Raw genomic sequence first — 71,487 nt, forward strand, 5'->3', positions numbered from 1 at the left:
GAGTGGTTGCAAACAGTTGTTGAAGGCGATCGGACGCTGTTTTTAGCGCCTTGACGTGCTCCAAATCTTGAACGACATCCACGCCGGTCTGAATCACATTTCCAAAACAGCGCATAGACGGCACTTGCAAGAGGTCAACCGCCAGACGGATGTTATCCCCGTTATCAATAGTAAAGCAAGTTACTTTCTCCACAAAAATTTCCCATTCCTTTAAGGCCTCACTAAACCAGTCTTTAATGTTTATACCAGTGTGATTATCAGGAAAGGACCTGAAAATATATAATGTGGTGATACGGCTTTGCAGCCTTCCACCACCCTTTCTGTGCACTAAGTCAGAACCCACACTTATTCACGATGGAGATACCCCGCGCTCGGCCAGCAGGCCAACTAGCGCGCGGCGGCGATACTCCGAGCGTTAGCAGTGTACAGCGCTGCTACTGCAACGCTGCAGCGCTCCGAACGGCGACCCGATCGGGACCCGAAGCGGTCCGCCGGGCTCCTCCCGAAGCGACACCCAAAGTCCTTCGCCGGGCCCGCGGAGCCGAAGCCGAAAGCCCGGGCCGCTGCCCGCGGCCAAGCAGCTCGTCACTCTGAGTCCAGCAGCAGCAGCGACAAGTCGTCCTCTGTCTCACTCGTCCACGCGTCGCGTCTCTCAGACCTTCGCCCCGCGTACTGTCCTTGTACTTGTTCTGAATGCTTACTGATTGTTCTGTGTACCTGAATAAACCCTGAGTTTATTAGCCATACCTCCTACTCTCTCTTCGGAAACCTCCCCCAAACCCGCACCCTCACATTGGTGGCAGGGGTTTAAGAGGGAGAGAGAGGAGAAGGGAAGGTGCAGGGCGTGGCAAGAGCCAGTCCACCGCACTTTTCAAGCACTAGCTGCGGGTCTTTACGACAGTGGCACGGTGCTTCCTAACGTTCACGCGCGACTTAGGTCAGCGAGAACTTAGTTTCCGGGTACACAGAGGCGGCAACGCGCGGCGTAAGCCAGCGTCGCCCAGCCGCCCCGGCAACGCGCGGCGTAAGCCAGCGTCGCCTAGCCACCCCGGGAACTGCGCGGCCCAGGCCAGCAGTCCCACCCTGACGAGAAAAACCGTTACTTTTGACCGGTAACGCGAGGCGTAAGCCAGCGTACCCGCTGCCGTGTAGTAAAGCCGATCGGAGGTTAGTTTCCCCGCGTCCCTACGTAGCGTCCCCCAGCATGTTGTGTCTACTGGTAAGTTTTTGAAGCAAGTGTAGTGAAACAGTGTTAGAACCGCGTACCAGTGCGTATAGACCTTTCCGGGCTGAGCAACTTGTTCAGTACACTCGGATCTTTGCGCCGCCACACTTTAAGATCCAGCTCATTTGTGGCGAAACGGAATTGAACTCGGTGTCTACTGGAGTATCAACAACAACGAGTTTAATCCCATTTCGCTGCAAGTAGGTTGGGTCTTACAGTGTGGCGGCTCAAAGATTGGGTTATTGTACAAGAAGCTTAGCCCGGAAAGGTCTATTAGGGTTAGGGCTTTCTTCGCCGAGACGAGGGCCCGGCGTTGAGCGTGGCTACGACCAGCTCCGCGCGGCCACACTCCCCACGCCCGACCGCCACCCGACGCGACAGGCGCGACCACGCCAGTCTGTTGCTAGGCCATTGTCGCGGCTTCCCGCCAAATCGCCACAGGGTGCTTGCTACCCGCTCGCCACTCTAGGGCCCCTCGCGGAGCGTGGATTCGCACCAGCTCCTCACGCTCGCCCCTCGCGACAGGCGCGGCCACGCTAACGCCAGTCTGTTGCTAAGCCAGCATCGCGGCTTCCCGCCAACACTCGCACTGTTAAAAAAGTTATGAATTTTCAAAGCAATTTTGATGACAATTTTACGAATACGGATATAAATTTTTTACAAACATTGAAATTTTTCATAATTGATGCGAAAATTCAAAACAACTTCGTAAAATTGACAATTGTTGGTAATTTTAAAACCATGTTCTAAAAATTGCGAATCTTAAATGTTGATTTTGAGCACACAATAGTAATTTTCCGAATCCGATTGTAAATTTCATAACTAGCTCAAGAGGCGTGGCCAAGGGGCGCTGGTAGAGTCATCAGTAGCTGACCCTCCGCCTCCCGTGGGACGTGGTAGAAAGCGGTAAAGAGCGTGCACCACAAGTCAAAGTTTCCCGGGTTCAAAACCCCGCTGATCAAAAGCAGAATCGGTTCAATAAATGGCATAAGGCCGCTTGGGTGTTCATATACATAAACACTTAGTTGCCCTTTTTGCTTAACTGCTCTAAAATGACCTCGCAAACGCGAATATGAATTTTCATAACATGTTTGAATTTTCATAACGTGATTGAAAAACAATTTACAATCATTTGTGATTTTAATTTTCATAACAATTGTTTGTGAAAAAAAATGCCAACCAATGTTATGAAAATTACAACTGATTTTTTGGCTGAGCGATAGCGAAGCCCATGCCGTGTTTGGGCGCACCAAAAACTGACTGGTCGTGCGTCTGTCTGTCTGTCCCTCTGTCTCTCTGTATGTAATCACTCACGTTTCTCAGCAACTACTGAACGAATAGTATCCAAATTTCACACCTGATGTCTCCTAAACATCCTACAGGGGGAGTTTATCTCAGATTAACAATTATCATCGTTTGAAATATTCAAAACATCGTTTTGAACTAGGTAATTAGCGTGGTTAGGTTGGTAGCATCGTGTGGCTGACGAATTTCTCATACCGGCTGCCGCGCTTGCAAGCCGTCTGCACGACGGGACGGCACTTATGCAAATAAACAAACTAAAGAGCAAAGGGGTTCTCAAACAGGTACTGAGATAGTTTTTTAACATTCGAGAATGAATGAAACCCTTCCGGAGTGTCAACAGAGGCAAATACGAAAACTGAATGTGAGAATGGTTTGCGTGTTTCGTTCCCCTCTCCCCCCTCCCCCGTTACAGGGGAATCTTCCTTCAGGTCAGTGCACTCACTGTGAGTGTAGTTGTGGATTGTAAATAGAATGCATTCTTTGCCTTTGTGTGCATCTTCTGATTTTATTCTCTCTGATACTATCCTTATTTTTAAATTTCATAGTAAATCAATTCAGGTAAATGAATGAATAACTTGTGTTGAAATTGGAAGACGTTAATTGTCTTGGTTTGTCTCGGGAAATGACATTCTATTGCAATGCTGCAAGCTATCATAAATATTCTAGTACTAAGATCTATTGATTATTAAAAGAATCCATATATAGATGTATTTAGTGCAATGAATAATCCATATATTTAGTGCTAACAGATTTTGAATTGATATTGGGTTCAATGAGACGATTCAGGTTTTGAGCGGTGGGTGACTTGGTAATTGGATTTAATGGCACGATTCCTTTCTCTTCACCAAAGTTTGTGTCCGACAACTGGAACTAAGTATTGGGAATGGTTTAAAAGCTGGCTCTCTGAATGTAAACCCAATGTTAATACTATACTGTATTCTTTTACTCTAAAGATAAAATATCACGAGGCATGAATAAGGTGAATTATGTTGGCATATTGAGCAACAAGTGGCCTCTGCATTGTACTTCATGAGACGATTCACTGAATTTGACAAAACTTGGTCTCCGTCGAATGCTTCAGATCAGCCTGCCCTAAACTGAGTCACTTAATATAAAGTACGATAACATATTCCAGTCTATATTGTTAATACACTGGTTTAAAATAAAAAAATGACAAAAGGCTTCTCACATATAACTAATAAATTTGTGAATTCATGAGTTTGAAGATAAAGATATATCTAATTGTGACTCAAGCAGACGAGTAGCCAATTGAGCGATTCTATGCTGGCAATGGCATGTTACTCGACTGAAAGAATCGCATTGGTGTGGCATCAGGGTATTAGTGATGACAAAGGGTGATTCACTGAAGACCAAGACCATTCCATGAAGACCAACCCAGACCCATTCTTTACCAATTATTGATCAATTTAATATCAATATTATTCAATCAAATCTCATATTGATTCTTGGAGTTTTCGGAGTGCTGATTATGAAAACCACTTCCATTTCTACTCCAGACTTATATTTTCATCTCAAATTAGGTCATTTTGGACCAAAATTTTCAGGTCGAGTTTTATATTGTTTCCTACAGTGTTTGATGAGCTGAACTCAAAAATAACTTCCAAATTTTTTCCAGACTCACGCTTTAGCAAATTTTGACCAAATTTTGACCAAAATTTTTGTATTGAGTTTAATGTTGATCCTAACAGTTTTTTGTGTGCTGATAACGAAAATCACCTCCATTTCGACTCCAGACTTATATTTTCATCTCAAATTAGGTCATTTTTGACCAAAATTTTCAAATCGAGTTTTACATTGTTTCCTGCAGTTTTTTGTGTGCTGAACTCAAAAATGACTTCCAAATTTTTCCCAGACTCGCGCATTACCAAATTTTGACCAATTTTGGACCAAAATTTTGAAATTGAGTTTGACGTTGATCCCAACAGTTTTTTGTGTGCTGATAACGAAAATCACTTCCATTTATACCCCAGACCTACATTTCACTCAATATGAGCCCACAAGCTGCACATTTCGTCTACTTAAGCAAAGTCCGAAGTGCACAAATTCGCATCGCTCAGCCACACTACGCGCCCACACTAAACGGCGCGTACCCCTAGTTTAACAGTGCGCCGAGCACTCGCAGGGCCCGTCCCAAAGCGTGGTTCTCACCAGCTTCTCGCGGCTACCCTTACCCTTTGCCCAACCGCTTCCTAGGCGGCAGGCGCGGCCTCCAGCCAGTCTGTTGCTAAGCCGGCGCCGCGACTTCCCACCAAATCAGCACCGAACTCACTACACGCTCGCCGCCAAGGGCCCGTCCTAGAGCGCGGACCCGTACCAGTTCCTTGCGACCACCCTTCGCCTCCGCGACACGCGCGACCCCACGCCACTGTTGCTAGGCCGGCGTTCCGCCTTCCCGCCAAACCGCCACCCGGTACTCGCTCACTGCCCGCTCGCTGCCGAGGGCCCGTCGCTAAGCGCGGACCAGTTCCAGCTTTTCCAACCGTTTTTCTTGGCGCGGCGCGGCTACCCGCCAGCCGATTGCTAAATCAGCGACGCTCACCAGCCCAAACAACAACAAAGGAAATGGCGCCAACCAGAAAGCGTCCCCAAGCCCCAGCGCGTCAGGCTCTGACAGCAGGCCCCGACGGCCTGGAAACAGGCGATTCGGACGCGGGCTCGGCCCCTGACGCCGTGCCCAAACAAGCCCCAGGCCTACCGGCGGTCCCGCCGCGTACATCTGAACGACTCCGGCGTCAGCCAGTTCGATTCTCGCTGAACCACGACTCATCCAACAGCGAAAAAGTGACCCCCGGGGCCACCAACGACCTCGTCAACCTGGCTGAGGCATCGCGCCGCTCGCGCCAAGCTGCCGCCCAGGTCGAACCACAGCCAAACCCCGCCACGGCTACCGTTTTGAACCAAGCCGACATGCAGTGCGTCCAAACAACCGGCCAGGATGCCGCCCAGGCCGCCGCCAGCACCGACACCGAGGCTCACGGCCAGGCCGAGGAGGCTGCGTGGCACCCCTCACAGACATGGCCTGCAAGACCCCCACCGCACAGTGGGCTGAGATCCGTAAAAACGACATTTAATACCATTTTTTCAAAATCGTTTTTTGGATTGGCTGTGTGTGAGTTAATGTTCAGAAAGGTCCACTCTTGAAGAAAATGGACATGCCAGCCCAAAAACCTAGCCGTATCACAGTGAAAACTACCCGCGAAAACTTGTTTTTTTTTTACGGACCGAGCTAGTGCCGCGGAGCACAAAAATTGCGCATTCCCCAAACCCCTTTCCGACCAGCCAGGGCAAATTTTTTATCCCGGTTTTCGGCAGAATCTATTGTTTGGGTATGCAACTCGAGATGAAGACAGAATGTGGACTCATTTTGGCCTTGGTGGCGTGAGAAGACACATATTTATAAATTTAGGTAAATATGCGAATTTTCATTTATTCCCAATATTCAATTTGAGTTTCAAAGCGACTCCTTCGTGTCCCGAAAGAGATCTATACGCCAAAATGTTCCTTGGACATTCCTCTACAAGATCCAAATTCTATCAAAGGCTCATCGAGGCTCCTCTCGGATTGCGACGCGTCGAAAGCTAGCTCTGTTCGTCATTTCGCCGCGCCGCCGCAACGACAGGTGGCGCTGTTGACGCTGCTGCTTGCGCGCGCCACTGCCACCGCGTCGCCGCAAAAATCAGGAAGTCACGCGCGCATATCTCTGCAAGTTTCTAGGGTATAAGATTTGCATGCAGTGACTGGACTGGACACTAAACAGGTATGTTTGAGTGTTTACGTGAGACATATCCGTGCGTACTCGCTCTGCCATCGCATCAGACAAGTTTTATTAGACAAGTTTAAACTTTCTGTGCAGTGCTGTGGTTGAGTTTATCTTAGTGTGTCTAGTGATGGCATGTGTAACCCACTGTAAACACCTAAAAGTTTGTCTGAAAACGGCAAAAAGGTTAGAAAACACGAAGTTAGAAACACGGACTTTTTAAAAAAATTTCAGGCTGTTTCGGTTGTTACGGATATTACGCATGTTACGCAGGAGTTTGGGGGTGAGGGTGGAGACTTGTGGGGATTCTATTAGCCTTGCACTTCCTGTTCGACAAATTTTACATAGGATGTTACTGTTTTGTAGGGTAGCTAGGACATGACCCAAGTTTCTCGCCTGGAGCTGTACCAAATTACTTTTGTTGTTATTATTTACTTTTTTGTTGATTTCATTTTGTTTTTATTTTTTTCCTTGCGATGAACTTATTTTGACTTGTCCTTGGCTACCAAGTTAATAATGTGGTGTTAAAATAAATTTATGAACACTTTTTGGTCTTATTTGATGAAACCCGTCCTCTGAAAATTTAGACACATAGTCAGATCGATAGAGCGGCTCAAGACGAATCGATTGGTACTAGTTTGACTGCTGTAGCACAATCCGTTCGGCCACAGTCGAATTAAATGTCACATTTCGCTCCCTCAGCCCACTGTGCACCGACTCCACGCGAGCACGCCACTGCAAGCTCCACGCCCTTCACGTTGACCGCAAGGCGTCAGACAAGTTCGGACATGCTTCGCCGAGAAGGCGTACCTGCCAGTGCCCAGCAATTCGAACGCGGCCCCAAGCCAGCTCTGCTTCCAAGCCCTAGCTTTGTACACCAGTGTACGCTAGGGTGGTCCAAAAAAAAATGAAGTTGCTCGGATCGTCCAACGCCGCCCGGATTTGGATTCTACATCGAAAAAAAATTCAATACGTGTATTTTCCTTTTTCGAAAAAATGATTTTTAGGACCTCCTCAAAGCCCTCAAAGTTTTTAACAGTGCTATTAATAGGAAAAAATCGTAACTTGGTCATTTTTTGACCGATTTTCAAAAACGATACGGGTATTTGTTCGTTTTTGAATGCTCATTACGAAAAAAAATATGCCTAACCCTCTTTTTGGTTTGCCTAACTTTCAGGGGCAAAAAATGACTAAATTTCGGCCCAAATTGGCAATAGTTTCAGTTTGTAGGCCGCTACAGCCACTCCAAGTCCACCCTATCAGCATGGCGGGGTGCCCCCACCACAAGGCAAGCCCCATGAACAAAAATGAGATGCCGAGTGCAATTTGCCTACCTCACAGGGGCATCAAATTGTGGATTTTTTTCGAAAATCTATTAATAGTGGTGTCTCTTGGGGCCTCTGGGCACTCAGATGGGCACCCTTTCACCCGTTCGGTACCCGCACTACGTGATATGAACAAACAATAGGAATGGACGTTGCTGACGCGAGAAACCGCAACCACGCAAGGCCACAAGAAAAGCCATCAAAATGAAGGAATTTTCTAAAGTTTCACGTTTTTCTGGTCCTGAGAGGTAGGCATGGGGTGCTCAACAGTCAATTCCTATTTTTTGTTCTTATCACGTAGTGCGGGTACCGAACCGGGTGAAAGGGTGCCCATCTGATTGCCCAGAGGCCCCAAGAGACACCACTATTAATAGATTTTTGAAAAAATCCACAATTTGATGCCCCTGTGAGGTAGGCAAATTGCACTAGGCATCTCATTTTTGTTCATGGGGCTTGCCTAGGGGTGGGGGCCCCCCGCCATGCTGACAGGGTGGACTTGGAGTGGCTGTAGCGGCCTACAAACTAAAACTATTGCCAATTTGGGCCGAAATTTAGTCATTTTTTGCCCCTGAAAGTTAGGAAAACCAAAAAAGAGGGTTGGGCATATTTTTTTTCGTAATAAGCATTCAAAAACGAACAAATACCCGTATCGTTTTTGAAAATCGGTAAAAAAATGACCAAGTTACGATTTTTTCCTATTAATAGCACTGTTAAAAACTTTGAGGGTTTGAGGACGTCCAAAAAATCATTTTTTCAAAAAAGGGGAAAATCCCTATTTCATTTTTTTCGATGTAGAATCCAAATCCGGGCGGCGTTGGACGATCCGAGCAACTTCATTTTTTTTGGACCCCCTAGTGTACGCGCCCCGTCACACAGTGGGCCACGAAGCCGGTTTAGGCGGACATATTTCCATTTTTGCAACCCCTCAAAACTTAAAGTTATTTTCATGGCATCTCTTCCCAATACCCCAAAGGGGCCAGGATTTGGGCCGAATTTTTAACACAGGGACACATTGAGGCAAAAATACAGGTGGTAAACGCGCACAAACGATTTGCGCCACTTTGGTGCACTAAATATTTCATGTTTTCAAACGGAAAAAGTACTTGAAAATTTTTGTGCAGCAAACTTTTTTTCTGACACCGCGTGAAAGAGCGTTTTTTTTTTCACGAACATTTGCATACATTTACTTTTGATTTTAGACGATTTTTGTGGTGTCCAGCTTCATTTTTTCTATACTCTTACAAAATTGTTTAAAATTAAACCTTTGAGAGGCGGCACTTTTTGTTTTAAAGTTGTTTAACGGCCTCCTTTAGTCCTGTGGAAGCCAACATGCCAAGGAACAAAACCCAAAAAAAACTAAAACTGCACCTACCTGCACCTTTTAGTTGCAGGGTCTCCCAAAAATCGTCTAAAAGGAGAAAAAAGGTCCCGCGCAGCAGAACGCTTCCCCGCGTAATGGAGGAAAACGCCTCATAGTTTTCGTTTTTAATGCTTAGAGTTGTGCATGTCAGAGTTTTCGTTCAACGTGAGTGCATGTTTTGGTTTTTGCGTTGCTCAATTCATGAAAATGCAGAAAATTTGTCAGGCCATGTCTTGGCGTAATAGGTTCCTGTGCATCAGATAGTGTCAAATTTCGCCCTTGAGGTGCTAAGGACGGTCCCATGCATCAGATATTGTCAAAAACGGATTATACGCCCCTCAAAACCCCCGACTACCAAGTTACACGTCAAAATAACTATTGGTATGGCCTAAGAGAATTATGTCCGCCTAAACCGGCTTCGTGGCCCACTGTGCGTCAGCGCGGCACCAAGCCACCCAGTACACGACGACGCCCCCGAAGGCCAGCACCGCGGTGCAAACCAGATGCGCGGCAGGGAGCTGTCCAGCTGGCCAACAAGGCCCCCATCACGAGCACCCACAGGCCGACAAGGCAGCAGCGAGCACGCTGGACAGCACCAACACCGCCATGAGCACGGCGATGACGGAGGCACCTCCCCGTCATTCACAAACAGTGAATCGGACACGTCCTCCTTGCCCTCCAGCTTCACCCTCCCCAGCTCGGCCCCACGCGAGGCACGGGGACATCGCCACCAACAAGCTAGAGCCCAGGATGCCCCGGCTCGATCACCACCACGGCGTACCCAGCAGGCACAGGCCCACGCCAGCCCGGTGTCTACGCCGGCACGCCCGCGTCCCGGCCAACGCGATCCCAGCCCAGCTCAAGCCCACCCTCTGCTAGTCCTACACCGTGGCAGCAGCCAGGTGCTGGAGAGCAGCAGGCGTGCAGCAGTAGTATAACTGGTACAAGGTAGCGGTTGCCTACCTCCAAGGTAGGCAGCTCCGGCCACGCACATTACAGGGAACGAGCCCAACGCCCCGGCCAACGCTCACGCAACCCCGAAGGCCAGCACCACGGCCCACGCCATGCGCGCGGCGAGGACGAGCATCAGGCATCACGCTCGCGTACTCGCTCACGCTCCAATCTGAGACAAGGAAGCTCGCGCGCCGAGCAGCACCGCCATGAGCACGGCGATGACGGAGACACTTCCCCGTCGTCCTCAAGCACTTCGGACAGCATCTCGCAGTCCTCGACTTCCGCCAGCTCGGCGTCCCAAAGCCCCGCGCCGCGCGAGGCCCCAGGCCAGCGCCGCGGACGGGCCAGAGCCCAGAGCACCCCAACGAGGTCCCCGCCGCCCTCACGGCGCGTCCGAAACCAGGTCAACGTCAACGCAGTACGCCCGCAGGCTGGCCAACATGATTTTGACCTTGCCGAACCTCACCCCATCCCAATCAGGCCGCGCAGAGCGCACGCCCCACAGTGGTCGAATCACCTCAGTTTTCTGGTCATAAGTACAAAAGTGATCTTAGCACCGTTCTTTCTGTACCATATACGTTTTTTGGGTCGCTGATTTCGATTTTGATATAGCCAGCTCAAAATTTTTTGTCCAGGGGCGGTTAACGCCCCCAAAAGGAGGGTAAAGTTGTTAAAACCAGTGTTCAGCGCACATTTTTCACCTGCATGTTCGTTGTTTGCGTGTCCGACTCCGAATCTGATGTAGCTGTTTCAAATTTTCACGTCCAGGGGCGGTCAATTTTCAAAAAGGGGGGTAAAGTTTTGTGTATGTGTACTTAGTGCGCTTTTTATACCCGCCTTTACGTTTTTTGGGTCGCTGAATCCGAATCTGGCATAGTCGATTCAAGTTTTCATGTCTAGGAGCGGTAAACGCCCAAAAAAAGGGGTAACATTATGAATAAAGGGTTCAGTGCACTTCTTTCTCTGGCATAACTGGTCCGAGAAAGCGGAATTTCTTCTCAAAATTTGCCCTCAGCTACTCGCCACAAAGTAAATAAGTCCCTGATGGAAAACATCTTGCCCGTATCATGGATAGACTTCCGAAGTGCTGCCGCCTATGCCGTTCACATTACGGCTTCGACAGGTCTTAACAGCTCTCGACAGTTTTTCAGCTCCTGCCAGGCTTTCATGGATCCGGATGGGTCATGACTAGTGCACCGAGTCTCAACAGACCTTGTCAAATGTTCAAAAGCATCGGCGTCAGGTTCCGGCGGGTTTGGCGCTGTCTTGTTTGGGAGGTGCCTTTTTTAAAATTTACCTATATTTTTGCCGTTATTTTTATTCTTACTCCATCTCCTTCCCCCTCCTCCACCCTCCACACCTTAAAAAAGTTTCTTTGGTGCTAATTTACCTTTGAGAGCTGCTACGGTAATTTATATTTTGTTGGACATAGCCAATTATGGAATAAAATCCACGCTTTTGAGCGATTTTGCCTGAAAAGCTACTGCAACGACGAGGTTTTTCGGTCATAGATTCGAAAGTCGGAAACGGACGGCAAAAAACTCAATGCGATTGTTTAGAGGACACTTGGGGGAAGGTCCCTGACCCAGAGGGACGACCGTGTTTTATCATGTTCTAAAGTAGATTCCTGTTTTTTTATAAAATTTAGTTAAACTTGTAAATGTTTTGAAAACGTGACTTTTCCAACGTATGGAAGGCTTATAAAGCAATGCCCACTGTGGCATTTCATTGAGAACAAGCTACAGTAACTGAAGAAAAAGTTAAGGCACCTTAAATTAACTCTTGAGTTGTACGGGCCATGGTCAATTTCCTTCAAAATACATCCATGAGAAACGCTGCAGTTAAAGTTCTGTGTTTGCTATTCTTTGTACGCGAACTCGATGAGACTGGAGGCTAAACCCACGTGGATTATCGATGCGTGGGGTGTTTATTACACGGAAAAGTGTTGAAACATATCAAAATCCACACTTTGTAAAATACCCTTCTGACCAGAAATTCGGGGCGATTCGACCACTGTGCGCTGTTTTGCGCGAAAGTCGAACATGCTCGAAATCCACCCCCTCGAGGGGGTGGGGGTGAGTGCAGCGGGGGGTGGGTTGGTTCAAATTGAATTCCGCTTGCATCGTTGGAAAGAGGAGACTCATTTGACCTCGTACACCAAAACTTTGGACTCTACGATAAGGTACAGTTGGTATTTACGGCACGTTTTCATCGTTTTTTTCACCCCTGCGCACTTGGGGGTGGGTGCCGTCCGTTTGGGGAGGCGCACGGACCACGCGCTTCGCAGGCCTCGAGGGAAGTAGTGGGGGCACCCGTGTACAAAATTGCAACTTCCTACCTCGAAAGACTTAAAAAATATGACGATGACTAAAAGCGTTCCGCTAATTTTTGTCGGGAGTGTAAAAGACAGTGTAAATTGATCCAGGAAGCGGAAGAAGGGGATAACTCAATTTTGGCCATTTTTCAGGAGAAACAAAAAACTGTTAGCAGGGAAAACTAAAACAAAACAAATGAATGTTGCACATGTTAATAATTTCAAAAAGCATTAGTAAAATTTTGGAAAAAAAAATCAAAAGTGTAAGGTCACTCCGTAGAGGATTTCTGCGACTTATCACTTTCCGTTGAAATGGAAAACAGAGTCAGCTCATCTTATATTTCCTAAACAAAGAGGAATTTGGAGACAAGTCAAGTGGAACAATAGTCTGCATAAAGTGTATGTTACTCTGGTGTATTTTTTGGACTTAGCTCTTTTTTCCAAATTGAAATTTAAAATTTAGGGGGGGTTAAGTTGAGTTGATTCTTTTTACACTAGATTCATAAAAACACAAGTTGAGTTATATCCTTTTGCCAATTTGTCAAACGGACTCATGTAGACTAAGGTTGAGTTATCTCCATTTTCCAATGAAATTTAGACTGTAAAAGGGGTTAAGTTGAGTTATACCCTTTTTCCAAGTGGATTTTCTCCTAAACTGCTTGGAATTCAGTCAAATAATTTGGTGTAATGATGTAAACAATTCTAAGGCACAATAATAAAATAAAAACTCAATTTGGGGATAAGTCAAGTTATTCCCTTCTTCCGCTTCCTGGATCAATTAGGGGCCGCACAGTGGGAGGAAAACGGAAAAAGTCGCACAAAGTTATTTTCTTCACCAAATTTTGCGTATAGTGTAATAAGGGGTTAGGCCATGCAAGATGGAGGTCGTTTCCTATGGTGTAGGCGAGGACCTCCCCCATGATTTGAACTTCTTCATGGGTTCGGACATCCCATGGAAAGGCAGTCCTGCTCGTGCGTTGAAGTCTCCGCCCGGATGAAACTCATAGGAATCAAACCGCAGGTCGATACGTCGAAAAATAAGGAAACTGTGGCCCAAAGACACAAAAGGAGCCACAATTTTGGCAACTTCCCCTAGGGCTGCCAAAAAGATGCCATGTGGCACCGACCGGGCGCTTGGGCCCATGCTCCTGCTCTCCGCTGCAGCCACCGAACCCATTGACAACCCATCTTAGTGCGCTTAGATAGGACACTCTTCTAGACAAAACAACATATATGGGCCGAATCTGGCAAGATTTTCTCTTACATTACCGAATTAAACGAAACATTGCAGAAAAGTCACTGCAATGAAGTTTTGACGCTTGCTAGCGACCGCCTGTGAGCTGGATTGAATGCCTCTGCGCCTGGAATTTAAGCTAGAATCCTTCTTTTGAGTCGCTGGAACAGTAGGAAAAATGGCAGTCGAATACCTTGACTTCTAAGCCCCACACTGTTAAAAAAAATCTAAAAATTCAGACCAATTTTGTAAGACCTGGTGGTCTGATTTCTAAATCAAGACCAGAAGTATTCAAAAGAAGAATCCTCGGATGAATTTTAAGACATTCGCAGTCTTAAAAGCAAATTCAGACCATGCAGACAAAAAGTCTGACAGGGGTGACTGATTCAGACTAAGTACAAGACCATGTAGTCTGAATCGCTTTATCAGACTTTTCTCCTGAAAAGGAAGACCGATTGATCTTAAATTTCAAACTGGTTGTGTATTTTCAGACCATGGGTCTGAAACGGGAGACGTATTGTTCTGAAATGTCAGAATGGTTGCCTCATTTGACCAAATTTAACCGCAAAATTTGAGCGCTCGATACAGAATCTTAAATATTAACGAACAGCCCAAATTGTCCGCAGTTTAACTCCCGCAACACGCGCTTTGTTTGTTTATTTGTGGCCTCCCAGCGTCCAGCGAGCGCGCTTGGAGTCATCGGCACCTGCAGCCGTGCTCTCAGAGCGGTCCCGTGGTGTAATGGATAACCCGCAAAGCCGACGAGCGAGGATTCGATGGTTCGTATACCAAGATATTCGGAGTTTCCGAGTAAAGAGAACGGCCGATAAGTTACGCGCAAGTTCTATCAAAGACTTCTCTCGAAATGGAGTGAAGGTTCAACGTTACAATTTTGTGTTTTTGTCTGAATTTTCTTCAGACTGGCCGTGTCTAATAATTCAGACCACCTAAATCTTAATTTTCAGACCACCCAATTCTAAACTTTGAGACCACCCTATTCTAAATTTTCAGACCGCCGAAATGGTCTGAAATTTCAGAACCCCTTACCGTTAATTAACTTCAGTCAAATTTTGTCTGAAATTTCAGAATTTTTTTTACAGTGATTCTAGCGTTCGGAAGCCAAGATCGCTCGAAAAAGTGGTCATGCGCCCTGCAAGCTGTCTGCCTGGACCTCCCGTAAGGCGCCATGCAATTTTTGAGAGGATTTAAAATTTTTCCGAAGGGAACTTTTTAGTGCGTTTCCGAGCAAATTCTTTCATTTGGGCCCTAACTATCAAACAATCGTATAGGCCTCGCGTGAACAAAGTGTGCAGTATAAAGGACTATTTGTTGACAGCCCGTTCATGACGCGGGGGCGTGCGGCGCGTGGTAAACTCGTGCGGCGCGTCGGCTCCGCTATCACCTAGCCGAACATGAAGGCGGGCTCCAAACTGCCGCGTGCTCACGACTTCGTGAGACAAAACGTGCCAAGTGACTGCTTGAATGTAATCACGACCGCTGCCGCTGCAATAAATTGCAGAGCTTCGCTTTGTGAGGCCAGTTGTCGTTGCGACACATCCCTCTACGATGAAATTGCGCTTTGGTATCCTGTTTGCTGTGCTGGCAGCAATCTGCATGGCTGTCGTAATGCTAAACGGCTGCACTTGGGCTTTCCCTGCCAACGGTGCGGCCGACAGCTGTCTCTTTGATTCCTTCTCTTCTTCGACCGGAGACGGACATAGTCCATTTAAGTCGCGCAACAGTACACTGTAGTACTGTCCAAGTAAAACTCTAAACAAGGGACCAATAGTGAAATATTACTGGTAAAATATGCATAAATAGTCATTTTATTTCTAATGAATATATCTACGGTGGCAACAAAAATATTTATGCTTCAGTTACATACACACAATTATGAGAATTTCACATAACCTTCAAATTGATGAATCACAGCAATTCCAAACGTCAGACTTCTCGCTTCTCCAGAGTTTTTAGTTGCTAAGTTGCAGTAAGATCTGAAAAAGGGGCCAAAATTTAGTGCGACAAATATGTCTTGCCACAAAATGGCGATTCTTTTTCGTCTGACCATAATTTGGAGAGGCTTTTAGGTCTGACGAAAACTTAGCAAGACATTTCGTCTCGCCATCTTTTAGCACTAGATCTTTCCATTGAATTTTCAATGTAACGTGATCAGGGATGATGCCGATGATGCCCAAACCAAAACGATACTAGGGCCGTCACGACAACAGTTTGCACATATGACTCAAACTCGAAAAGCGTAGCACCTGGAACCAATGGAAGAGGTTTTCCTTTATGATCAAGACGCCCAGGAATTTTGTTCCTTTATGGGCCAAGGCAAAATTCTGTTTCCCTGAGTTTTGTTGATTTAGGCCTCAAAAAGAACAAAACTCAGGGAAGCGGATTTCACTGCTTTTCGGGCAAAGGGACGTAAGTGCATCCCTTTTAATTTTCCAGGAGACAGTAGACCGTCCCTTATTTTTTCAAACTGAACCGAGACAAAAGTTCGTGGCGCCAAATTGTTCCATTTGGTGAACAAACACCTCTGCCAAAGTTTGGTGGTGCTACGATATCGCATAGCCGAGCCTGAGGGGCCTAAGTGCAGATTTAAAAAATTCCAATGCTATCGCATTGCACGGTGTTCCGGTTGTGGAAATCAATTTGAAGTCTGTCGTCTAAACGTTAATTACGTTACTTTTACCGTTATTTACGTAACTTTGAATCCTACCGGTATTTTTACGTCCCCAAAACTTATTCAGTTAACACAATCACCATCTCAGTCCATTGCGATCTCGCGATTTACAGTGCTCATGTTCGTCAAACGAAAGTCATCCGCGTTCCGAAACCACTCCTCCCGATTTTATAAAGTTTGTCAAACCAACCGTCGTGCTGGTTACAAAATTGAGGAAAACATCACAAGAGAACCGCAGCCTTTAAAAGCAAGCCAAACAATCCAACCTCAGCAACAATGGAGGGGCAGTTTCAATGCGCGACTACTCGTCTTTTCAGCCTCGCAATTTTCGAAAGGGCGCAGACGCTGAGAAAATTGTTGCCAACACTGGTAAAACTAAAGCGTAGTTGTACGCTTCATTCAAGCGTACAACTACGCTTCAAGACTGTACGCCCTTCTTGAAGCGTACAACTACGCTTCAAGGCAATCCCCCCATGCATTTAGATAGGAAGAAAGGAGCGCATGGATGGACTCTTGTACGCTTGAAGAAGGGCGTACTGGCTGTACGCTTCACGAAGGGCGTAATAGTACACCTTAGTTTTACCAGTGAACCCCGAAAATTAATTTATTGCGTTTTTTCTGCTACAGACTCTTTACTGACAGACTTCAAAGATGTTCCAACGTCGGGACACCGCGCAATGCGTTAGCATTGGCATTTTCGAATTTCACGGCGTTTTGATTTCTTTTTATCGGCGACTTTTTATTTTGACAGTTGGTACGATGGCACCGTGTCGTGCGTGTCGTTGCCATGGAGACTTTTTTTTTTCATGTTTTAACCATTTTCTCAGAAGACAGACGATTTCTTGTCACTTTGATGAGGCAGGAGGTTTAGTTTTGAGGAGTTGCACATTTTTTCTTCGAAACGTTTCTGGAAAATGTGAACGGATAAGGGTGCTTGATTGTTGCAAATTTATGTTTTAGTCGTTTACGGAAAATTTCCACGATAAATTTTTTAGATTTTCTGGACTTTTTATTGTATTATGAAAAGGATTAATATGGTGGGAGCGAAATGTCTATTCTGGGGGGTCCGTAGAAGAAGAATTCTGAGCCGTCCCGGGCAATAGGGGTCCTCCTCCGTCGGAACCCCTAAAAATCGGCCGATTTCGGAAATTGAAAGTTGTATTCCAAGTAAACACGTCATTTTGATGCCCGTAGGGCGAAAATTTCAAGCGTTTTGTCATATCTCGAGCCGTTATGGCCGAAACGGCGCTCTGAACGCGCTCCGCCACCGCGCGGAAGGCCGATCTGGACCCCACTACGAAGCATTTGGGCTGCACCAATCCGCCCCGGAGGCCAGTGGATCGCTGCGTCACTGTCAGCACCTTCTCAAAACATGTGTTTGACTAATTGCATAGTAGTTGGTGGGTTGGATTTCATAACAGACGTGGTGAAGACAAAATTTTACACCGAAACACGTGAAAGTGCTTAAATGGCTAAATTTGACACTTCAAGGGCATATTTCAGCATTTTCCTTTTGAGTATCCCACTAACCACAGTTGAATTTTCAGAGATAATTCAGATACATGTTTAGGGAAGGTGCTGACAGCGACGCAGCGATCCACTGCCCTCCGGGGCGGCTTGGTGCAGCCCAAAAGCATCGTAGATGGGTCCAGATCGGCCTTCCGCGCGGTGGCGGAGCGCGTTCAGAGCGCCGTTTCGGCCATAACGGCTCGAGATATGACAAAACGCTTGAAATTTTCGCCCTACGGGCATCAAAATGACGTGTTTACTTGGAATACAACTTTCAATTTCCGAAATCGGCCGATTTTTTTAAATCTGCACTTAGGCCCCTCAGGCTCGGCTATGCGAAATCGTAGCACCTCCAAACTTTGGCAGAGGTGTTTTTTCACCAAATGGAACAATTTGGCACCACGAACTTTTGTCTCAGTTCAATTTGAAAAAATAAGGGACGGTCTAAGGAGACAGTTTTCAGTAGTTTAAAGCTTTGTTGTGACAAATATGGTCATGAAATTTCAGGTGAAAGATAACGTGGTATTCAGAAAACGATACCAATTGTTCGATGACCAGTTTTGGCATTTCTTGCCGCAATATTCACAAGTTAATATTACAGTTTGACGTAAGTCCATCCGTTATCTGACAAAAGAACTGAAGTCCATTCGTTTTCGGACATAACAACTTATGTCCAGTCGTTTTCTGACAAAAGGGCCCAAGTCCACACCAGTTTTCTGGTCCTAACGACTTAAGTCCGTATGGACGTAGGTGGTTTTGTCAGAAAACGGAAGGACTTAAGTTGTTAGGTCCGAAAACGTCACGCTGGACTTAGGTTCTTTTGTCAGAAAAGACGTGGACTTACGTGCTTTTGACAGAAAACGGATGGACTTGCGCTGTTTTGTCAGAAAACGAGTGGACTTGAGTTGTTTTGTCAGAAAACGAGTGTACTTAACTCGTTTGGTACAATGCTATAACTTCCGAACTAATTATCTTAGAATCGTAGGCCTTCCACCATTCTATGTAAAGTCTCGCCAGCAGTCTAAGAAAACAATAAAACCATTCTGACCAAAATGTGTACTTAAGTCCCTTGGTCCGAAAACCAGTGAATTTTAATTTAGTCCATATAGGAACAAAGCTCCGGTAAGCTCGCTTTGATCAACAAGGAAAAGCTGTTCCCTTGAATCCAGGTGCTACACTTTTTGAGTTTTAGTCATAAGTGCAAACTGTTGTCGTAACGGCCCTGGTATCGTTTTGGTTTGGGTATCACCCCTGAACGTGATGAGCCATATGTTCAAAGCCCGATGTTCTTAGCAGCAACCCGATTTTTGTTTGTTTGTGGCATAGGACAGCGACATTTGAACATAGGACCCGAGCAGCACTTAAAATTTACAGTCACACAATGAAATAACAGGAAAAGTAGCGATATACATCGGCAACTTTGGCCCGTCCCGTACATTAACAAATGTGTGAATTTCGCCTTTGTTTAGCCCTGACGGCTTTGAACCTGAGTCTGGGGTCGAAATGGATGTTATTTCCGTCATCAGCGCCCTCAAAAACATAAGAAACAATGCAAAAACTCGAATAAAAAGAATGTTCAAAATATACCCCACTGGGATTTGAACCCGGGTCCAAACTTCTTCGATTCGCTTGAAACTGGCACCATTGGTTTTGTCTCGTCGCCCCGATTCCAAAAATACCCCTACATGCCCTGTTAGCTGTATCCGTTGCCGAAATCCTCCGCGACCCCGTAGACCATGATGCACCTGCAGCAGCGCACAGTGGGCTGAGATCCGTAAAAACGACATTTAATACCATTTTTTCAAAATCGTTTTTTGGATTGGCTGTGTGTGAGTTAATGTTCAGAAAGGTCCACTCTTGAAGAAAATGGACATGCCAGCCCAAAAACCTAGCCGTATCACAGTGAAAACTACCCGCGAAAACTTGGTTTTTTACGGTTACCGAGCTAGTGCCGCGGAGCACAAAAATTGCACATTCCCCAAACCCCTTTCCGACCAGCCAGGGCAAATTTTTTTTATCCCGGTTTTCGGCAGAATCTATTGTTTGGGTATGCAACTCGAGATGAAGACAGAATGTGGACTCATTTTGGCCTTGGTGGCGTGAGAAGACACATATTTTATAAATTTAGGTAAATATGCGAATTTTCATTTATTCCCAATATTCAATTTGAGTTTCAAAGCGACTCCTTCGTGTCCCGAAAGAGATCTATACGCCAAAATGTTCCTTGGACCTTCCTCTACAAGATCCAAATTCTATCAAAGGCTCATCGAGGCTCCTCTCGGATTGCGACGCGTCGAAAGCTAGCTCTGTTCGTCATTTCGCCGCGCCGCCGCAACGACAGGTGGCGCTGTTGACGCTGCTGCTTGCGCGCGCCACTGCCACCGCGTCGCCGCAAAAATCAGGAAGTCACGCGCGCATATCTCTGCAAGTTTCTAGGGTATAAGATTTGCATGCAGTGACTGGACTGGACACGGGACAGGTATGTTTGAGTGTTTACGTGAGACATATCCGTGCGTACTCGCTCTGCCATCGCATCAGACAAGTTTCATTAGACAAGTTTAAACTTTCTGTGCAGTGCTGTGGTTGAGTTTATCTTAGTGTGTCTGGCGATGGCATGTGTAACCCATTGTAAACACCTAAAAGTTTGTCTGAAAACGGCAAAAAGGTTAGAAAACACGAAGTTAGAAACACGGACTTTTCAAAAAAATTTCAGGCTGTTACGGTTGTTACGGATATTACGCATGTTACGCAGGAGTTTGGGGGCGAGGGTGGAGACTTGTGGGGATTCTATTAGCCTTGCACTTCCTGTTCGACAAATTTTACATAGGATGTTACTGTTTTGTAGGGTAGCTAGGACATGACCCAAGTTTCTCGCATGGAGCTGTACCAAATTACTTTTGTTGTTATTATTTACTTTTTTGTCGATTTCATTTTGTTTTTATTCTGTTCCTTGCGATGAACTTATTTTGACTTGTCCTTGGCTACCAAGTTGATAATGTGGTGTTAAAATAAATTTATGAACACTTTTTGGTCTTATTTGATGAAACCCGTCCTCTGAAAATTTAGACACATAGTCAGATCGATAGAGCGGCTCAAGACGAATCGATTGGTACTAGTTTGACTGCTGTAGCACAATCCGTTCGGCCACAGTCGAATTAAATGTCACATTTCGCTCCCTCAGCCCACTGTGCAGCGCCCCCGGGGCTCGGATCGGATTTGCTGCCACCGGGCGGTTCTTAGGGTCACCCAAGGAGGCTGCATACCAAATTTGGTCAAGATCGGACCACGGGAAGTCCTCGGACGAACGAACGGACGGACGAACGAACGGACGAACGAACGGACGCACAGCATGCATCATTCTATTTGCCCGTCCCTCCGTCATTTTTTTACAAAAAATAAACGGGACGGGCCAAAAATCAGTCTTGTTCCACCACCATCTGTTTGATTTCGTCGATGTACTCGAAGACGTGCTTGTACACGAGCTCCCCTGCGTCGTGAGCGATGACATAGTCAATGTGGCAGAACTCCTTTGGAGGCAACCTGTGAAGTCTCTGGAGGACCCCTGGGTTCAGGGCTTTGGCGAAGGCCTCCGCGTCCTGAAAAACAGGTTGTCAGGGTCAAACTGATTTTCAACAGGCTTGCAGGTTTCAAGTAAATTTGGGTTCAGTGCTCAACCCAATGCGAACTGACGCGGAGCCCCCTCCATGCTTTCAGTATGGAACGCCCATGAAGGCGTGGGGAACTCCAAACTTGAACCGGGGGACTACAAGCTCTGCTCTTCCAAGTGCGGACTGCAAACTCCACATCTCCGCATATCAGTACATAGTGTTCATAGTGTTTCGGGCCATAAAACTCACTTTCCAGTTTACAGAGCCGTCTCCCACCGCGTATATTATGTAAGTGGGGGTCCTGATGTTCGTCAAGTTGTACTCTGGCGGCGTCTCTTGTCCATACAGGTCCAGGTTCCTGTCCTTCCCGTAGTCGTATTGCGCAAATTTTCCTGAAAACATAGAAAAAAAGGGATTAACTGTGGTAACAATTTTGTCGGGAAGAAAGCACGCTGTCATTTTTTCTGCAATTCCTTTGCTACGACTTTTTTGGAAAGTAACTGAGTTTGCAATTCCCACGACTTATTAAATCTACGGCATGAATCAAATCTTAGCCAATAAAAAATGATGTTGATCTCAACAGGGACATAATAAGCGGTCTCGTCCTATTTTCGTCCAAAGTAATTCCATTCGATTTTCGGTTCCGAAGCATGCACATCACATTATCCAAGACACCCTACCTGAGTTCACACCCTGCGCGTAGTGCTGCATTTGTCTGATAGAGGAGCCAGCAGGGTAATGGTGCATGATCAACTGCATGTTTTTCTGCAACAACAGTTCGAACACTTGGTTTTAGCCACACCAGCCCTCGGTTAACAATTAACACTCTCGTCCCCGAGAGGGTACAAGTCTACAAATCATCCTTAAATTTCTTTGTACAGTGTTCGACGCTGACATTTTGACGCTGACTTTGTTGACGCTGACAAGCTTTTCGTAATTTTTTTAAGCAATTTCGCACCAATGTCGATGGGTCCTATTCAAAAGATCTTATCTGATATGGGCGTTTTCCCCGAGAGAACTTTATCTTAAACGCAGGCCAAACTCAGTTTGAATATTTAATACAGTTTCAAATCAATATAATTTGTGATTTAATTCCATTTTATCTAAAGATAGAAGATCAAAAAAAACAATCATACATGTAAAAATATAATACAGTCACTCTCGTATCCGTCACAAACAGTCAAAATGAATAACAATGGCCTGCATTTAAGGTAATATTCTCTTGAGGGAAACGCCTAGGTAACATCTCTTGCATAGGACTCCTTGAATAAGTGCGATCACTGAAAATTGAAAGGTCAGGCTTTTGACCCCTTTAACGGTCTTACTGAAATGTAAGACCGAAAAAAGGTCATACTTCGATGTATGACCGAAAAACAGCCATACTTTATAGTGTATCACAGGTAGAGGCTGATGAATTCCCAAGCTAAACAATGGCCAGACTCGCTGATGTCTGACCTTTTTTTGGTCATACATTTGTGTTTGACCGTTCTTTTTTCATACATTTTGTGTCACCGAAAATCGGTCAGATGTCTCACCCTAAGAGTTTCAGTGATTTCGTGTAAACAGATCTGCACGAGCAATTTCGCAGGCCCGAATTTGTGGGGATACAGTGGGCCCGTCTTGCCTGTCCCGCCCTGTCTGTCTCGAGGGAGGAGTTCCCCGCCTGCTGGAGCCCGACGAGAGCTTCACCTTCTCAAAGATGGAATAACAGCAGAGCCTGGCCGCAGCCAAGGGGAAATAAGTGTGAATTTCAGTGTCTAATTTTTTGAATTCTACATAAATTTTGGAGTAGGGTGGGCCGAAAATCCTAGAATTAGACGCCGTTTGTTTTTCTTTGCAGTTGACTATCTTAGAAAAGAGATCCCACGGTGCCGGTGTGTGGTGACGTCACCTCTAATCTCTTTGGACGCTCCAAACTTGGGTCTTAAAGTGAAAAATGGCATTTATGGCCCTACAGGGGCGAAACCAGCAAACGCCCAGGATGCGGCTATCTCGCGATGGGTGCGGAATATGTCCCTTTACATCCCTGCATTGCATAGTCTGGGCGATGTAGCTCAGCATCTTGGTTAAGCCCGGGCATTTGTTTTAACCTTAAAACAATGTCCCAAAACACAAAAAATTTGATTTAAGGGTGCTCAAAAGTCCCATTTACTTTTATTAGTCGGAATTACTTAAAAAATGCTATTTTTAGATACATATAACTCTGTGATCAGACAAAAATTGTTGCCAGGGAGAAATTTTACACATTTAAACAAAACGAATAACACTAAAAAGTGATCTTTAAGAAAATATGTATTGCCTGCGGACCCAATATAATCATACTGTTCAAAAGATCCAAAAAAAGCAAAATTTCGGTATATATAGCTACGTGATATGACAAGAGTTCCATTTGTTGTGAAATGGTTCACAAGCAAAGCGGAGCAAAGCCCCTGGTAGTCACAGGATTGCCTGACGAACGCTAACGCGTTCTTCTTTAATTAACACTGTAGGTCCCTGTCGGGCTAAATGTGCCATTTCCCACAGTTAGACCCAAGTTTGGAGCCTCCAAAGACATGGAAGGTTACGTCAAAAGACACCAGGATTGTGGGATCTCAATGTAGCCAACTGCAAAGAAAAACAAACGCCGTTTAGATCTGGGATTTTTGAACCACTGAACTGTGTCGTCATAAACATTGCAAGTGAACTTTTGAAACGTTCATTTGATAGCAAGCTGAAACTCGAACGCGGATCGCATCAGTTAAACGAACGGAAAAAAGTTTCCTTTTAATAGAATATGATGCCACGCCCGTTGAATGTGTGCACTGCACTACTTACGTTGTCGATAGGCTCGTGAAACTTGCCCATGACGAACTCGATCAAGCTCCGACAGTACGGCAGTATCCTGGGATTCGGGTCGTCGTAGGGGAAGCAGGCCTGGGGGAAGGGCTTATCGAAGCCGGCGAACAGGTCGTTTTCGACATACGTGGAGAAACCTGCCTGGATACAGAAACACCATCGGGAAACGTAAAAAATCCAAGTTGAGAACTTCAAATTGAAGGGTAAAGAGAACGGGGCTCAATCCGGACTCTGGATATTGGGGCTTCGGTCGGGGCTCAAATCGAGGCTTACATGGGACTCAGGTCGGGGCTCAGACCATCGAGGCTCAAACGGGACGGGGCGCATGTCATATTTGCCGTTATGGCGGGATGACCACACCGTTTACGAGTAATCGCAAGTAATGTCTCACTAAGAGAGTGCGGCACTTTGCGACATTTTTTTAATTTTTTTTTTTGCATAGCTGTGGCGTCACGCTAAATATTTGCCGGATATTATGCAGCATAGATGAAATCAGTTAAACGTCCGAAGACTGGAAGAAAAATTTTAAATGAGTCATGTCATCAGTCGTGCGGAAGGACTCTCACTCTCGTGTGACTGGTCCAGGCGCTCTTTCATTTTCATGTTCGGCCTGTCATAGAGCTGCAGCAGCAGCAACGACGGGAGCCTCCGGCCTTCAACAGGAAACAAAAAGGAAGGTGGCAATTGGTCTGCGACGGCCGCGTTGGGGTCACGCAGGATGGCCGCCCCACAGAAACGGCAACAAGAGCACCTCACGAACCGGTTCATTAATTAGCTTCAGACACGTCCCCTGTCCATTCCACCACCAAACAAAAAAGAGGAACGACTGGTAATTAATGTTAAGTTGTCGCACCCTCCCGCCTCGCGCCACTCTCCTCTAATTGCCCCGTTTCAGGAGATACAAACAGGCCAACGCAGCTTCAAGTCCGCCTCACACTGTAAATATCAGTTGGTTGTCGAAGTGGTAATCACTTGAGGACGATTTTCGTGCTAGTGTTCCAAGCTGTCAGACAAAGTTTCCAAAAACTAATAGAACCACTCCAATTTTTTTAGAAAAAAAAAAGTTTTATTCACTGACTTAGATCGCTAAGTCTGACAAAACTGGCCTGAATTTTCAGTATGTTAAAACAGTGGGGTTATTATTTTGATCACGCCAGCTGATGGCATTGTTGTCAAGTCCATGCAACAGTGTGCCCTCACCTCTCCACCGGGGACGATGGTGATGAAGCGGCTGACGTAGGCCACGAAGCCGGTGGCGTGCTTGCTGTAGACCTGCGGCGCCAGCAGCACCTGCCCCATGATCTTGTCGTTGTACTCGGGCCTGGCCGCCAGCAGCACGGCCAGGGCGGTGCAGCTCATGGAGTGCCCCACCGCCACCACCTTGGGGCGGCCCGTCGCCCGCAGCACGTAGTCAATGCTCTCGGCCTGGTCGACCACGCCGTTCTCGTGCCAGCTGCGGACCAACCACAACAACTTCGGTGTACATTCCCCTTGACAAAACGGTGAAACGACGTAACATAACGCTGAAATAACATGAAATAACGCGAAATACCCTTGAATTTACGTCGATATAACAATGAAATAACGATAAAATACCCTTGTTATAACGTTGGAATAACAATGAAATAGCGTGACTTTGAAATAATAACGGTGTACAAAAGTTTGGCCAAGTTACCCCTCGGGAGAAACGGGCATTACTGTCAAGCCAACAAAAGAGAAGACAGCAACACACCTACAATTCCTTGCGAGTTTCTCATCAGAAAAAGGTTGTATTTTCAAAGCGAGGGGTCGGCAACTTTCCTTGGCCGTGTACGAGGAAGTATACGTATATTACCAGTAATATAGGTAATATATGTGTAATATGAAGTAATATAAAGTAATATGTAGTAATATAGGGATATTATGGAGGCGAAATTGTGGTAATATGCAAGTAACGTATGGTAATATACAGGTAATATACGGGTAATATAGCCACCGCGTACTATGCGTGACAAAAGTAAGCGACCCCTCCGGCCGGGCCTGGCGATACCCCGCGCCCAGGCCGCTGCCGAGACAGGCGGACTCCTCGGCAGATGGACCGACGCAGGGCTGCGCTGTAGTCAAACTATCACTGCAGGTGCACAATAGCTTTATTACCCCCCGACGAGTGAATGACACCCTGGGCCAGCCGCCGGTCTGGATGCCACAGAGCGGCCGAGCTCCTGCTGCTGGCCGGCCGGGTGCTATTTTTACAAGTCAATTTCATGCGAATATGACTATTTTTGACACCACTACCAAAATGCGTCTCAATCTGAGCTGATTATTTCATTGTAGGGTATCTAGTAAACTTTTTCTTACTTCATCAAAATGATCTTAGAAAATTAATTTTTACATGTATAAGTCGGAAATTGAGTCCTCAATACAGTGGCCAACATTCCCAACATGTCAAAATAACGCCCTAGAAAATTTGCATTATAGAATTAGCCGGGTTGCCTGCAGGCTATTGTGTCGCAGGTCTCATTCACTGCCTGGCTGCACCGGCGTGAGGGTGCTGACAAGCTGATTTATTGCCCCTTGACTCAAAATAGAAATTTTCAAACAACTTATTTTTGGATTTCGAATTGAATGGAAATGGGTTCCTTGCGAAGCTGCGAGTCCAGTGATATCTTGAAATTTTGTTCTACGACTATTTGAACCGAAATTCCAGACCAAGTCCAGTTTCCTGCGCATCGGACTTCCCAGGCCACAGGCTGGGTCCTCTGCCTCTGCACTTTGGCACATGCTGCCCCCTCCCCCTCACGGCACCTGCAGTGATAGTTTGACAAAAGCGCAGCCCTGCGTCGCACAGTGGGCGGAAAGACCACTTTTGACGGGAAAAAGTCGGGCTCCGCAACCATTATGTAGATTCCAATGAATGCACTTTCCTAGCTAAAAAAAGTGTGCCGAATTCAAATCTGCCTTTGTTTTTGGCCCGCCCTTCTATTCAAAAAATAGGGGGAGGGCCCCTGTCTGTGTGTTGTTGTTGTTGTTGTTGGCGTCTGTGTACAAGGAAGGAGTTGAGCTAGAGTAACCAGATTTGGAGGGTACTTCAGGAGTACCGTCCAAACAAATAATCCGGTGGTGCAAATCCCGTCCGGGTCGCACAAGGGCTGCTGCAGGTGCATCATGGTTTACATGAGCGGGAGGGGGATTTCCGCCATTATTGGTGCTAGCAGGGCACATAGGGGTATTTTTGGAATCGGGGCGACGAGACAAGATGAATGGACCTGGTCCCAACCCCATCGGCCGCTTTTACCAGTTGGCCAGATCAGGATCTTCAAAAAAGGGGGTCGACCGACTAAAAAATTTATTGCAGATTTCGATTGGTCTCAGCAAGACCTTTTCAACGAGGGGTCGGAAAGGGGGTCCAGGAGCCCGACTTCGTCTATTAGTCACATCAGGATCTTGAAAAAAGGGGGTCGACCGACTGAAAATTTTTTCTTAAGTTTTCGATAGGTCTTGGCAAGACCTCTTCAACGAGGGGTCAGAAGGAGGTCCAGGAGCCCGCCGTCATGAGTTATGGGAAAAAGCGCGACGGACTCGTTTTGAGCTCCTGCTGTGCCTCTATTGCAAGGAGTTGCAGTAGCCTGGCAAATACGGGTATTTTCGGAATGAGGGCGAAGAGACAAATGAAATGGGCATATTCTAAGGACAGTTGGAGTAAAAAGTGTAAGGACTTTTGCATATTGTGAATAGAAGGGCGGGCCTAAGTCACGATGGTACATCGATAACTTTGCTTTACCCGCTCACGGTTTGTGTGATGCGAGCGGGCCGAAGGCCCGGGCCTTCGACTGGCCAAGTTGGGTCTGATGCGAGGGCCGAAGGCCCGAGAAAAGGCCGCCGGCAGGCCAAGCTGGGACGGCTCCCTGTCGAACCGAGTTGCCGGCGCAGCGAAGCGGAGCTGGCAACTCGGTTCGACGTAAGGGCGGGCCCTAGCTTGTTATCATGCGTCTTTTCGTTTTTCTCATAGAAGGCTTGAAAGTCACATGTATCTATTCGCTTAGAAATATCGCAACATAAAGCGCATACATTCGCTGCGTTTACTGAGTCAGTTTTAGATCTAATTTTACAACCCGGATATTTTTAGAAATTGCAATTCACGAGGATTCCAAAACTGTCCTCGGATTGTAATTTCGAGTATATTTGACAAAACTACGGCCGTTTGAAATTTGCATGTCACAAAACACAAAATTCCAAAGTTCCCTTGGGCGGCATAAAAAGCCTCAAGTTGCCCCGCGCTCGCTCAAGGTTCATTTGGGGCCGCAAAGAGTGCTCTCTCGGAGGGAAAAAGAATTAGCTGCCCATAGCTGCCCTTCCGAAGTTTATGGCTCGATTTGTGTGAGCTTGCGTACGAAAAAACGGGTCCCGACGCATGTCAATCGCATAGGTCGTCTCAGGGCATTCCCCTCCCGCCTCCGGCCCCCTCCCTTTCCCCTCCCCCTCCCGTTCACTCCCAGTTCCCCCCTTCCCCTGCGCCCCCTCCCCTTGTACAATGATTTTTCAGTGTTGTCGACTTAGGACAGCAAATATGGGTATATTCGGAATCGGGGCGACACAACTGGTCCAATGACGCGTTCGGAGTCGATCAGTGCTGTAGCTTGGCCTGTAACGTGTCGTTGCCTTATTAGAAGTAGAAGAAGTAACGCAATAAAAACTGTTGCCACAATAGGGGGCCTACGCTGTTGATTTAGTATATTATACAGAAAATTAATACTATCCGTCCATAGAAAAATCGAAAAATGGCCAGATTTAGAATCAGGATGATGATAATGACCCTCTTAAACCTTGAATAAACCTTGAAAAATTAAAGTCACCCACCTTGATTCACAGAATCTGCCCCTGCAAAGTTCGAAACATGGCTAGATTTAGGATCAGTGACCCTTGAAAACTGATATGGGACGTTTTGACGCGGTATGCTCGAAAAATAAAATTTACCCCCCTTGTATTACTGGATCTGCCCCAGAAAAAAAAAATTAATACATGGCCAGATTTGGAATCAGCGACCCCCAAAACCCAGAGTACGGAGTTTTAGCGCGGATTGCTCCAAAATTAAAATCTACCACCCTTATATCTCCGGATCCGCCCCTGAAAAGTTCGAAATATGATCAGATTTAGAATCAGCGACCCCAACAACATAGAATACGGATGAATGATGTTTTTCGGACGAGTAATTCGGTAATGACTTTTTCCCGTCAAAAGCGGTCTTTCCGCCCACTGTGCGTCGGTCCATCTACCGAGGAGTCCGCCTGTCTCGGCAGCGGCCTGGGCGCGAGGTATCGCCAGGCCCGGCCGGAGGGGTCGCTTACTTTTGTCACGCATAGTACGAAGTAATATAAGAGTTGCCGACCCCTCGTTTCAAAGTTGAACCGCCATGACGAGAGCAGTACAGTCCAGATCTCCTTCTACTTTGAATATCTCTCGTTGTACTTTTTATCGCTGTTTTAGTTGTAGTGTTTTGAGAACGTCGCTCTTTCCGCACGCAGTCTTACAAGGTAGGTTTACGCCAGACCGCAAGGGGTCCCCAACCGGCGTAAATCGGTGTACACGGGTGAAAAAGTCATTAAAAAAGTCACTTAAAGTCAAAAAAGTCAAAAAGTCACAAAAGTCAAAAAGTAACAGAAAAACCACTATAAAGTATCCAAAAAGTCACGAAACAGCCTTTAAAAATGCCAAATTTCAATGAACGCTGGTGGAAAAGTAACTTTTATAGTCAAAAAAGTCATTTAAAGGTCAAAAAGTCATTTAAGAGTCAAAAAATCATTAAAACGTGTGAAAGTGAAAATAGTTCCAAGGCAAAACAGTCGCAAAAAGTCAGAAAACATACTCAAAAAAGTCACAAAAAAGTCAAAAAACAATCAAAAAGTCACAAAAAAGTCAAAAAAGTCAGTTTTGACTTTAAGTCAGTGTACGCTCGCCGGCTCGGTTGCGGACCCCTTGCCAGACCGCGTCTTGTCGTAACAGGCTTCGGGAGGTCTCGCGGCCTGTTCCTCCAATCCGCGCCTGGCGTACCTACCTTGGCCTGCGGCGCTAGTCTGCCTTCGGCAGGCATTGGCTTGTCCATCGTCGCTTACTTCTTACGTGTTGCATGCTGGGGGGTTTCTCCCCCCACTGTGCGAAAAAACCACGGTGAATCCCGTCAATTTTTTTTGCCGGGATTTACTGTAGTTCAGAACACAGGATTTGCCGTGCCTGGCTACAGTATCTACTGTACCTGGTACAGGATATTCCGTACTCCACCCCTGTGGTACAGTAAATCCCGTACAAATAAGTACAGTAGATCCTGTTAAAAAAGTACAGTAAACCCTGTACTCTGAACTACAGTGACAGCTGTTCTAATCACTACAGGATTTACTGTGATTTTTACCCACAGTGCCCAGACCCCCCTTAATTCTAGATAGAGTTGCTTCACACTCTAAAAAAAATCAGTACAGAATTTGTAACATGGTTACGCAGCTTTTTCAATAACATGTGTGAATTTGTATCCGATGGATACATTTTTTTCTTGTACTGGTTACAGAATTTCGTAACGGTTACAAAACTTTGTAACATGCGTTATTCTTCCAAACAAGCTTCAAAATGATAATTTTGTTCGAACGTAGCTCCGGGGTCTGATTGAAGGTCCTTTTGCCATCCTTCGAGTCACAACTTCCCAGATGTACTCTGAGAAGTCTGGAATCGAACCTCAATCTCTGGGTTCGGCCGCCACGCTACCACTGCGCTGTGCGACGCCGTGGAGGAGCGGCGCAGGTACCGGTTTACCTGAGGCGCGCGTGTGTAAGGGACGAAGCCTTGCCAGCCAAGCTACACGAGACTGAATCTCTTATTCAGAGTCGGGAAAAATAACACATGAAACTCTAAGTTTAATTGTCTCTATGGCACTGCTGTTCAATTTTGCCGTTAAAACATTATGTTTCAATCTCTGATACAGAATTTAGTATCCAGTTACAATTTTCTGTATCAGTCATGTTACAAACATAATATTGTAACCTTCATGAAACAAATTTCTGTATCAAGCTCCAAAATGATTCATTTTTCTGTAACCGGCACATCTGATACAAAATTCTATATCACTTATACAAATATTTGTAACCAATGCAGGTGATACAAAATCCTGCATCAAAAATGATACAAAATTCTGTAACTTTCTTTAGAGTGCATCTACAGATAACACGATCTTCACCCTTGTCACTTTGTGACACTTGCTTGTGGGCCGCTACAGCCACTCCAAGGCCACCCTTTGAGCATGACGGGGTGCTCCAACCACAAGGCAAGCCACATCGATACAAATTGGAGTGCCGGGTCCCATTTGCCTATCCCCCAGGGGCATCAAATCCATAATTTTTTTTTTTGAAAATCTTTTAATGTTGATGTTTCTTGGGGCCTTCTGGCACTCACATGGCCACCCTTTCGCACGGTTGGGTACCCGCACTACGTGTTGTCACTTGGGCTCCGTTGCTGACTCGCGGGACCACAAGCTCGCAACGCTACAAATAAATTCGTCTTTATGAAGGAATTATCAGAATTTTGAGGTTTTTGTTGGTCCGGGGGGGGGGGGGGGTGCATGAGGTGCTGAACTCTCTAATCTTATTGTTCGAGACTATCACGTAGTGCGGGTACCCAACCATGCGAAAGGGTGGCCATGTGCGTGTCAGAAGGCCCCAAGAAACATCAACATTAAAAGATTTCCGAAAAAAAAATCATGGATTTGATGCCGCTGGGCGATAGGCAAATGGGACCCGGCACTCCAATTCTGCCAATGTGGCTTGCCTTGCAGTTGGAGCACCCCGCCATGCTCCAAGGATGGCCCTGGAGTGGCTGTGGCGGCCCACATGCTGAAAATTTTGCCCATTTGGGCCAAAATTTAGTAATTTTTTGCCCCTCAAAATAAGGCAAGCCAAAAAGATGGGTTGGCATATTTTTCTTCGTAATAAGCGTCCAAAAACATATAAATACCTGTTTCGTTTTTTTGAAAATCAGACAAAAACTGGCCAAGTTATGGTTTTCCATGGTATATGCACTGTTAAAAACGTCAGCAACAATGCACAGTGGGCTGAGATTCGCAAAATCGACATTTAATCCAGTTTTTCAAAGTTATTTTTTGCATCGGATTTGTACGAGATGATGTTCGAAAAGGTTCAGTCTTCAAGGAAATGAACATAACAGCTAAATATACTAGCCGTATCACAGTGAGAATGGCACCTAAAAACTTGGTATTTTGAGGCTTTTGACGTTCCGTACAACCTGTACACTGAAATACGTTAGCAGATCGTTAGAGCGTCTCAAGATGAATCGATCGGTACCAATATGACAGCAAAAGTGCAACACCCAGGCGGTCAAAATCGAATTAAATGTCAGATCTTGCTCCGCCAGCCCACTGTGCACTCGCCCCATTGACGTTTTTTGTTTAATTTGATATGTTTTTAGTTAAAACCAAAATTTCAATTTAATAGGTTTGTTACTTTTCACAGAATGACTGTTTTACGAAACCTCTGCATTTTCACTGGTGTGCCCCCTTAAAACGAATGTGACACATGGTACCTTAGTACACATTTCGTGTCACATCCAAACGAATGTGACACCAATGTACTGTCACATTCATTTGAATGTGGCATGCCCCCTTTGTCAGGTTCGTTTGAATGTGGTGACACGCCTTGATTGTCAGATTAAGGGGTGTCACGTTTGTTTTAATGTGACAAAGGCGGCATGTCACATTAAAAAGACAAGATTTTATCGTAAGACATCTGGCATGTAACAGGGAAGTAAGTTCCTCTCTCTCTCTCTCTCTCCTCTTTCTCTCTCTCTCTCTCTCTCTCTCTCTCTCTCTCTCTCTCTCTCTCTCTCTCTCTCTCTCTCTCAATCGTGTGTGTGTGTGTCACGAGCCTCGCGTCATCGCGCCAAATGCCAACAAAGTGCTGCCGTGGGAGCGCCAAGAGCCTGGCCTCCAAGTACACTAGACGACACACAGTGCGCCAGAAGGCCGTCGCACAATGGGACGAAACCTGAAAAAAGTGGCGATAATTCTGCGATGCTCTGATCGTCTCCAAAATAACTACCCGGAGGTTTTGGGGTTTGAGAGACTTGAGTCCGTCAAAATTTTAAGCCGAAAACAGACGCCAGGGGCGTATCCAGCATTCCAGGAGGGGGTGAACCCTTCGGAGTGCACGGAACGATGCTAAAATCGCTTCACGGGGGTTTTGGGGGATGAGAAACTCGTTTCCGTCAACGTCGAAAGCCGGAAACGAACGCCAGGGGCGGATCCAGCAATCAAGGAAAGGGTTAAACTGGATCCGCCCCTGGCGTTTGTTTCCGGCTTTCGACGTTGACAGGAACGAATTTCTCATCTCCTAAAAACCCCATGTAGCGATTTTGGCATCGTTCCGTGGGCTCCGAACGGTAAACCCCCTCCTTGAATGCTGGATCTTCCCCTGGCGTTCATTTCCGGCTTTCGACGTTGACGGCAACGAGTTTCTTATCCCCCAAAATCCCCGGCTAGCGATTTTTGAGACGATCGGAGCATCCCAGAATATTCGCCCCTTTTTTCGGGTTTCGTCTAGAACGCACTTTTGGAGGCGATCTTCTCAAAACGCGAAACATTCCGAAACATTCGGTGGCATGGAGTCCAAAGTAGACTGGCTGCCCTATCACCGACAAGTCACAGAACCGTGCGCAAATGTTCGCAACTCAACTTATCGCACTGTAAAAATCGTTCAGACGCCAATTTTGTAGCAATTTTAACGGCAATGTATTTTTATCCGGGTGACCCAAGAGTAAATCTGACTGCTGAATAGCAATGGTGAGGCTATCAGCTTTCCAAAACCATATAATTTGACATCTTGAATAGGGCGGCCACCAGAGGGAACACTATACACCTATTGTAACAAGTGATCGAAAAGCTGAAAATGCGTCATGTTTGGCGCTCCGCTGTGGCTCGCTCGGGTCATATATTGTAAAACTGATAAGTGTCACGCATAGCCAAGGCCTTTCCTATAAACATCGACGATTTTGTTGGACCCCGCCGTTCAATTTTCAAAATGCCACTTCTCGCTGCTTTTTACGCGTCCCACTGTGCGTCAGCGGTGGCGGCGGCTGAAACTCGAAACACTCAAAACTCGAAACACTCAATACTCGAAACACTCAAAACTCAAAACACACTGTTAAAAAAAATTACTGAAAATTCATAATTTTTTGTAAGAAGTCGATTTACTTACATTCAGTCTGAATTTTCATACGAAAACTTTCATACTTCGCGGTCTGAAAGTTTCAGACGACGTTAGTCTGAATTTTCAGATCAACATGTTGTATGAAAAATGATACCAGTCGGTCTATTTTATCAGACTAAGTTGTACGAAGACATTGAACAGTCGCACTAAAAAATGCCAGTCTGTAGAGTAGAACACAAATCGGCGAACTTTTGCCATCGGTTTATCGCAGACGCTCAGCGGATCGTCTCGGCTCAAAAATTAGGTACATGGCAGTCGACTCCTACTTGCAAAGGTAGTGTAGAGACTAGAGGTGACTGCCGAACTGCGAGGGAGACCGGCCTTAGCCCAACCATGCGCCGACCCGTGGCCATGCGCGAGAGTGAAATTGTATTCTTTGTTATTTAGCTTATACTGCACTTATTAACCTGAATCTTGCTTTGGTGCGCTCATGCCCTTTCAGACAACCACTTGGAATAAGTTTGTAACAATATATTCGCAATTTCGCCTTCAAGTGGCAATTTTAGCTCCAAAAGATCATCCATGCGACACTAGCGCCACCTAGCGGATAGAGCAGTAGGTGTCCATTTCGGAGCTCTGAAACATTCTCTATGCTTTTACGACACTAAACGTAAATATTATTTGAAATACAACAGTAGTATTGATAAAAGTTCTGAGAAAATCGAAAAATGTACACTGCAATTTGGATGGAAAGACCTCACCTCAAAATATGGCGAGACATTAAAGTCTCGCCAAGATTTGGTCAGACCTGAAAGTCTCGCCAAAATTTGTTCCGACAAAAAAGTCTCGCCACAAAACGGTCATACACAAAAGTCTGACCCGAAAATGGCGAGACTTTTGTGCCTGACCACGGCCTTTAGGCCATAACCGTCCGGCGCATTACGGCCTCTAGGTAGCGGTTAGGCACAAAAGTCTCGCCATTTTGGGGTCAGACTTTTGTGTATGACCGTTTTGTGGCGAGACTTTTTTGTCTGACCAAATTTTGGCGAGACTTTCAGGTCTGACCAAATCTTGGCGAGACTTTTATGTTTTGCCTCTGGAGTGGCGAGAAGTCTGACCTTTGGATTTGAAGTGTACAAAGGGGACGGGGTTTTTTCACTCGTTTTCCGATTTCACAAGTATGAATTTAGTTTTCGGACGACAATGTACTAAACTTGATAGCCATCGCTCTAAATATTCAGACTTGCTAGTCTAAATTCAAATTTCAGACAACAGGTCAAACTTTTCAGACAGTTGGTCTTAATATTCGTACCATTTTATGAATTTACGATTCAGACCACCAAGTAAGACGAAATCAGTCTGAATTTTCATATTTTTTTTAACAGTGCACTCTAAACACCCCACATTACAAAACTAAAGATCAGGCTTTTCGCCTCTTCCGAGGAGGTGAGTCATAAAATCCCACCAAGTTTTCGTAAGACCTGAAACAGCCAAAATTAGGCCAGACAAAAAAAAGGTCTCGCTATGAAATTGTCTGACACAAAAGTCTCATCACAAAATAGCGGGACTTGTGTATCTGGTCTGACCAGGGCTTTCAGGCCGAAACCGTTTGGCGCATTACGGCCATAAGGCGGCAATAGCGTCATTTGCACGTATTTTGACGATTTTCGAACCTCCTCTTTAGACGTTAATAGAAAGATAGGTATGAATGCCAGAGACAAACGGCAGGTACCATTTTAAAGGGAAAAGTTTTTACAACATTTTCACAAAAAAATTTTAGCATTGAATTAGGATGTTTTGTGTTCTATGCAATAATGGTCTGCAAAATAACATTGTGTCACTGCGCGCACGGTTGCAGCCAAAGTTTTTAACTTTTTACCAATCGGTAAAATGCATCTGAAAAAGCATAAAATTGCCTATAAAATGACCCTTTAGTTTCAATATGGGGCAAGAAAAACTATTGAAACGCTCATCTTAAACTTTATATGGAAACGAACCACTTTTTTCTTGCCCAATATTAAAATCCAAGGTTTATTTTATAGGCAATTTCATGTTTTTTCAGACACATTTGACTGATTGGAAAAAGTTAAAAACCTTGGCTGCAATCGTGCGCGCAGTGACACCCTGTAATTTTGCAGACCATTTTTGCATAGAACACAAAGCATCCTAATTCAATGCCGAAACAAAATACTTTTTTTGAAAATGTCGAAAAAGCGTTCTTCTTAAAAATGGTGTCTGCTGCCGTTTGTCTCTGGGATTCATGCTTATCTTTCTATGAACGTCTAAACAAGAGGTTTGTAAATCGTCAAAATACGTGCAAAAGACGCTACTGCCCTCTTAAGGCGGTGCTCAGACAGAAAAGTCTTGCCATTTTGTGATGAGACTTTTGTGTCTGACCATTTTGTGGTGAGATTTTCTTGTCCGTCAAAATTTTGGCGAGACTTTTTTGTCTTGCAAAATTTTGGCGGGACTTTAAGGCCCGACCAAGACTCCACTGAGATTCCAAACGCAATGAGTATAGCACGTATGGTGCAATGCAGTTGACATATCGCACCATACGTGCAATGCCACAGCCATGTATTGTACCTTACGTGCAATGCATCCCGAAACAGCCCTATGCTAATGCATGGGAATGGGGAGGCATTGCACTTCATGTGCAATGCTTTTGCGTTGCACCAACTGACGCTATATTCATAGCGTTTTGATTCTCAGTGTCAGCGAGACTTCAAGTCTTCCCTTATTTTGGCAAGAAGTCTTTTAAGGGGGGACATCACTCCAAAATGATCAAAAATTGCAACTTTTTTATTAGTTTATATTATGGACCATTCCTTTCTGCGTCGAATGGTGAAAACCGAATTCCGGAATTCAAAAAATTGCAGTTTTAGTAGGTTGTGCGCCGCAAACATGCATAAGGGAAAAGCCCAGTTTCCCCAAATTTGATCGCGTTTTTCTCGGAACATGAAATTGCAAACGGTTGCAGGCCTCTAGGGCGCAGTTTTTGAGCTACAGCGGGGAGATTTAGCATGGAAGCTCCTTCGACATGCCGCTATGGTGGGTAGCAAAATATTTTGATTTGGTCAATTTTTATTATTTTTTTAACGTTCAAAATTAAACAATTTTGACCCAAAAAATTGAACAATTATTTTTGGCATGTAACAAATTCAACTCTAAATGATTTTTGAAATGTGATTGAGGTACCCACCATAGCCAGACATCTCAGGAAGGCTGTCACCAAATTTCAATGTTCTAGGTCAAACCGTTTGGCGTCCAGCGCTGCAACCGTGCAAAATGGTCTAACCTAACACTCAAAAATGTGTTTTCAACGAAAGCGCTGTACTGCCCTGGCGGATTGACTTAGTGTTGTTTTATGCTTTATCTGTTAAAATATGAACAATTTTCCTCTTTCCGTTTGGTTTTTATGACGTTTTTACAAAAGCACTGTTTTTGGAGTGATGTCCCCCCTTAATCCAACTTGCAGTGTGCAGAGTCGCTTAAGGGGGCACACCAATCAAAATCGTCGAATTTTGGCCTTTTTTTTATTTTATCTTATTTTTCTTCCATTTATTCCGTCGAACGCCGCAAACCCAGGGCGTGCTAACTTAACATTTTTTGAGATTTTGAGTGCCTTTATCGCGTCAACGACAAAAGGGAAAAAAGTTATGCACAGGGTAACTTAAATTTAAAATTTGATTTTGAATTTAAGTTATTCTATGCATAATGTTTTTATTTCCAGCCGTTTACGAAATAAAAAGTCCAAAATCGCAAATAAATGTTAAGTTAGCACGCCCTGCGCAAACCCCACTCTAAAATTCCAATAACTTTGGCTCGTCCACATTTTTTAAGTTGCTAAAAATGTTATTATTTTTGCATATTTTTGACCAATTGTTAACGTTCACTGAAAGTTCAATTACAAAACCCTTGAACCAACCAACCACAGTTGTAAAAAGGCGCAAACCGAACTAAAATACGTCAAAAGGCGCATTTACAGTATAATAAAAAAACACGTCAAATCTATGTTTCTACTGAAAGGGCTTTTACTTAAAACACCTTTTTTGTACCTTTGTGCCACTCTCATGGGCGCAAAAATTAAGATAATTCAATGCGGTTTGCGGCAAAATGTTTGTTAAACTTGCGTTTATGGTCTGAACCACGAAAATGGCCATATCATACATAGAACATGAGCAGCAGCCATTGAAGCGCAAAAAAAATTGGTAAAATTTTTTTTTTCAATTTTTGCCTAGCAAAAAAACAAAGTCTTAATCATTCTTTTAGCATGCCCGTGGTTCAGACCGTAGCCACATGTGTCCTGGTGAGAAATTTTCAAATCCCGTGCCCGAGGCTCAATCCAGAGAGGCGGAATCGTGGCAGGAGTGAAGCAAGGTCGCAGAAAAATAAAGTGTACTGGCGCTCCGTCTTGCCCTCGCCACCCTGCCCTCCCATACTGATTTTTCTTTCCTGTGATATAATTTTGAGCCAAGAATCCCTTGCAAAAAGGAAGATATATGGAAAATATGTGTCAATATATGACTCCATATATGTTTTATGCATTGCCAATATAATTGTATCTTGCTCAATATATTGCAAATTATCTTGCGCAATACGTGGTTTATAGATGGGGGTATATCTTGGTGCCCGTTTATATATGATGCATATATTCCCCTATATAATATTATCTTCGCGAAATGTATGTTTCAATATCGGACACGGTGCCCGTCGTGGGATGGGGCAGGGTGAGGAGGGCAGACTTTTCAAGTAACTTTTCTTAAAATCTTGGCACTCGATGTTGAAAGGCGGCTTTATTTCGCAACATGATTTTATGTTGTAAAATATATTGACGCCATATTTTGAGCAGGGGCAAGGTTCTTTTCTATGCGTTTAAGTCTCCAAGAAATTTTGAGAAATCCTCTATAACAAGTTAACTGGAACAGTTCGGAAATTTTAAACGTCTTTTTTGGGTGTAGCGCGAAAAGTTCTTATAGGCAACCACGGTACGGACACGATTGGATGTTCTCGCATGGCGAGGTTACATTCTTTGATAATAGTAAAGGAAGTCTCCGAGTCGTCAGACTCCATGGTGTACTCACACTATATATTGCCTACATATAGAGCAATGTATGAAATTTATATATTTGCCACATATTTTTTATATCGGAAAAGTATCTTGCTAAATTATCTTTTCCACATATGTCGTCAATACATGTTGGGCCATATATTTTGTCCATATAGTGCCTATATATTTTCCATTTTGCAAGGGAATAAAATATCAATCGAATATGTAGATTACTTTTCTCAGAATAATCGTTTTTCGAAACCTCTGCATTTTCACTGCTGTGCCCCCTTAACAGCGCTCGAACCAATTGACCGCCTCAACCCGATTTCTTGCCCACTGTGCGATGGCAAAGCGAGCGCCTGCGATGTCCAGGTTAGGCAACTTGTTGCGCTACAGCGCATCGGAGTGTGGCGGTACGGCCTACCTCACAGGCGCTTCGAAGCACGCATCGCCGCACTGTCAAAGCAAGTGTGTCTTGCCCCTTCATGCTACTCACCTGAAGTCCCAGAAATCATGGTCCTTTGTGGTCAACGTTTGGTGCTTCCGGCAGTAAAAGCTGCCGCGGTAGTTGAACGTCCAGAGATCGTAGCCACGATCAGCCAGCATCAAGACTGAAGCAAAAAAACTCCGTGCCAGGAATAAGTCATGCGCAACCAGGGTTAAAACTTGAGGCGATATTCATGACCAAGAAAGGCGAAGATTACTTTTTTCACCCGAATTAAAGTGGTTTGGATCAAGATTGGCTACCGTAAACAAAATTCATTCTCACACTTTCTCAAATATCTCTAGAATGGGCTGTCCGATTGAGTCTTGTTTTTTGCCTGTGGTAGATCATATTTTCCGCAACAAATCGGTATTATAAGGCTCCCTTACCAAGTTCAACTCCTTTGTCATTCTTATACATTTTTCCGCTAAATTATCAAAATAGCAATAACGTTCTTGCCATTATGATAAAATTGGAAATTAGTGGTGAAGGAGTCTTCACACAAAACAGAAGCAGACACGAAAAAATTTCAGAAAAAGACTGTTCTACCTTGCACTGAAAGAAGGACCTGATTTGACATGTTCGGAGAAAAACGCGATCAAAGATGGGGAAACTGGTCTTTTCCCCTATGCACGTTTGCGGCCCACATCCTCCTAAAACTGCAATTTTTTGAATTCCGGAATGCGGTTTTCACCATTCGACGCAGAAAGGAATGGTCTATAATATGAACTATTAAAAAAAAGTTGCAATTTTTGATCATTTGAGCAGCTCCAGACAAAAAAAAACACTTGGCCGGGGACCCTCTCAGATCTGGCTCCCTCCCGGTTTTTTTGGTTCAACTAGTGAATACGAATTGCCGAAACACAAATTAGGCCGGATCCAACACCGATTGGCTTTTTGGCACGGGTCAAAAACCCCCAGAAATGGCTGTTTTTGAGGGTTTGGGGCTTTTTGGGATCTCGGAACGTGTCGGCTAAAAAATCTACCAATATGGTTTTTCCGAAAGAAAAAAGTGCGCTCTTTCGAATGCCGGGTCGCACGAGGCTCTACGACGTCGGGTTTAGACGCTACGGGCTCTTAAAGTTGCTCAATTTCACTATTTTCACTAAAAATGACTAAAACAGATTTCTTTCTCTCCGGAAGTCGATTGTGACTCTTCCTATTGGCAATCTTCACCATGCAAGGTATTTTTATACCTCAGAGACATAGTTTGGGCAATGAAGTTACGTTTTTCTACCGTGGGGAAAGCCCACACACTACATAGCGTACAAAGCGCCTAGTGGGTAGGCAGCCCCTTGCTCAGGCAAGTCGGGCGGGCCTGCCGCGTCAGGGAAGGCAGAGGTGGGATCGGGGTGGGCTCTATTGGGCTTGATTCAGCGAGCCCATGTGGGCTTCTCAAACCCATGGGGGGGAGTGGGGGTAGCACTTCGGTAAATTTCAATGGCCGCCGGTGCAGGCGAAGCGGGCCTGGCGTGCCTGGCAGCCCGAGCGCCTCAGAGACATATTTTGGGCGATGAGGTTACGTTTTTCTACCGTGGGGAAAGCCCACACACTACGTAGCGTATGTGTCGGGCCCGAAATGGCATACGATTATATGTGGTATAGCCCTTAATGGTAATGGTAATAGTGGGTAGGCAGCCCCTTGCTCAGGCAAGTCGGAGAGAGGCGAGGAGGAGAGGGAGGGAGGGTTCGTGGGCGTTGTGAGGGAGTGAGGTACCCCACCCCCTCCCCCACCCCTTGCATAAAGGAAATATATGGAAAACACTGCAAATTGGATGGAAAGACTTTGCGCCAAAATATGGCGAGACATTAAAGTCTCGCCAAGTTTTGGTCAGACCTGAAAGTCTCGCCAAAATTTGGTCAGACAAAAAAGTCTCGCCACAAAACGGTCAGACACAGAAGTCTCTGTGAGACTTTTGTGTCTGACCGCCACCTAAAGGCCGTAATGCGCCGGACGGTTACGGCCTAAAGGCCGTGGTCAGACACAAAAGTCTAGCCATTTTGTGGTGAGACTTTTGTGTCTGACCGTTTTGTGGCGAGACTTTTTTGTCGGACCAAATTTTGGCGAGACTTTCAGGTCTGACCGTCTGACCAAAACTTGGCGAGACTAATGTCTTGCCTCTGGAGTGGCGAGAAGTCTGACCTTTGGATTTGTAGTGAATATATGAATCAATATTTGTTTCATCCATTGCCAATGTAATTGTATCTTGCTCACACTGTTAAAAAAATTCTGAAAATTCAGACAACTTTTTTCAGACTTGACGTTATGAAACACCAATTAAGACCTTTTTATGAAATTTCATAACTTTTGTCTGAGATGTCAGACAGGGCAATCTGAGACCGTGCTTGGTCTGAATATTTGTACCCAGTCTGAAATTTCAAAATGGGGGAAGTCATAAAATTAAGATTAGGCTGACTATTACAAAACCAGATATACAAAATCAAACGTCGCGCATCAAAGCATTATGATATTGGCAGTTGTTATGTTGAGGGAGCTTGTTGAATGCAAACTGTGAACCAATCACTTCTCAAATGGTTTCGTCCACTTGCTTGCAGCCGCCTGGAGTTACGTTTCAGGGACCTGCCGCTAGGTGGCGCCTGGAGCGCCGCGGCAGATCGCCACTTTGTATTTCCGATTAATGTCATTAAAGTAAATAATTTTTGCAAACAGCATCATCTGTTGCTTAGTAATTATCAGCTCTAGCCTTTAGCAATAAGTTTAAACAAAATTTACTCTGAAGTCGAAAAAACCGCATTTCAATGTTGGCTCTCGCTGGCGTCTGCGTTCGGTCATTAGGTTGGGTGCCCGCATGATCCTCCTTATGTTGTGGCACACATGGGTGATTCTATAAGTGATCTCACCCTCGAACGACGAGTGCCTCAGTCTTACTGCGGACCATCTCGTCTGATTTTTTTTGAGTAGCGATGGTGTCCATCGTGCGCGGAATCCCCGCGCTTTGAAGTTTGCTCTGTCTCTCACAGGAGTAAAATCGTTATCCGTCCAGTAGGTCCGCCCTAACCACCACAATAGGCTGCCCTTTCCGCACAATTGCTGCGGGATGAATTCACACAGTATGTTCAAAAATTTTGGACAAAAAGTATAAATTTTCAGCTAAAGCAGTGGGAATTTTAAGACTTGGCCATGTCTAAATTTTTAAGACTTCATTTTCGCCCAAAGACGAGTCTGAAAATTAATAACGAGTTTATGAAAAAGTACTTCACTCAAATTAGTCTGAAATTCAAATTTTTTTTTAACAGTGAAATATATTGAAAATTATCTTACGCAATACGTAGTTTATATATGGGGGTTTTCTTCGTCCCCTTTAATATATAATGTATTTTCCCCATACAATATTATCTTCGCGAAATGTATGTTTCAATATCTGACACGGTGCCCGTCGTGGGAGGGGGTAGGGTTAGGGGGCAGACTTTTCAAGTAACTTGTCTTAAAATCTTGGCACTCGATGTTGAAAGGCGGCTATTTTTCTAAACATGATTTTATGTTTTTAAATATTGACACAATATATTGAGCAGGGGCATGGTTCTTTTCTATGCTTTTAAGTCTCCAATAAATTTTGAGAAATCCTGTTAAAAAAGTTAACGGGAACAGTTGGGAAAATTTTTAAAACGTCTTTTTTGGATGTAGCGTGAAAAGTTCTCGAATGGCACAGGTGATGGATAGAAATCTGATAAAGAGACGATTAATCGATAATCGATCATCAATCGGTCAATACTTCGATTACTTACCACTAATCGGGTTTAAAAATAATCGCACGATTAACAAAATAATCGCGATTGTTTTCGATTAATCGCCCAGGCCTAGGCGCTGAGTGCTGCGCATTCGATTCCTACTTTTTTGCGTCGCGGTGTTCGTACCACGTGACCCTGGATGGCAGGGGCATTACCGATGGGATGTTAGAAGAAAATATAATCCTACAGGGTCAAAAAGCTTAAAAAATTTGGAAGGGGGAAAAAAATGCTCAATTTGAAAGGGGCCATTTCTAAACAGTTCGTCGGAAAAAAATGAGGTTGTGCTCATTGGATTCCTTGGGTCATTCGCTGAAGTTTAGACCACTGGGAAAGCCTCTCACGGGAATTTTTGACCGTTTCCCCAGGATTTGGGACTTTTTTTGGGAACTTCTGGCAGTTTTTTTTGCCAATATCTCCTGAAGTATGAGTCCTAGCTCAATTCCGACGCAGATTCGAATTCCTTGGGTCATTTTACGTCTGAAAAACCTAAACTCAGCTTCCTTAGCAAAAACTGTAGAAAATGAAGAAATACCCAAATTCAAGTTAAAAACTCAATTTAGAAAAACAGCTGCAGATTGGTTAATAAATTTTTTCCGGACCTGCTACTCAGGATTTTAGCATCTTTCTAGGGTGCTAAAAAACCCCCCAAAAAAGAGCCAAATCGGAGAGGTGAATCCAACCCGGGCACCTCTTAAAAATTCTTGCTCAATAGAGCCCACCCCGATCCCACCTCTGCCTTCCCTGACGCGGCAGGCCCCCCCGACTGGCCTGAGTAAAGGGGGTGCCTACCCCTAGGCGCTATGTACGCTATGTAGTGTGTGGGCTTTCCCCACGGTAGAAAAACGTAACTTCATTGCCCAAACATGTCTCTGAGGTATAAAAATACCTTGCATGGTGAAGATTGCCAATAGGAAGAGTCACAATCGACTTCCGGAGAGAAAGAAATCTGTTTTAGTCATTTTTAGTGAAAATAGTGAAATTGAGCAACTTTAAGAGCCCGTAGCGTCTAAACCCGACGTCGTAGAGCCTCGCGCGACCCGGCATTCGAAAGAGCGCACTTTTTTCTTTCGGAAAAACCATATTTGGGAGATTTTTTAGCCGACACGTTCCGAGATCCCAAAAGCCCCAAACCCTCAAAAACCATTTCTGGGGGTTTTTGACCCGTGCCAAAAACCAATCGGTGTTGGATCCGGCCCCAAATTTTTGTTTCGGCAATTCGTATTCACTAGTTGAACCAAAAAAACCGGGAGGGAGCCAGATCTGAGGGGGTCCCCCGCCAAGTGTTTTTTTTTGTCTGGAGCTGCTCTTTTGGAGTGATGTCCCCCCTTAAGTAGGGTAAACTATCGGCAGGGGTACAGTTTTCGTCATCTGGGCGAATAATTGGGTCCTGCTCTGCAAGTACGCGTCCGTTAGTGATGCGGCCAATGCAGGTAGCCAGAGACACCTTTTGAGCATGCAGGACCGAGACAGCATCGCGTTTGATTTAGCGTGTCAGCCAACAGAGCCACGTTTCTTGTCAAGTGCAGAAAGAGGTCGCTTCGGCCGCCTGTTATTATTTTCTATGCCAGGAACAGGGGTTCAATCTTTCGTTCAATTCGTGAATGTGGACCGGAAAAAACTATTCTTTTTGTCAGGTTCCGTGTCCCCATTTATGTAAGAGGGCATACTGTGCTTGGTCCACGGAAATTCCTCTTGATTGTCCTCATTCGGGGCGTGCCGATAACTGCACCAGAAAAATCACCCCAAACACAGTTATCGTCAGGGTGGGCTCAAACTTCACTGCTGTTTCGGGCATCGTTAGGGGGTTAAGGGGGCACACCAGTGAAAATGTAGAGGTTTTGAAAAACGATCACTCTGAGAAAAGTAACCTATGTATTCGATTGATATTTTATTCGTGGCTCAAAATTATGTCAAAGAAAAGAAAAATCAGTATGGGAGGTCGGGGTGGCGATGGCAAGACGGAGCGCCAGTGCACTTCATTTTTCTGCGACCTCGTCTCACTCCTGCCACGATGCCGCCTCTCTGGATTGAGCCTCGAGCACGGGATTTGAAAATTTCTCAACAGGACACATGTGGCTATGGTCTGAACCACGGGCATGCAAAAAGAATGATTTTGAATTTGTTTTTTCAAAAGGCAAAAATAAAAAGAAATTTTTTAACCAATTTTTTCGCGCTTTCATGGCTGCAGCTCACGTCCTATTTATGGGATAGCCATTTCCGAGGTTCAGACCATAGACGCAAGTTTAACGAACATTTTGCCGCAAACCGCATTAATTTATCTCAAGTTTTGCGCCCGTGAGAGTGGCACAAAGGTACAAAAAAGGTGTTTTGAGAAAAAGCCCTTTTAGTAGAAACATAGATTTGACGGTTTTTTTGGATTATAAATGCGCTATTTGACGTATTTAAGTTCGTTTTGCACCAAAATGACCCTCTTTTTAACTGCGTTTGGGTGGTTCAAGGGTTTTGTAATTAAACTTCAAGTGAAAAAGCTGAACGTTCACAATTGGTCCAAAATATCCAGGAATAATAACCTTTTTAACAACTTCAAAAATGTGCACAAGCCAAAGTAATTGGAATTTTGGGGTGGGGTTTGCGGCATTCGACTCGGGATGAATAGCAGAAAAATAAGATAAAATATAAAAGAAGGCAAAAATTTAACGATTTTCACTGGTGTGCCCCCTTAATATTCTGATGCATTATGACCGTAGGAAGACCCCTGCAAAATTTGAATGAAATCGGACCACTTTTCCCCTAGTGATCTACGTGATTTGCGATATGTCCTCCTCGGCGCTTTATGGGGGAACACCAGTGAAAATGCAGAGGTTTCGAAAACGATCATTCTGTGACGAGAAACCTACGTATTCGATTGATATTTTATTCGTGGCTCAATATTAAATCGAAGAAAAGAAAAATCAGAATGGGAGGGCAGGGTGGCGATGGCAAGACGGAGCGCCAGTACACTTCATTTTTCTGCGACCTTGCTTCACTCCTGCCACGATTCCGCCTCTCTAGATTGAGCCTCGAGCACGGGATTTTAAAATTTCTCAACAGGACACATGTGGCTATGGTCTGAACCACGGGCATGCAAAAAGAATGATTAAGAATTTGTTTTTTCAAAAGGCTTAAATAGAAACAAATTTTTAAACCAATTTTTTCGCACTTTTATGGCTGCAGCTCACGTCCGAGGTTCAGACCATAGACGCAAGTTTAACGAACATTTTGCCGCAAACCGCATTAAATTATCTCAATTTTTGCGCCCATGAGAGTGGCACAAAGGTACAAAAAAGGAGTTTTGAGAAAAAGCCCTTTTAGTAAAAACATGTTTGAAGTGGGTTTTTTTTTTCAGATTATAAATGCGCCTTTTGACCTATTTAATTTCAGTTTGCGCCAAAATGTCCCTCTTTTTAACTTCGTTTGGGTGGTTCAAGGGGTTTGCAATTAAATTTCAAGTGAAGAACCTGAGCACTAACAATTGGCGTAAATATCCAAAAATAATTGCCTTTTTAGCCACTTTTAAAATGTGCACAAGCCAAAGTAATTGGAATTTTGGGGTGAGGTTTGCGGCATTCGACTCGGGATGAATAGCAGAAAAATAAGATAATATAAAAAAAGAAGGTAAAAATCTAACGATTTTCACTGGTGTGCCTCCTTAAAAGGTTGTTTTTTTTAAGCTCATGGTGCTAGTTGTCCGTGAGTCTTAAGGGGGGACATCACTCCAAAATGATAAAAAATCGCAACTTTTTTTTATAAGTTTATACTACAGACCATTCTTTTCTGCGTCAAATGGTTGAAAACCGCATTCCGAAATTCAAAAAATTGCGGTTTTGGGAGGTTGCGGGCCGCAAACATGCTTAGGAGAAAAGCCCAGTTTCCCCAACTTTGATCGCGTTTTTCTCGGAACATGAAATTGCAAACGGTTGCAGGCCTCTAGGGCGCAGTTTTTGAGCTACAGCGGGGAGATTTAGCATGGAAGCTCCTACGACATGCTGCTATGGTGGGTAGCAAAATAATTTGCATTGGTCTATTTTTATTATTTTTTTAACGTTTAAAATTGGAAAATTTTGACCAAAAAAATTTAACAATATTTTTTGGTATGTAACAAACACAACTTAAAATGATTTTTTAAATGTGATTGAGGTACCCACCATAGCCAGACATCTCAGGAAGGCTGTCACAAAATTTCGTTGTTCTAGGTCAAACCGTTTGGCGTCCAGCGCTGCAACCGTGCGAAATGGTCTAACCTGACACTCAAAAATGCGTTTTTGGCCCGCCCTTCTATTCAAAAAATAGAGGGAGGGCCTATGCATTTGCCTTTGTGTCTGTGTGTTGTTGTTGTTGTTGGCGTCTGTGTACAAGGAAGGAGTTGAGCTAGAGTAACCAGATTTGGAGGGTACTTCAGGAGTACCGTCCAAACAAATAATCCGGTGGTGCAAATCCCGTCCGGGTCGCACAAGGGCTGCCGCAGGTGCATCATGGTTTACATGAGCGGGAGGGGGATTTCCGCCATTATTGGTGCTAGCAGGGCACATAAGGGTATTTTTGGAATCGGGGCGACGAGACAAGATGAATGGACCTGGTCCCGACCCCATCGGCCGCTTTTACAAGTTGGCCAGATCAGGATCTTCAAAAAAGGGGGTCGACCGACTAAAAATATTTATTGCCGATTTCGATTGGTCTCAGCAAGACCTTTTCAAGGAGGGGTCGGAAAGGGGGTCCAGGAGCCCGCCTTCATGAGTTATGGGAAAAAGTGCGACGGACTCGTTTTGCGCTCCTGCTGTGCCTCTATTGCAAGGAGTTGCAGTAGCATGGCAAATATGGGTATTTTCGGAATGAGGGCGAAGAGACAAATGAAATGGGCATATTCTAAGGACAGTTGGAGTAAAAAGTGTAAGGACTATTGCATATTGTGAATAGAAGGGCGGGCCTAAGTCACGATGGTACATCGATAACTTTGCTTTACCCGCTCACGGTGTGTGTGATGCGATCGGGCCGAAGGCCCGGGCCTTCGACTGGCCAAGTTGGGTCTGATGCGAGGGCCGAAGGCCCGAGAAAAGGCCGCCGGCAGGCCAAGCTGGGCCGGTCCCCTGTCGAACCGAGTTGCCGGCGCAGCGAAGCGGAGCTGGCAACTCGGTTCGACGGAAGGGCGGGCCCTAGCTTGTTAACGAAAGCGCTGTACTGCCCTGGCTGATTGACTTAGTGTGGTTTTATACTTTATCTGTCAAAATATGAACAATTTTTCTCTTTCCGTTTGGTTTTTATGACGATTTTACAAAAGCACTGTTTTCGGAGTGATGTCCCCCCTTAAATGGAGGGCGCAAGAGGCATAACAGAAGGGAGAGGGGGTTCGTGACATGTCGAGGGGTGATATTGTGTCTGTGACGACTGTTAGAAATTTTCGTCACTTTCGGTAATGTTTTGCTTTTTTAACAAGGTGCTTCGATAACTTTCATAAAGGGTGCCGATAACTTTATTTTGGTAGCCGTTTACTGTGTTTTGGTAACCTTTTTCTCAGGTTAAATAAAAGCGTCACAAAAAGTTTTTGGTGAAATCTTTGTAAGCCACTTCGTAGTCTAGATCCTTCTGAGGTGTCTGGAACAAGTCGGACGGGTATAAGTGTCATAACCAAGGGGAAATAACTTTAGAAAAAAATGTACACTTGAATTAAAATTCAAAAAAATTCATTAAAATTCAAAAAAGTTCATTAAAATTCAAAAAAATTCATTAAAATTTCACTTAAATATTGCAAAAACTTCACCAAATTTCATTAAAATTCACCAAAATTCATTCAAGTTCTCAAAAATTCATTGAAATTCACAAAAATTCTTAAAATTCTCCAAAATTCAAAAAAATTTAAAATTTACAAAATTCAAAGTATTTCATAGAAATTCATTAAAATTCAGCAAAATTCGCAAAAATTCATTCAAAAAATTCAAAGTAATTTATAGAAGTTCAATAGAATTCACCAAAATTCGTAAAAATTCACTGGAATTCAAAAAAATTCAATAAAATTCCAAGAAGTTCACTGAAATTCAAGAAATTCACGAACTTCATTCATTTGTACACCGAAATTCAGAGTTATTTCCCCTTGGTCATAACCTACCCTAGAGGCCCTTGAAAAGAAAGCGATACTCTTAAACTGACGGTAACTGTATAGTTTACCCCAATGAAACATGCCCCCGCCTAAGAGAATTTTTGTGATTACTTGTGCCGCGTAAGAAAGATCGCACACAAAAAAATTTGTACTAAGACCGACCTTTGAAATCGGAACATTCTGAGTGCCTTCCGAAGGCAAGTTTTCGTATTATGGTATTAAATCTCCGTACGATGGTGGAAAAACATCGTATTATGACTGCTTCGCTCGCTTCGTAACCAGTGAAGTCAAATGTTACGATGAGATTGGATCGACTTACCGAGTCCGTCGGGTCGGAAGTACCACTGCTCGTCGCTGGAGGCCAGCCCGTGGCCGAACACGACGGGAATGCCTCCGCGGGTGCCGTTCTTGCTGGCCACCACGTGGTGCAGCACCAACTCGTAGCCGTCCGACGTCACGAACGTGTGGGTTTCCAACGTGTAGCCGTACCGCTTGGCCAGCTCCACCTGCAGGTCGAAGACATAAAAGACGGTTGGCGGAAGCGCGAAGCCAGTAGCGAAACCCGATGCAGCCTTGACCAATTTTCCCAGTGAACCTCTCCCTCCGATGTTTCTCAGTTTAAGGAACGTTACTTAACATTTAAATGGTGGACCAAAGCCAAAAGCTCTGGCCCCACAGACATTTATTTTACGAGTTACGGCTTTCTTTATATATTCTTTTGAAGATGAAACACAGCTTTGGATATTTTGGTTTGTGTCCAATTTCTTTTTTTTTCTTGTTCAAATTAATACAAGATCAGTGGTTTTCCAGATGTAATTATGAACTCATTTCAAATGCAATAACATTTCATTGTATACTAGCGCAATGAGAAGATCACTGCGTTATAAGCGCAAAAAATATTGTATTGCGTTATCGTATTATTACTTTTCTAGCGTAGTTATCACTTTATCACACCAAAACTGTGATGATCTAGGCCCAGACCAGCCAAAACCCAAAACATTATAACGTTTTTAACGAGAATTTTTTTTGGCTGCCATAAACACTGTGGCAAAAAGCTACGGAATATTCTGTAAACAGCTTGTGGTTATTCTCCGTAGCCCCCTCATCAATATTCTCCGTAGGCTCTGACAGTATTCTCTGTAGGACCGCACAGTATTCTCCGTAGGACCTTACAGTGATCTCCGTAGGACTATACAGTCTTCGAGGTCCTACGGAGAAGACTAAGCGGACTAACAGAGAATACTGTGCGGCCCTACGGAGAATACTGTAAGAGCCTACGGAGCATATTGATAAGAGGGCTACGGAGAATCCTGGCAAAAAAATTAACAGAATTTTCCGTACCTTTTTGCCACAGTGAATGCTGTTATTTTAAGGAGTCGCATTAGCCTTTCGATCACTCCAAATTGTTGGAAACTTATAACCTAAGAAACAACACACTCTAACTGTTTACAGTGAAGATTCTCCATATTATGGTGAAAATGTTCCAAATTATGGTGGTGCAGCTGACAAAATAACATACCATTGAGAATTCACTACTGTACCTTACGAATTTCATTGGTGTTACGGAGAAAATCTCCACCAGCCTTTCAGCGTAAAACATTTACAGTGCAGTGATCTTCCAACTTGACAAAACATCAATGCAAGCGCCGATTGCAGCCCAAAATTCCCGAATTGGTGCTTTTCATCCAAAAGAGTAAGTTTAAAATACGAGAAAAATAATCCCCAACAAAGGTACAAAAATTCCTGCCAAACATTTTGCCGTAAAAATTATTGCATTTTTATTTTAAAAAGTACAACAATCATTGTGCAGAGCTTTATTTAGACAGCAAGACAACTCGTGCATTCAAGGCGTTGTTAAATTTAGCCCTTTTTTACCTTTATACAGTTTCCGTGATGCTTTTGTTGTACTGCTCACAACGTATGTTGCAGTGTCTTAGAAATAGGGCTGGGTTGATTGATGAAATTTTGCAGTGGTGACGATTTTTCTGTTTGAGGTATTCAATTATCCTGACCGTAGTGATCGAAGGTCCATTGTGGCAACCGAAAAGTTTGTCAATGGCAAGAGGTTGATCCCTTCGACCGCCCATTCTGACTGCACCGACCGAGCTGTTATTTCCCTGCGCGCTTACCGAACTCATCCAGAACTCGGGCTTGGTGTGCCGCAGCCGCCGCGGGCGGCGCAGAAAGGCGTTGGCGGCCGCCAGCACGGCCAGCACGGCCAGCAGCCGGAGGAGCGTCGCCATGGCGAGTGTCGTCCCGAGCGCGGCAGGTCCGGCACGCGAATAGCGTGTCCGCGGCGCGGGGCTTTGGTTTTGCAGAGTGTCGGACGGCCACTGGACACCGCCAACTTCCGTGAAGGCGACGAGGAAGGCTTTGGCAGAAAAAAGAGAACGGGAAAAGTACGGAACATGTGTGGTCAATTATGTATTTACCTGGACCGTCGCACAGTGGGTCAGAAACCCTACTTCCGTGATCATGGGGCCAAAATTCAAAGTGCCTCTAGAACCTACCCAACATCGCACAATAATTCAAAACTGAAAAAAAGTCGCGCAAAATTACAGAGTGCCTTAATTACTGCCAAATTTCGGGCTTCGAAGATTTAAGGGGGCACACCAGTAAAAATGCAGAGGTTTCGAAAAAACGATCATTCTGAGAAAAGTAACCGATGTATATGATTGATATTTTATTTATGGCTTAAAGTTATATCAAAGAAAAGGAAAATCAGTATGGCAGTGCGAGGTGACGCACAGTGGGCGGAAAGACCACTTTTGACGGGAAAAAGTCGGGCTCCGCAACCCAGATTCCAATGAATGCACTTTCCTAGCTCAAAAAAGTGTGCCGAATTCAAATCTGCCTTTGTTTTTATCATGCGTCTTTTCGTTTTTCTCATAGAAGGCTTGAAAGTCACATGTATCTATTCGCTTAGAAATATCGCAACATAAAGCGCATACATTCGCTGCGTTTACTGAGTCAGTTTTAGATCTAATTTTACAACCCGGATATTTTTAGAAATTGCAATTCACGAGGATTCCAAAACTGTCCTCGGATTGTAATTTCGAGTATATTTGACAAAACTACGGCCGTTTGAAATTTGCATGTCACAAAACACAAAATTCCAAAGTTCCCTTGGGCGGCATAAAAAGCCTCAAGTTGCCCCGCGCTCGCTCAAGGTTCATTTGGGGCCGCAAAGAGTGCTCTCTCGGAGGGAAAAAGAATTAGCTGCCCATAGCTGCCCTTCCGAAGTTTATGGCTCGATTTGTGTGAGCTTGCGTACGAAAAAACGGGTCCCGACGCATGTCAATCGCATAGGTCGTCTCAGGGCATTCCCCTCCCGCCTCCGGCCCCCTCCCTTTCCCCTCCCCCTCCCGTTCACTCCCAGTTCCCCCCTTCCCCTGCGCCCCCTCCCCTTGTACAATGATTTTTCAGTGTTGTCGACTTAGGACAGCAAATATGGGTATATTCGGAATCGGGGCGACACAACTGGTCCAATGACGCGTTCGGAGTCGATCAGTGCTGTAGCTTGGTCTGTAACGTGTCGTTGCCTTATTAGAAGTAGAAGAAGTAACGCAATAAAAACTGTTGCCACAATAGGGGGCCTACGCTGTTGATTTAGTAAATTATACAGAAAATTAATACTATCCGTCCATAGAAAAATCGAAAAATGGCCAGATTTAGAATCAGGATGATGATAATGACCCTCTTAAACCTTGAATAAACCTTGAAAAATTAAAGTCACCCACCTTGATTCACAGAATCTGCCCCTGCAAAGTTCGAAACATGGCTAGATTTAGGATCAGTGACCCTTGAAAACTGATATGGGACGTTTTGACGCGGTATGCTCGAAAAATAAAATTTACCCCCCTTGTGTCACTGGATCTGCCCCAGAAAAAATAACAGGAAAAGTAGCGATTTACATCGGCAACTTTGGCCCGTCCCGTACAGTAAGATACGTACGAATTTCGCCTATGTTTGAACCTGACGGGAATTAAACCTGAGTCTGGGTTAAAATAAATGTCGTTTTCGTCATCAGCACCCTCAAAAACGTCAGAAACAATGCAAAAACTCGAATAAAAAGAATGTTCAAAAAATGCCCCGCTGGGATTGGAACCCGGGTCCGAACTTCTCCGATTCTCTCGAAACTGGCACCATTGGTTTTTTTCTCGTCGCCCCGATTCCAAAAATACCCGTACTACCCTTCTAGCTGCATCCGTTGCCGAGATCCTCCTCGACCCATGTAACCATGATGCACCTGCAGCAGCGTCCCCGGGGCTCGGATGAGGCTGCATACCAAATTTGGTCCAGATGGGACCAGGGGAAAAGTCCTCGGACGGACGAACGGACGGACGGACGCACAGCAGGGATCATACTATATGCCCGTCCCTCCGTCATTTTTCTTACAAATAACAGGAAAAGTAGCGATATACATCGGCAACTTTGGCCCGTCCCGTACATTAACAAATGTGTGAATTTCGCCTTTGTTTAACCCTGACGAATTTAAACCAGGGTCTAGGGTCAAAAATTATGTTTTTTCGTCATCAGCTCCCTCAAAAACATAAGCAACTATGCAGAAACTCGAATGAAAAGAAAGTTTAAAATATACCCCACTGGGATTTGAACCCGGGTCCAAACTTCTCCGATTCGTTCAAAAGTGGCACCATTGGTTTTTTCTCGTCGCCCCGATTCCAAAAATACCCCTACATGCCCTGCTAGCTGCATCCGTTGCCGAGATCCTCCTCGACCCCATGTAGACCATGATGCACCTGCAGCAGCGCCCCGGGGCTCGGATCGGTTTTTGCTGCCCCCGGGCGGTTCTTAGGGTCACCCAAGGAGGCTGCATACCAAATTTGGTCAAGATCGGACCACGGAAGTCCTCGGACGGACGGACGGAGGGACGGACGGACGGACGAACGAACGGACGCACAGCATGCATCATACTATATGCCCGTCCCTCCGTCATTTTTTTACAAAAAATAAACGGGAGGGGCCAAAAAATTAATACATGGCCAGATTTGGAATCAGCGACCCCCAAAACCCAGAGTACGGAGTTTTAGCGCGGATTGCTCCAAAATTAAAATCTATCCCCCTTATATCTCCGGATCCGCCCCTGAAAAGTTCGAAATATGATCAGATTTAGAATCAGCGACCCCAACAACATAGAATACGGATGAATGATGTTTTTCGGACGAGTAATTCGGTTGTAATGACTTTTTCCCGTCAAAAGCGGTCTTTCCGCCCACTGGCGGCGCTCCGGGACGGTCGCCAGCTACCCGGGACTATGGGGGACCACCGCCTGGGCTTAGGCTGGGGTGGGTTAGCGCCGAAAAAGATGCCGACTCACCTTAGGTTGGGTTGGGTTAGAGCCGAAAAAGATGACGACCGACTTAGGTTAGGTTGGGTTACAGCCTGAATCTTGGCCAAATCACCAAAAAAATCGAAAAAAATTGATCACCCCCAAAATTTTCAGGTTAGGTTAGACCCGGGCCTATGGGGGACCACGGTAGGCCTGGGCGATTAATCGATTAATCGAATATAATCGCGATTATTTTGTTAATCGTCCGATTATTTCAAACCCCCGATTCGTGCTTCGGTATTCGAAGTATTGACCGATTATTTAACGATGATCGATTGTCGATTAATCGTCCCTTTATCGGATATTCTATCCATCTCCTGTTCAAATTCTGAGCGGAAACGTCTTGAAAAGTTTTCAGTTAAGGCACAAAAGCTGTCACAGACACTCGAGGTTGCGAGGTTTCCTATCCTCTTATCACATGCTATTTTCACAATAGTACGAGTATTAACCTTTGTTTGTCAATTTCCAAATAATCGGTTTCCCCCGATTAATCGTTGTATTTCGATTAATCGTGTACGTTTTCGATTCCCGATTACCGAACTGCTAATCGACACCAATCGCGATTATTTTATTCATCGGCCGATTACGATTACAACCAATAATCGCCCAGGCCTAGACCACGGGACCAGGCCGGGACTATGGGGTAGCCATACTACTGAAGTCAATTTTGAAACCCCGTGTTCTGAATTTTCAGACCCCCCGGACACTCTAAATTTTTGGACCACCTGTTGTCTGAATTTTCAGACTGGCATGTACTTTGAATTTTACGACTACCAGGTAGTCTGAATTTTCGGACCAATTGGCAGTCTGAATTTTTCGCCTCGCGGGTTTGAATTCTAAGCCACCCAGGTAATAAAATTACCACTTCTGTCAGGATGTATATTTTTGGAGACGCATGTTTTAAATTGCCGAGAAACATGGAATGCATGCACAAAATTGAGCAGTTGTAAAACAGCTCTTGTTGTTCATTGTAGCACCCAAAGTTGCGCAAAACTTTAACTAAATATGATATTGCTGCGAGAGCTTTCCAAGAAAAACCTAGTCCTCGAATGTAAGACTCCAGGAGATGCAGCTGTAAACACTGGAAAGCAGCATGTTGGAACCAGATGCACACTTCGTGGAAACTTTTTCGGCACGATGAAAATACTTTGGGGACAAGGATGAAAGAGGAATGGCAAATTTTCAAAACGCCACCCACTCGCTCATCACCCGCCCCTTTAGTTTGGAAGACGCAATATCAGCATAGGGCTACGCAACTTTCACAGCCTGCTTGCCGCGGATTTCAGATGCTTCAGAGTGCTGACTGCACGCAGCCAGAAGCAATTTTTGAGCACGGAAAGGCGAAGGCAAACCGGCACTGTACACACTGTGCTGAGCGCCGATGTGACACACAAAACTTTGCATCACGACGGAGCGTCGCAAGAAAGATGACACGCGACGCGGACTTCTATTCGGCTGCGATGTGCACTGCTCTGGAGACAAGCTAAAACTGACGCATAGTGTCCAGAAATCCCAAGTGGCCGAGGGATTAAGGGCCCCCTCATCTCCCCCCGCCCCGCGCAGGTAGGCTTCGGCCGGCACGCCGGTCAGCGTTGATTTTCCGAAAGCCCCGGCTCGGCTCGGTAAACGTGGCTCTGCTGCCCACCGCCGGAGCGGCTCGGCTCGGCTCGGGTGACCCGAGCTTCGGTCCAGGCCGAAACCAGGGCAAACGTGTCGCATCCTGCAGCTTCCAGCGGAGTGCAGGCCGATTTTAAACTCAACACTAGATGGCCGTTCGCTTAGCTGAGCAAAAGTTTATGAAGTATCCCCAGACAAAAAGATTTCGCGCCCGTTACGTGCACAGCCCGAGCAAATCTGGGCACAGCACGGGCTTGTACGGGCTCAGCACGGGCACAGCACGGGCAGGTACGGGCGCAGCATCCGAAGGCGGGTCGAGGCTCGAACCCGTATGGGGGCAAATGCGGGCAAGTACGGGCAAATGCGAGCAAGTGCGGGCAAGAACGGGCAGATGCGGGCAGATGCGGGCATACGCGGGCAGATGCGGGCATACGCGGGCAGATGCGGGCACATACGGGCACATACGGGCAGATGCGGCTGCATCCGGAGCGCCTTGATGTTTGTGGCCAAGAAGACCCATTCGTGGACGAGCACGGAAAAGCTAAACACGAGTAATCGAAGCCTGGAGCAGTGCTGCATGCCTGGAAGCTAACTATCTCGTGCCAGGTGAGCATAGAGGTAGTTTGGGTACGGTGATGGACGAGCCGTATCACCCTGTAGCTTAGGCAACCCAAACTAACTCCATGCTCATCCGGCACGAGATGGTACTCATAGCTTCCAGGCGTGCAGCACTGCTCCAGGCGGCTCCAGAATGGGTCTCGGGCACGCAAACCTCAAAGAACACGGGTTGCAGACGCATCTGCCCGTTGCCCGAGTGATTCCGTGCGTAGGGGGTCATTTCAGGTCACCGGGGCCTTGCGCCTGAACTGAGGGTGATTTGGTAGCTTGGGCAATTCAAATTTGTTTTACTAAACGAATACCATGTCCTCATGTGGATAAGTCAATCTAACTTTTGCTTTTCTAGGTTTTGTAAGCTGCTAAAGTGCCGTTTTGTAAGTTCCGTCATGGTCACCAACACCTATAAGACAACATTGCCACGCTGTAGTATGCGACTCAGCCACATCAAAAGAAAACTGGCTATTTCACTCTCTTCCCTGACTTATTCTTCACAAAATTACGGAAGGTTACCTTTGTATCACCACTTGTTGAACCCGAAACAGCCTGTGGGAAAATGTCCACCGTGTGACCATGTGACCTATGCTGCTTTCACAACTGACGGTCTACTGGGGTTCCTTTTCGTTTAAGAACCTCGCGACCACTTGGGATCGAAAGAACATAAAAAACGCTTCCAGAAGCCCGTGCCCGCGGGACCTGGGGCGCACAGTGGGCGGAAAGACCACTTTTGACGGGAAAAAGTCATTACAACTGAATTACTTGTCCGAAAAACATCATTCATCCGTATTTTATGTTTTTGGGGTCGCTGATTCTAAATCTGATCATATTTCGAACTTTTCAGGGGCGGATCCGGAGATATAAGGGGGGTAGATTTAAATTTTAGAGCAATCCGCGCTTAAACTCCGTACCCTAGGTTTTGGGGGTCGCTGATTCCAAATCTGGCCATGTCTTGCATTTTTCTGGGGCAGATCCAGTGATACAAGGGGGGTTAATTTTATTTTTCAAGCATACCGGGTCAAAACGTCCCATATCGGTTTTCAAGGGTCACTGATCCTAAATCTAGCCATGTTTCGAACTTTGCAGGGGCAGATTCAGTGATTCAAGGTGGGTGACCTTAATTTTTCAAGGTTTAAGGGGGTCCTCATCATGATCCTGATTCTAAATCTGGCCATTTTTCGATTTTTCTATGGACGGATAGTATTAATTTACTGCATAGTTTACTAAATCAACAGCGTAGGCCCCCTATTGTGGCAACAGTTTTTATTGCGTTACTTCTTCTACTTCTAATACAAGGCAACGACACGTTACAGACCCAGCTACAGCAATGATCGACTCCGAACGCGTCATTGGTCCAGTTGTGTCGCCCCGATTTCGAATATACCCATATTTGCTGTCCTAAGTCGACAACACTGAAAAATCATTGTACAAGGGAGGGGGAGGGCAGGGGGAGGGGGGAAGGGGGAGTGAACGGGAGGGGGAGGGGAAAGGGAGGGGGCCGGAGGCAGGAGGGGCATGCCCTGAGACGACCTATGCGATTGACATGCGTCGGGACCCGTTTTTTCGTACGCACGCTCACACAAATCGAGCCATAAACTTCGGAAGGGCAGCTATGGGCAGCTAATTCTTTTTCCCTCCGAAAGAGCACTCTTTGCGGCCCCAAATGAACCTTGAGCGAGCGCGGGGCAACTTGAGGCTTTTTATGCCGCCCAAGGGAACTTTGGAATTTTGTGTTTTGTGACATGCAAATTTCAAACGGCCGTAGTTTTGTCAAATATACTCGAAACTACAATCCAAGGACAGTTTTGGAATCCTCGTGAATTGCTCTTTCTAAAAACATCCGGGTTGTAAAATTAGATCTAAAACTGACTCAGTAAACGCAGCGAATTTATGCGCTTTTTGTTGCGTTTCTTCTCAGCGAATAGATACATGTGACTTCAAGCCTTCTATGAAAAAAACGAAAAGGCGCATGAAAAAACAAAGGCAGATTTGGATTCGGCACACTTTTTTGAGCTAGGAAAGTGCATTTATTGGAATCTACATAAGGGTTGCGGAACCCGACTTTTTCCCGTCAAAAGTGGTCTTTCCGCCCACTGTGGGGCGGTCAAACGACGCTTCCAGGCCGTCAGAACTGTTCAAAACGGTAAGGGTGTAAAAATGGATGTAAATTCCGTTCCGGGCCGTAGCTCCTCCATCTGAGGGAGAAAGTTCCCACAACCTCCGCTGAAAAATGCTATTTTGGATGCTGAAAATGACACCGTCAACAGTTTTTACCTATCTTGTAACCCAGCGGTTCAGGAGACTAAACACTTCGCTTTGTAAATTCCGTAATCTGTAAATTCCGTCATTATTTCTGGAAATTCTACCGTATTTCAAAGGGGGAGAAATTAAAAGTTAACTTGTAGCGCTGCCACGCTCAGAGGGGTACTGGGGGGTACTATGTATGCCATCTACACCAAATTTAGCCCGTAAAGTTGAATTTTTTTAAAAAAAATTTGGTACATCCAGAATGAACCTCTCCGCACGGAATCACCCGCCCGTATGTGCCCGCATCTGCCCGCATCTGCCCGCGTGCCCGCATCTGCCCGCGTATGCCCGCGTATGCCCGCATCTGCCCGCATCTGCCCGTTCTTGCCCGCACTTGCCCGTACTTGCCCGCATTTGCCCCCATGTGGGTTCGAGCCTCGACCCGCCTTCGGATGCTGCGCCCGTACCTGCCCGTGCTGTGCCCGTGCTGTGCCCGTGCTGTGCCCGTGCTGAGCCCGTGCTGAGCCCGTACACGCCCGTGCTGTGCCCAGATTTGCTTGGGCTGTGCCCGTAACGGGCACGAAATATTTTCGTCTGGGGTAACGGGCTTCGCTATCGCTCAGCCAATAACAAACTACAAAAGTTTGTATACCTTTTTGACGGCAAAAAAACAAACAAAAAAAAACAGGTTGATTACGTCTATCCGGCTTCCAGCTCGTTGTGTCAGTTTCTGCACTGATGTGCTGGGTGAAAGAACAGGAAAAATGGCGATACACATCGGCAACTTCGACCCTTCCCGTGCCTTGTAGAATGCACGAATCCTTGACGGAATTTAAACCTTAAGTCCAGGTCGAAATCAATGTAAGTTTCATTATCAACACCTTCTTTAACACATGAAATGTTGCAAAACTTCCGTAAAAAAACTTCATTTTCTCCAAAATGTTACAAACCCATCGGGCAACTGTCCTACAAAATTTCACTGTCTAGCTCAATGAAGGCACTACTGTGAGGAGTCAAAGTTTGTGGCCTTTGCGCTTAGGTGATTTTGGTTTCGGAGCATGTCTAAATGGGGTCGCAAGTACGTTTCCAGTCCTCTTGAGCCACTCTCACTGAAGCTTAACACGTCTCTGGGATTTTATTTGCCTCCATCAGTCTTCTGTCTCAGTGTGCTCTGTGAAGCTCTGCTCCGCCTAGAGGGCGCCTCTAAGGTAGGCAACCCATCAGTCACCCGGGCCGCATAACGAACGCCTGTTGGGTAGGCAACCCATCAGTCACCCAGGCCGCATAACGAACGCCTGTTGGGTAGGCAACCCATCAGTCACCCGGGCCGCATAACGAACGCCTGTTGGGTAGGCAACCCATCTGCCACCGACCTTCATAGGAAGCGCCTGCGGGGTAGGCAACCCATCCACCAAACGAGCCACATGGGTTGCCTGCGACTTGTCTATTTCCACCAGTCTCGAAGAGAAAAATTGACGTGCTGCCAGGCGACGTACAAAAAAAAGAAAGTGGAATTGTGGGACAACATTGAAACCAATTAGATATACTTCCATTTTATTTTAAAGTGGGTGCTGCAACTTTATTATCTTATTCTCAGGATGTATACTGAAGAGTCTCAACACTGATAATGAAAGAGCCTTGATCATGACTAAAATTTTGGGCGAGAAATTCCTTGTTACACAAACTTGGGTGAGGAAAGTTTCTTTGCCCAAATTGGAGTGAGGAAGGTTTCCTCACCCAAATTTGGGTCATAATACTATGGAGCCACATCGAGGGGTCCTATTCACAACATCTTATCTGGGCGTTCCCCCCAAGACAATCTTATCTTAAATGTCTGCAAATTTCACTCATTTTGATCAGTCAGAATGAATACGACGGTAAGCGAAACATATTTCTACATGCACTTTTGGTTTCTTTCATCTTCTATCTTAAGATTTACTTGAACATACTCACAAGTTATATTGATATGTAGGTGTATCAAATGATCAAACTATGTGAAATTCAACTGCGTTTAAGGTTACTGTAAAGTAAAAAAAAAGTGAAACATCATTTTTCAAAATAATTGTGGCATCATGTTTGTATTTAAGGTTTCTAGTTGCTTACTATAAGATGAACTAAAACCCAAAATTGAGGCACTCAACTCCCATTATTTTTTGAGTTATTGTAGTTAACGTTTAACATTTAGTCGTTTGCTAAAAATTCTCCTTGCGATAAACCAAAAGTTGTCGAGACTTGACATTTGTTTAACAAGTACTTTATTGATTTGCCTATCTCGTAGCAAAGCTGGATTTCCAAAATTCCAACATAGAACAGGAACTTTTCTCAAAAAACACCAAAAACACAAAAAATACCAAAATTTTACCAAAGTTAGGTAAAAAATTCAAAACGCATTTTCCAAACAGAAGTGACAGCTAATCTATGCATATATTGTCAAATCCGGCTTTGCTAGTATGTTTTCATGTCCATTGTAGGGCGTGCTAACTCAACATTTACTCAGATTTTGAGTGCCTTTATCTCGTCAACGACAAAAGGTAAAAAAGTTATGCACAGGGTAACTTTAATTTAAAATTTGATTTTGAATTTAAGTTATTCTATGCATAACTTTTATATTTCCAGCCGTTAACGAAATAAAATGTCAAAACTCGCTAATAAATGTTAAGTTAGCACGCCCTGGTCCATTGGGCCTTAAAATAAAAAACGCCTCCGTAAACTTTTTGGTTCATCGCAAGGAGAATTTTTAGCAAACGACTGAAATAACACTAAAACCCTCATAACTTAGGAACTAATGGGAGTTGGGAGTCTAGTCTGTGGCTGTAAAAGTTTTTCAAAGTAAGCAACTAAATCACCAAAAACCAAAGCACTGCCACCTATACTTTGGAAGATAGTCTTTTCACCCTACAGTAACCTTAGTATAAGATTTTCTTGGGGGGAACGCCCAGAAGAGATCTTTTGAATAGGACCCTTCGACCATGCTTCGACATAGGCAGCTGATATGGCCTTCCTCGCCCAATTTTAGGCGAGGAAACAATGCTCGCCTAAATTTGGGGGATAAAGTATACCTCGCCGAAAATTAGGTATTGATCAAAGCTTTTTCATTCTCAGTGTAAACTGTGGGGCCGATGCATGCTTTTTTAGAGTTGTCGGATCGTGCTTAGTGGCACGCCTTGGTTCCAGACCTTTGTTTTCAGCCAATCGTGGGATTGAGATTGTATAACGTGAAACACCTAAACCAAGGAACCTCCGCCCAGATGCTTGTTGTCAAGCGAGCCAGCAGCCGCCGCTCGGACCTCTGCACGTGAGTATAAGTAACATTGATAACTTATGACTTCTACTGCTATTTTTGCGTCTTTTCTTAAATCAAATTTCTTCTGGAAAAATATTATTAGGAAATTAATTGTAAAGCCTTAGGCCCTATAGTAGTTTGATTAAGACAGAGTTAGAGAGTAAACGAATGCTTATTTAGAGTAACCTAAGGTTTTTTTTGCGAATTCCGGAGTGAAGTGAAATACAACTCGCTCCTTGAGACCGAAGGGCAAACAACTTACTGAAAATTTGTACACCGTTACTTCAAATTTACATTACACAACGTTATTTCATTGTTATTTCAACGTCATTTAGAGGGTGTTTCCACGACATTTTGATTTATTTCTCGTTATTTCGCGTTACCCTACCGTTGTTTCAAGGTTATTTCAACATTATTTCACTGTTATTTCATCGTCATTTCACGTTATTTCAAGCATAATGTACACCAAAATTAAAGTTGTTTGCCCCTCGCTTGAGACAGATACTGTTAAACAAGTCGAAATAATGTTCGAGGAGTTAGCGAGCGCATCCCGCAAAGAACAGCCACCCCCCTCCCATACACAGGGAATCACCAACTATCTTGATTACACTCAGATACCAGAAATTCCTCTGGGTGGTTACTCCTCGTCTTCGTGTTGAGCGCCTCTGCTTGCAACACCATTCTCACGACACGGTGCGCCGCGACGTGAGGCAGCGCGCCGCGCCGCCATGTCGGTGCAAGGGACTCCCTTGGCACACATGCTCGCCTGCAGTGCCTGCGCTTCACGTGATACCCGCCACGCACGCACTATGCCCCCTCCCCTTTCTCTCCATCTCACAAACAGAACTCTGTAAAAAATTTGTTCGTAAATTTCCAAACATTTAATGGGTAATTTCGTTGCGTGAATTATTTGTAAATTTACAACGTTTTCATGTTTCTAACGATTTATTAATTATTATTCACGCAGTAGTCTGTAAAATAAGAAACTTTTTACACGTTCCAAATTACGTGGACCGCTTTTGTTCTATCATGTCACGCTGATTAAATGGAGATAAACTTGTTACAGCTTTTTTTTTTGTTTTATGAAACATCTTGTAAAATGACGATGGCATCACCCTATCTCATAATTTTACAAGCGATTTGTGCAATGGAATTACCCAAGCATTTGCTGTAATTTAAGGAAACATTTCATACGTTTGTGACCTTGCTGTAGTATGATCGTCACCTTTGAGATGTATTTCGTTCGTACTATTTCAAAAGGTGAGGAAAGCATCACAAGAGAACCGCAGATTTTACATGAAAACAATGAAGATTGAAAGCAAAACGCTTCCCATGCCATGAACACGGATAAAATACGCCAAAATCTTCGATTATGAACAAAAATAAGAACAGAATCTGTGAATTTATATAAAAAGTGGTGGCGTTAGATGCGTCGCATTCCCGTTGGAGCCTCGATGAGCCTTTGATTGAAGTTGGCCCTAGTAGAGGAGGGTCCAATGTACATTTGGGCGTAGAGATCTCCGTCGGGACAAGTAGGAGTCGTATTGAAACTCAAGTTAAATATTTAGAAAAAACCTTAAATTCGCAGATTTACCTAGATTCTAAAATAGGTGTGTACACATGCCCCCGAGGAGAAATAGAGTCCAGTTTAAGTCCACATGTTGAGTGTGATACCTAAACAAGAGGTCACGTTGAAAACCGGGACGAAAAATACGACGTGGCTGGTCGAAAATCGTTTCGGCATATGTGTCATATTTATGATCCACAAGCGGAACGTCGAAAGCCACAAAATTCCAAGTTTTCAGGTGCCATTCTCACTGTGATACGGCTAGTATATTTAGCTGGTATGTTCATTTCCTTGAAGACTGAACCTTTTCGAACATCATCTTGTACAAATCCGATGCAAAAAATAACTTTGAAAAACTGGATTAAATGTCGATTTTGCGAATCTCAGCCCACTATGCATTGTTTCTGAGGTTGGATTGTTTTGCTTGCTTTTAAAGGCTGACGGTTTTTAAGAATTTGTTAAAAAAAAGTAATTTTGAGCCAAAACTTATATTTTTAACGTTTGTTTGCTAATTTTGTTTTTGGGAGTACCCTGATAGGTCTGCTTACCTTTTTTTGACCTAGACTCTGTTTTCAAATGGGAACTGATGGCGCAAAACATAAGTTTTTGAACACTATTTGTCATTTTTGCAAGATTCACTACCCTGTACACTAAAATATGTAAGCAGATCGATAGAGCGTCTCAAGACGAATCGATCGGTACCAATATGATAGCAAAAGTGCAACCCAGTCGGTAATAACCGCATTAAATGTCAGATTTTGCTCCACCAGCCGACTGTGCAATGCGCGACTACTCGTTTTTTCAGCCTCGCGATTTTCGAAAGGGCGCAGACGCCGAGAAAATTGTTCCCAACCCCCGAAAATTAATTTATCGCGTCTTTTCGGCTACGAACTTTTTACTGACAGACTTCAAAGATGTTCCAATGTCGGGACACCGTGCAATCCCGCGTGGAAGGATCTGTAGTTAAGGCTACACTGGAAACATATATTTTTTTTGTAATTGTCTATTTAGATTTAAAAGAGAGATTTCTGTACTTTAAATACAATTAAACTGTTAATTGAGTGCATAAAAATGTAGTCAAAGTAAAGATAAAGTATAGAAAACTATAGTTAAACTGTATAAAAACTACCAGTTATTTCGGACAACTATAGTTTTTGACCCCAGTTTGTCCCACTTGACTATATAGTTCAAAGTACAGTTTTACTGTAGTTTATTTACACAGGTAGACTTGGTTTAAAAAAGAAAAGATACTGCAGTTTGAATTTTGCGGTCAAAATTCAAAAATAGGAATTTTCGAGCTCTGTTTTGAGGAAATTCTTCCTCCCTCCCACCCCATGGGTAACTGAAGTTGTGTTGATTGTGTTTCTTGGATGAATGTTGCCGGGAGTTGAACCTCGGACACTTCAGTTGCGAAGCAGAGGCCTTGACCACTGCTCCACTGAGCTTCCATGTGGGACAGGGCTTGGCCACTCGACCACATGGAAAGGCCTGCTATCCCCAGGAACTAGAGTGCAACTGCAAGAAAAAATACAGTTTTACTGTAAACTGCTCTGTACTACAGGGTGAGTTTTTACCATGTGTCAATAATTTGTAGGTAGCTTGCGCACCTCAAGAGGATCTCTTTTCACCAATGAACTAGTGGGCGCAAACGTCTAGGTACGGAGATAAATGATATTTAGAAATGGGCATTCGCACCTGCCAGATACGCACCTGCGGCCACTGAGGGTCACAACACCTCACGAGAGGATGTCGTGGGTCCAGCAGGGATGCAACGAAGGTCGCAGGGGTGCGGCGGACCTTTCAATTAACTTTTCAGAGGGGTTGCCGAGGGTCTCAGGTGACTGTCGTGGTGGCCTGCGTAACAGTGGATCTCGCGGCTGTCTTCGCGAGGGTGGCAGGACTCCAGGGTTTCTCCGTGAAGTCCGTGGCACTCCCTCGAGTACTGCGAGTCCAATGACACCCACTCGTGAGGTCCCACCACCCTCAGTGGCGGCGAGAGCCTAACTCGTGGGCGCGAAGGTAAATTACAAAACACTTATTATCTCCGTAACTAGACGTTTGCGCCCACTAGTTCATTAGCGAAAAATAATCCGCTAGGGGTGCCTATACTCCCTACAAATTATTGACACATCGAAAAAACTCACCCTGTATAAGTAAATTTTGCAAATCCAAGAAGTAATTTGTATTAAGTTTGCCTCTGAAACAAAGAGACCATGAAGTGATTTTATTTAGAGTGCCTTTTCAGTCTTATTTTTCAACGACAGGAGTCGTTACCTTTTTAACTTCTGAGACATTCTGGATCAAGACGCTTCCTAATTTTTGTTGCGTTTAACATTCAAACACCTGGTTATAATGAGTTTGATGCTTCTTAACTAGAACTTGTTTGTCATCTTTGTCAAACTAGTGACACATTGTGGTTTGTTGATTTCCACGATTACTATTCACATAATACCTGACCAATATGGAACGTTATAAAATAATCAAACAGATTACCAGATGGTGTTTTAAAGATTTGGTTACATTCAGTCATGTGTTTTTGCTTTTGCTTTTTTTTAAAATTTTAGTTTAGTCGTGTCTTCTAAAAGTCTCCAATGTCCAGTATTTCAACGTAAACTGTTGGTCTGCGCACTTATAACTTCCTAGGCTCATACATTATAGAGACTAAAACCAACCTTTATAGCTTGAAAACTTTTAAAAGAAATTACTAAAATTTCTAAAAAATATATCTATTCCCATCCTAATATTCTATATTTTAGGTACATTTTATAATTGTTTCTGTGTCTTCATATCAAATTGCAGTGCTTGACTTATCTTTAAACCATGCCTGAAATGCAAAATTACTGCAAATTGTAGTAAACATTCAACTTGCTTGTCATTGTGTATAAAAATGTGACCAGAAACTACATTTGCTTTGTGGATTGTGCTGAAGATACAAGTGTAGGCAGATCTTCAGTAGTAGACTACAGAATTAAAGAATTAATAACTTTCCTTTACAGTACAGACCGTACTCAATACCTAGTTAACAAATAACAGTTCAGATAGAGTGCAGTTTTAAAGCACAGCAACCTTCAGTTCCAGGAGCAAACTGTACAACTGTACAACTGCACAAGTTCTGAAGTTTGTTCTTACAAAAAACTGCAGTCAGCAAGTGCAGTTTTGGCACTGTAGTTTAAACTGTAGTTTCACTACAGATCCTTCCACGCGGGATGCGTTAGCATTGGCATTTTCGAATTTCACAGCGTTTTGATTTCTTTTTATCAGCGACTTTAAATTTTGACAGTTGGTACGATGTCACCGTGTCGTTGCCATGGAGACTATTTTTTCATGTTCTAACCATTTTCTCAGAACACAGACGACTACTTGTCACTTTGATGAGGCAGGAGGTTTAGTTTTGAGGAGTGGCACATTTTCTCTTTGAAAAGTTTCTGGAAAATGTGAACGGATAAGGGTGCTTGATTGTTGCAAATTTATGTTTTAGTCGATCACGTTAAATTCTCACGATAAATTTTCGAAATTTTTAGGAAGTTTTATTTGATTATGATAACGAGTAATTTGGCGGGATCCATTTTCTGACCAGAAGATACCGAAAAAAAATAAGAATCTGAGCCGTCAAAATCAATAGGGGTCCTCCTTCGTCGGAACCCCTAAAAAGGCAGTAAATTAATTTTCACGGGTTGGCAACAATTTTCTCGGCGTCTGCGCCCTTGCGAAAATGGCGAAGCTAAAAACACCAGTGGTCGCGCATTAAAACTGCCCCTCCATTGTTTCTGTCGTTTAATTGTTTGGCTTGTTTTAAAAGGCTATGGTTCTTTAGCCATGTTTTCTTTCCTTCTGTGTAAAAGTTCTTACTCACAACGTAGCAACACCATCGCGGTTGGTTTGACAAACTTTATAAACCCGGGAGGGACGGTGTGCCTGTCACATGAAAATACTATACGAAGAGCATAGATGCCGGTCAAATAGTAAAACGAATTCGTGTTAAAATCATTATTACTTGAAATCATTAACGGTGGAGTATGTTTGGCCTCATGTTTCAAGCGAAAACAGGTGTCTCTGTTTTCCCTGCAAGGTAACAAAATTGTATTTCATCTGGAACAGACAGCCCGGGAGTAGACATAACGGAACCAAATTTTGTCCTGATTATGTTGACATCATAACCTACAGATTTAAACCTCGTTCGGACGAGAACCCAAGTTCTAACCGAGGTTTCTGGAGAGGTTTTTACTAACTTTATGAAACATGTTAAAATTTAGAGGTTTTTCCTTTGGTTCTAAATAACCCTGGCGAGTCTCTGATAGCCTTCGTGCGTTTCCCGTGAGCTGCCACGGCCTCCTAGATCACGAAAAAAAATTCACGGTGGACTTCTGAACAACCGCTAGAAAGCAACACGACAAAAACCGAAAAAAGTGCGCTTTGTCTCGATTTTCCTTCATGTCTCATATTACCCCGTTCTACGGTATAAACCTTGAAGTTGGCCTCGGGTACTACCATGTGGCTTTGATTGACCGGTTCTCAAGTGTTTGCGTTCGCAACTCGACTTATTCCACTTCAAAATCAACAAAAGTGCCAAATTTTGCTTATATTTTAGGACGAGTGTTTGGCGACCGAGATCTTGGAGATGAATTGCAACACATGAAGCGGATCTCTTAGACCCTCAGCTTTCCAAAAACATTCAACATGAAACACTTTGTTCCGTTGATACCGCACAGTGGGACGAAACGCGAAATAAGTGCCGAGAAGTGACATTTTAAAAATTGAGCGGCCGGGTATATAGCATCATACTATATGCCCGTCCCACCGTCAGTTTTTTTACAAAATCTCATTCGACGAACGTTAATGAAAGCAGAGGATACTCGTTTGGTTTTTGGCCAGTCCCGTTTATTTTTTGTAAAAAAAATGACGGAGGGACGGGCATACAGTATGACTCGCTACGCTCGCTGGGGGGCTCCGCCCCCCAGACCCCCCGTGCATGCCTTCGGCCCACTGAGTGCGGTCTGGTTAGTGATAGTAGGACCTAGCCGCCTCTTCATCGGGCGCCACAGTGGTCTGGAAGACCGATATAGGCGGACAAAATAGGCATTTCTATAATCTGTCAAATATCGAATATATCGGGACAAACCGTTAGCATACTGTTGTGGAGAGTTAAAAACAACACTTTCGGACCAAGGGTTCGCCTTATTTTTCACTAACGGGGTCTCAAACTTAATGAATGCGCCAACGCTAATTTTCACTTGAAAAAGTTGTCCACAAATTAGGTTCTGTCAAATTGAGTTTTGGTCGCAGCCAATTTCTGAACATATAGCGTGAAAGGGCGTACTATGGCGAATAAATTTGATTACTGACTTTTGGGATTCGACCAAGTTTTCGTTTCGCTATCGACTCGCGAAGATAGTGTCGAGCAAACGGTTAAATTCAAACATTTCTTAGTTCGAGAAAGTTCCATTCGGCTTCATTCATTTTCATTTTTGGTCTAAAATGTCAGCAATATATTAAGGAAAACGATGCAAAAAGAACCATCTGCTAATATCTGCTACTCTAATTTCCGCGCGGTCCAAAGTAACCACGGAACGCACAACATACGACACCGGCCGGCACGCGCGCACAGACCAATGTAGGCGGACATAATTCATTACTCCGGTAATACTCTACCAAAAATAATGAAACTGCTGTTGATTAAGTTTTACGGGTCGCTTAATCGGATTCTGTTAAAATATTGAACCAGGGGCGGCTCAGTTTTCCAGAAAAGGGTGAAATTTTTTGGATTTCAAGAAATGGCTTTCAAAAGGGTTGAAGGATTTTGAGGACCGCTGAGTCTTATTCTGTAAAAATTTTGGACCAGGGGCGGCTCAGTTTTTCCAAAAAGGTAGTTTTTTTTTGCGTTTTTCAAGATATGGTCTTAAAAAGTACAGTTCATTGGTTTTGAATGCCGCTGTGAGTCTGATTTGGAAAAATTTTGGATCAGAGGCGGCTCAGTTTTCCAAAAAAGGGGGTATTTTTTGAGTTTTGTCCCCTCTTTCCTTATTTGGAAAACAAAGCCGCCTCTGGTCCAAAATTCTTACAGAATCAGACTCAGCCGCCCTTAAAACCCAGGAGCTAAATTTTTGGAGGCCATATCTTGAAAAACAAAAAATACCCCCTTTCCCGCAAAACTGAGTCGCCCCTGGTCCAAAAAGTTTACAGAATCAGACTCAGCGGCCCTCAAAACCAGGGGGCTGTACTTTTGAAGGCCATATCTTGAAAATCGAAAAAATACCCCCCTTTTCTGGAAAACTAAGCCACCCCTGTTTCGAAATTTTTACAGAATCGGATTAAGCGACCCGCTAAACCTTATCTTAACCCCGGCCGCAGTCAGCAGCCAGTGTAAAATCACTTTGCCGTCTTCAAAACAGCAGTGCCCGTCACCAAGCCTGAATCGCACTGCTCAACAATTACAGCGAGGAGCTGTGATGGCTTGTGGGGCACGAACGCAGCAGCCCTTCTTTCATAAGCAGCAGATTACAAAGTAAACTTAGCCATCGTCCCTGAAGAGAAGATTTCTATTGTTGAATGTTTATCTTGAAAAACGAACTAATGCTCACTCCTAAGGCTTTATAGCTATATATAAAAACTATGAATGAACCGTGACTGTCATAAGCAGTGCCCTACAATCTAAAATTCTACCCCAAAAGTTTTCTTTAAAAAAGGGCCAGAAAGCAATAAAAGCGGGAATGCACCTTGGCCACCATGAAAACGGACTTTGTGTTTTTATCACGCTGAACTTTACCGTCCCAAAATGGTTTGTTTTACTAAAAGTTGGAGCCCCTGAAAAGTAGGCAGCCTCAAGGTGATCGTTTTTCTAACCGAAAAGTTGTAAGGATGATGGCACACCTAAGCACGCCTGGCAATTTATGCAGCTGAAAGTGTGTACTCATCTGAGTACACGCTACTTAGAGTGTACTCATGAGCACTCTCTTACCAGAGTGTGCTGAGTACACTGTTGAGTTTGCAGAGCATGTTCCGGAACTTGTTTTTACGAGCTAAATTTGGGCGCAATCTGTAAACGCAAAATGTCCTCCGTGGTTGACTTTGCGGAACGTTACATGTAAATTATCACGGTTCCTCGCGTTGCACTCCACTGATATT

The 71,487-nt window shown here is 44.6% G+C and overlaps 1 protein-coding gene across 1 annotated transcript; it reads right to left on the reverse strand.

The window, feature by feature from the left end:
• Positions 1-21,061: 21,061 nt before the first annotated feature.
• LOC117650732 (lipase 1-like) lies at positions 21,062-51,776 on the reverse strand. Its single transcript, XM_034394323.1, has 8 exons — positions 51,702-51,776; positions 50,009-50,195; positions 39,861-39,975; positions 25,337-25,589; positions 24,116-24,277; positions 21,982-22,066; positions 21,551-21,693; positions 21,062-21,289 (listed from the first exon to the last, which is right to left on the reverse strand). The coding sequence occupies exons 1-8, from the start codon at positions 51,774-51,776 to the stop codon at positions 21,110-21,112; spliced, it is 1,200 nt and encodes a 399-aa protein (XP_034250214.1). The 3' UTR covers positions 21,062-21,109.
• Between the last annotated feature and the right edge of the window lie 19,711 nt (positions 51,777-71,487).

Source organism: Thrips palmi, unplaced genomic scaffold, assembly GCF_012932325.1.
Source record: "Thrips palmi isolate BJ-2018 unplaced genomic scaffold, TpBJ-2018v1 HiC_scaffold_5, whole genome shotgun sequence".
Lineage (NCBI taxonomy): Eukaryota > Metazoa > Arthropoda > Insecta > Thysanoptera > Thripidae > Thrips > Thrips palmi.

What these genes read in the sequence shown, in the direction of transcription:
- LOC117650732 (XM_034394323.1), bottom strand. Translation starts at nt 51,776, where the DNA reads ATGGGCGGTCGAAGGGATCAACCTCTTGCCATTGACAAACTTTTCGGT. An exon ending in CATGATTTCTGGGACTTCAG is followed by an intron (nt 25,590 to 39,860) that starts GTGAGTAGCATG and finishes GTTGGTCCGCAG; the next exon opens with CTGGCACGAGAACGGCGTGG. An exon ending in CCATCGTCCCCGGTGGAGAG is followed by an intron (nt 24,278 to 25,336) that starts GTGAGGGCACAC and finishes TTCTGTATCCAG; the next exon opens with GCAGGTTTCTCCACGTATGT.